The 70624-nt window shown below is 44.6% G+C and overlaps 3 protein-coding genes across 14 annotated transcripts; 2 read left to right on the forward strand and 1 right to left on the reverse strand.

Moving 5' to 3' along the window:
- Nucleotides 1-706: 706 nt before the first annotated feature.
- PFKFB2 (6-phosphofructo-2-kinase/fructose-2,6-biphosphatase 2) lies at nucleotides 707-29326 on the reverse strand. Of its 11 annotated transcripts, none has more exons than XM_044943258.2 (18): nucleotides 29289-29317; nucleotides 28135-28230; nucleotides 27469-27829; nucleotides 26270-26377; nucleotides 20007-20132; nucleotides 19395-19491; nucleotides 18902-18968; nucleotides 18693-18767; nucleotides 18101-18157; nucleotides 17120-17244; nucleotides 14205-14412; nucleotides 13512-13658; nucleotides 12709-12813; nucleotides 11592-11721; nucleotides 10793-10855; nucleotides 10471-10535; nucleotides 9623-9814; nucleotides 707-2616 (listed from the first exon to the last, which is right to left on the reverse strand). In XM_044943258.2, the coding sequence occupies exons 4-18, from the start codon at nucleotides 26355-26357 to the stop codon at nucleotides 2554-2556; spliced, it is 1608 nt and encodes a 535-aa protein (XP_044799193.1). In that variant the 5' UTR covers nucleotides 26358-26377; nucleotides 27469-27829; nucleotides 28135-28230; nucleotides 29289-29317; the 3' UTR covers nucleotides 707-2553. The 11 variants fall into 11 exon arrangements, with proteins under 11 accessions (XP_044799193.1, XP_025133511.1, XP_025133513.1 ...); XM_025277726.3 differs by lacking the exon at nucleotides 29289-29317 and adding an exon at nucleotides 28906-28951; XM_025277728.3 differs by lacking the exon at nucleotides 27469-27829 and adding an exon at nucleotides 26746-26864 and having other exon boundaries at nucleotides 28135-29326.
- YOD1 (YOD1 deubiquitinase) lies at nucleotides 29312-36711 on the forward strand. Its single transcript, XM_006043798.4, has 2 exons — nucleotides 29312-29765; nucleotides 30776-36711. The coding sequence occupies exons 1-2, from the start codon at nucleotides 29423-29425 to the stop codon at nucleotides 31477-31479; spliced, it is 1047 nt and encodes a 348-aa protein (XP_006043860.1). The 5' UTR covers nucleotides 29312-29422; the 3' UTR covers nucleotides 31480-36711.
- Nucleotides 36712-57734: 21023 nt separating this feature from the next.
- C5H1orf116 (chromosome 5 C1orf116 homolog) lies at nucleotides 57735-69994 on the forward strand. Of its 2 annotated transcripts, none has more exons than XM_006043805.4 (4): nucleotides 57735-57792; nucleotides 62925-63110; nucleotides 65467-65644; nucleotides 66845-69994. In XM_006043805.4, the coding sequence occupies exons 1-4, from the start codon at nucleotides 57772-57774 to the stop codon at nucleotides 68353-68355; spliced, it is 1896 nt and encodes a 631-aa protein (XP_006043867.1). In that variant the 5' UTR covers nucleotides 57735-57771; the 3' UTR covers nucleotides 68356-69994. The 2 variants fall into 2 exon arrangements, with proteins under 2 accessions (XP_006043867.1, XP_006043868.1); XM_006043806.4 differs by having other exon boundaries at nucleotides 57787-57922.
- The last annotated feature ends 630 nt before the right edge of the window (nucleotides 69995-70624 follow it).

The following is a 70624-nucleotide window of genomic DNA, read 5'->3' on the forward strand; positions in this document are numbered from 1 at the left end:
TTTCCATTTATATCATTGCTAACGGCCCTAGAGAGTGTTCCAAGTTCCTTTATCATTAATATTTGCTATTATAAATACAACTATTATGTAAAAGTGGCCTTGGTCAAGGTCATTCACAAGGGGGAAGGCATTCCCAGCAAGAAGGTATGGGTTACAGACCTGCTGTTAACTGTTTCCTTTCCAATAATAAACTCTAGAAAGAGAACAGAGACTTTCTTTTAGACATAGCATAGAGACTTTCTTTTAGACATAGCATGGCAATTCAAAGGCGGTCATTAAAAAAGTTAATAAATAAAGCTCTAGAATGTTGATAATGCATGGCAGTAATGATCTATCATTTTGAAATGCTAATTGAACTTGATAAAATGAGTTGCCAGTTAAAACCAATTGGAAATATATACACAGTCTAATAATTTGTGAATAGTTTTAAAGAAGCTAGCTTCGAATACATTTTGCATGATGTTACTATTTTGAGTATGTATTATGTGCCATATATTATCCTGCTTTGTGTGTGATTTTAAAACTTAGCTGTATTTTTTAATAAAAAAAAACTTTTATTGTATTTCTTATTATAAAAGCAATACATATTACTCAAAAATTTTAGCATAATTTTATTTATCCAGGAGATAAACTTTTCTCCAGAGAAATGTATCTCTTGATATACTTATAATAAAAATCAATGAAAAAAAAGTATTCAAAAGAAACCCACTGTGCCTTAACATATTTATTATCCTTTTCCAGAAGACAGATACTACATTCTGAAATTTTAATTAAAGGTAATACTATGGACATTAAACTTAAATACTCAAACTACGTAAATTTCTACCAAAAAAAAAAAAAAAACAACACAAATAACTGTATATACAAGCAGACATTAATATAGGGATTTAAAATACCTTATGTGGATGAATAAATAACTAAACAACATTATCAGATCATCAAAAGACAATATATTTAGATGCAGAAAGAAACCTGCATCATAGAACAAAATCATTACAGTACAACATGCTATGAGCAGACAGATAAAAATTACCTGCTACAGAGCAGAGTCAGGAGACCTTTCTGAAGGCAGCCTTGTGCATTAAAATAAGATCCTAGTTGCTGGTTGCTGAACTGCCAGCAGCCCAGCGCATCACAGCTTAAATAACAGAGCCCTGTATCGTCCACAATATTAAAGAACCATTTGGGAAAAGCTGCATTGCATTACTTTTCTTGCTACTCACCCTCTTGCCCAGCAAGTGGGCCATCTGAATGAAAAGGGGGAATAAGTTTTAAAAGCTAGAAACCTACTATTCTTACCAAAAAAAAAAAAAAAAAAAAATTTTGTTTGTTTGTATAATATAGTATCCTTGGGAGCTTCCATATCCTCTTTCAGGAGCAGTGGCATATTAAAATCTTATCTACAGAGACATATTTGTACATCTGATAATCACTGATCTAGGCAATAATTACTTGGTTTATCTTCAAGGGAAACCACATGATTAATGCACTGAGGTGGGGGAGCAGGCAACCAAGGTTCTACATGAGACCAGTAGACTACAATGGTGACAACTAGCCAAGAGGAAGGGATCAGAAGACCAGGTGCTCTTGAAGTCACAGCCGCAGCTTTCTTAGGTACTGTATCACGGCAGCAGACCTCACAAAAGGGCAGGTCTCCCAGCCCGTCTTGACACCAAAAGAACTCCCTGGGAGAGCTGATTCCCAAGAAACTTCATTTACTTCTTCAGGTGATCCAAACGGCACCCTACTTTTCTCTCCGTCCCTCATTCCCAACCACCAGAGATGACTTCAGCCCTCTTACACTCTGAGAGGCACCCAGAGTCAGTATCTGTGTGAGATATCTCTCAGCAGAGAGCACAGCTGCTCGGAACAGAACTCAGAAGGGCACCCATTTCGGGGAGTCTTGCAGTCAGATCCTGCCCTCAAGGGGCCTGGAACGAGAACAACTTCTCTAAATGAAAAGGTGGCTACTGATGCTGCTCTTCCATCGCAGCAGAAGAGACCTTCCGGGGACTAATCTCAGACACCCTTTATCCACCTGGTGAATTTGCCTCTTGCTTCTGATGTGACGGAATAAGCGACCTATTACACTCTAGCCTGTGCACCTGGAGTGGATGCAGAGCCCAGCGCTTATAGCACAGAAAAGGTTTGCGGGAGAGTTCTGCCCTCTCATGCGGCAACAACTAAATCTGAAGGGCTGCATCTGTGTATTAGGAAAAGAATATCCAGCCCGGAGGACAGTCACTGGTCAGATGTTAAACTGCTGAAACAGAACAGGATTGGCCGATGTGGGCCAAACCCAGCAGAGAGGTGATCAAAACGCATCAGCTCAGGCTGTGAAACGTTTGCAGGCACAGGGAAGCCGAGCTTTCCACGGTTTTCATTAGGCATGAGGGGAAGAAATGGAGGGCAGCTTTTCCAGGCTCACTCGGGTGGCCCCGAATGTCCGAGCCCCACGGGACTTCCTGCTCCAGCCCCAGTGGAGCTGACACGCCCAGGTCTTCAGCAGACCCCAGTCTCCGGGGGAGCGTTCTGGCCTCAGCCTCCACGCCATCAGGAGGGCGACGTGGGGGGCGCCGGAGACGGGAGCCTGTGTGCAGCCCGCGAGGTCTCTGCCTAGGAGCCAGAGAGGAAGAGAGACACCGCTGTTACACCACCGCCCAGGCACTAAGGTAGGAAGTCGAGCAGAACCCCTCCCTTGCCCTGCCAGTGCCTCCCAGCACTCACACACACCCCCACGCCCACATACACGCTGGACACGCTGACGCGCCTGCACACATCTCTCTCCTCTTGGGAATCAGACTCGCAACGGACTCGTCCAGGGCTGCTTTCCCTGAGGAAGCTGACCTTTGGGACCACGTCAGACCAGCACTCCTTCCAGACCCAGGGCAGGAGGTGAAGGCGGTCAGGGCCCCGTGGTTAAAGTACACAGAGCTACATCGGCCAAAAGCCCAGGCCTAAGAAGCGATTCTGCGACCGGAAGCGGCAGCTGGGCTTCTGAGGAGGGTCCCTACTACTGTAGGTCTCCCACTCCATCCTGAAATCGGTCAGCAGAGCAGAAACCAAGTTTCTCCCATAAACTGAGATCCAATATTCGACCTTGTGAGAAACTCCTCCTCCTAGAACAGTGTTTGCCAAGTGTTACACGGTGCATCTGAATTGCCTGGCCATCCAGGAAGATTCTGATTCAACAGGCCTGGGATGGGATCCAAGAGCCTACATGTCTAACGAGCTCTTTCCTTGTTAACATAACAAGGAATAAAGCATGAGAACAGTGGCACACTCCCATCTGTTTTTCCTATCCCAGAAGCGGTTAAATGTCATTTTATTCCACTGGCTGTAATCTCTTTTAAAGAACTTTTAATCTCTTTTAAACAGGAAGCTCGTATTTTAGAAGGAACAGTCCACTAAATTCTAAGTGATCTCCAAAGTTTGTTTGTTTTTCCCCCAACAATGAGTTCCATGTTGCTAGTGTGACTCACAGCACAGAGTCCTTTTATGATTTGAAAAAAATCAAAGGTAATTTTTCCTTAATTCTTGTAGAGGTGCCAAAACACAAAGTTGTGGGGCCTTCTATAACATCCTTCTTATATTCCCCAGAAGGTGGTGCAAGAGAGCCATGCCTCCACCATTCCAGTCCACCACTCCAGTCACTCTGTGGACTGGCTTTTGCTTGGCTGAGGCTCAATCATCAAGCAGTTTGAGGCAGTTTTGGGGGTGGGGGAGTGGGTGGAGAACACAACCCAAACTACAAAACAAAAAACCCAGAAGGCTTCTGAGATATTCAAGTTACTCAACAATTTTATTTACCCATTCTACACACACACACACACAAAAACACATTTCAAATACATTTATACACCTCATAAGGATCTGAGTGCCATATTTTGACATCAATGTCACCAGATTAAATTAGAATGCTGCTAAGGATTTACATTCCTTCTTTCAACAGAGTTGTGCCTGGGAAACCTGGAGGGCAGCTCTACTGGGTGCGGTTCCCAATTCAGTCCCTTCCCGGCCCATAACCCAGTAAGCACCGTAACCCAGGGGTGCTCAGCCCATTCCCAGCCCCTCCAAGGGCGCAGCTGGTGACCTATCCTTTGATTTTGCCACAGGAAAACTACCACCATATCAGAATGAATTGATCTTGTTACTTCTTGTTACACAAGAAAAATATATATATACACAAACAATTCAGGTACAAAGATCAATGAGTCATGGATCCCCAGTGAAAGGCTTACTGAAAAAAATACTTTTGCCAAAACTTCCTTTAAATTGTTATTAATTAGACTATGATTTAGAGCCAAGTGGATAGCAGACTAAAAACAGAAGCATTATCCAATGGAATGCTACAGCCCATGGCAAGGAGGCTGAGGACACAGAAAGTTCAGAAAGTGAGATCCTGCTTAGAAATGGGGGAATGGATAGGATGACTTCAAGCAAAGGCAGTGATATCAGGCTCTGGGCTTGCATCTCCTTAGCTGAGTTTATAAAATACCTTACAAGTGATGTTCAACATTCACTTTCTACAAAATGACTAGAGTTTGGCTGCCACTCTAAAAGAAAATGCCTACTGAAAATCATAGTGTACAGAACTTCCCCCTGAAGAAACTTCCTTTCTTTGTAGGACATGTGCAATAGACAGAGAATTACGGTAACATGCATACAGTGTGAACCTGTACAATTAGAAAATAGTCAGACTCAGTTCACAGATCTTAGCAGAGCCTGTCGGTTAGTCAGCACAGGGACCCGACCACAGTCTGCCAGGCAGTCAGCATATAAATACTTCCAGATACAGTGTTCTGAACATGAGTCTAAATTAAACCCCTGGACATACTTCTGATATTTGTGTCACCTCGATCGCAAGTCAGAGCTCAACCCTGCCAATGCTGTAATCTGATTCAATTGTAAATCAAATTAAAATTAAAATACTTAATTCCAAGAAAATTAAGATATCTAATTCAAATTAAAATATTTTAAAATGCATACTGAAAACCTGTGTAAAGTTATGAAATTACTGGAAAATGAACATGACATGGCCTCTGGGCTTAGCAAAGACAATGGAATGAATGTGCACAAGACTACACAACCCAGACAGAGTTCCCTCAGTTATTAGACACGTGTTCCCCTGTCCCTGGGCTACACCAAGCATCAGTGAGTTTCTCTGCTATGCAGAACTCCTACTCAGAGAGACACCGTAAGGTGGATTTATTTCCAAACAGCTATATCCTGTTTCTTCAAACTGCCAGTGCCTTTGAAGAGCAAATGTGGGTTGTAAAGAGGAACACACAGAACCTCACAGGAAACACTCAACCGTTTAGATAGGATACAAATATCTTGTTCTCCTAACCCTAACTTCTTGAGCGTTGGCGGAAAGTGAAGTCACTCACTCGTGTCCGACTCTTTGCGACCCCATGGACTGACTACAGCCCACCAGGCTCCTCCGTTTTTGGGATTTCCCAGGCAAAAGTGCCGGAGTGGGTTGCCATTGCCTTCTCCGGGGGTGGTGGGGGGGGGGGGGTCTTCCCAACCAGGGAGGGAAGACAAAAAAACACACAATACCAAACACCAGAGACACAGAGCAGACACCTAGCACAGTGCATCTTTTAAAGGGTTTTCTTATTGTACTTTGTGACTGAATGCGAAACAACGTCCTTACTAAAGCAAAGACAATACAAATAATAAATAAGAGCTAAATTCCATTTAAGGATTAAGATACAGGGGAAAAAAGCTAGCTCTCTAATCTGCTTTAGATTCTTCTTCAAATCTGTCACAGAACTCCTCATTCAGTTTTAAAGCAGAAAAAAGATAATTGAATAGACAGTGATTTTTCCTTTCTCCATTTTCTAACAATAGATTGAATGTTAAAGCCTTCACCTATTTCTCCCATAACATAACTGAAGTGAAAGCCACTCAGTCGTGTCCAACTCTTTGCGACCCCATGGACTGACTACACAGTCCACGGAATTCTCCAGGCCAGAATACTGGAATGGGGAGCCTTTCCCTTCTCCAGGGGATCTTCCCAACCCAGGGACTGAACCCAGGTCTCCCACATTGCAGGCGGATTCTTTATCATCTGAGCCACCAGGGAAGCCCAGCATAACTGAAAGCCTCAACAAAAGGTGCTCTGGAGTTTGTCCTTTCTTATTAGGATTTGTGATAGAGACATAATCATAGTAAAGTGTATATATTACCAATACATGGGCACGTGGGCTTCCCTGGTGGCTCAGGTGGTAAAGAATCCACTGGCAATGTGGGCAATCTGGGTTCGATCCCTGGGATGGAACGATCCCCTGGAGGAAGGCATGGCAACCCACTCCAGTATTCTTGCCTGGAGAATCCCCATGGACAGAGGAGCCTGGCGAGCTACAGTCCATGGGGTCGCAAAGAGTTGGACATGACTGAGCGACTAAGCACAGAATAGCACAGCACACACTCAGGTAAGAAGGAGAGGGAAGGACAGGAAAGAAAAGATAGGGAACAGAATTTCCCTTAATATGTGGAGTAAAAGCTCTATTCCATTCTACGCTCTCCTGACTTCTTCCTGCTGAAGCTTCTCTGGAGGGATCTTGCTCTAAAAACCAAAGGATGCTGACATCCTTGCCATTGTCAAGTTCTAATTTCTGGTGTCCATTATGAGATTGAGCCCACCTCTGGCTTCTCTTCTTGGGGAAGCAAACTGACATGGGGGGAGTGGCGAAATATCAGCAGGCCAAGGGCCCCAGTGAACACCCCAGTGCCCTGCGTCCAATGCAGGGGTTTATAACAGGGAAATAATGATGCTGGTTTGTTAGAGAATTCTCTTCTCACTAAGAGTACAAACAGCCCAAAGCCAGCTGGGGATCAAAATGCTCTTTCTCATGCAGTAGCTCTGAATCACTCTCACCTCACAGCATCAGAAAAGACCGAATGCCCATTTGGGCTAAAGATGCCACCAGCCAAGCAAAGCTAGACAAGGCAGCCTTGCAAAAGTGCCACACGCATCTCCCAGACCACATCATCCTGGGGGACAGTCCCACCTCCCGACCCTTTGTCTCATAAGCAGAGGACAAGAGAAAAGGCAGAAGGAACTCTCTACTCCACTACGACACCCACATTCATAGACTCAGTGTGTTGCTCTTCCACAACTGTTCATTTATTATAAGTTACATGCCCGTTCTCTAAAATAACCTTCTTCAGGGCAAGGACTTTTTCTCCTGTTTCTGTGTCTCCTTCCTCTACCACCAGCCACCCAGCCCCCAAACTCCACAAAAATGGACACCAAGTACACATTATATAATGCCTCAACAGGAAGAGCAGGTTACCTTATGTCCGGAAGGCAATTTCAAGCAGAATCTAGGCAAGTGGCCTTTGAAAACTGGCTGTGATGTCCGACCAACTTAGGATGTAGGAATAAAGGACTTGAGGTCACAAGCCAGCTGCCTGTGATGATAACCCTTATCATCCCACAGGTTTCACCTGAGTACTTCTCTCCAGTGTGCTTAAAACTCTCAGCTGCTATCACAGGTCATCTATATGATGTAGGGATCTGTTCCACATTGCCCTGCGATGTAAAGGGTAAAAGCTGAACAGGCTACTGCCTGAAGTAACAGCAAAGGGATGACTTCATTTAATACTGTGGTCAGCTCACATAGCTAACTCCAGGGAACTGTGCTTTCAAAACTATGAGAAATTCAGAATTCCTCGGCTGACGCTTTGTCCAAGGAACCATTGCCCTAGTGTTTCTCCAACCGACATCATAAAATGGAGTGTGATTCAGAATCATCAGAGAAGCTATTTAAGGACCCTAGTCCTTGAGACAGAGTCAGAATTAAGCCTAGAGTGGATCCAGGCATGAGTATGTTTCACAGGTTCTATAGGGGGTTCTCATGAATACTCCTAGATAAGAAGCACAACAAAAGGTCTCCTGCTGGTCAGACACTCAGTCATGTCCGACTACAACCCCAGGGACTGCAGCTCACCAGGCTTCCCTGTCCTCCCGTGTCTTGGAGTTTGCTCAAATTCACGTCCATTGAGTCGGTGATGCTATCAAAGGTCTCCTATTACCAAATAAGAACATCCCTGGAAAATAACTAACTATCTGTCATTGGTCACCTCTAAGAGACAGACTGATAACTTTGAGGTGGGGAGTCTTCTCTCTCTTTTAAAAATCTCATGAGAAACCTAGACTTGCCTTTCAGATAAATACACATACATGTATTCACATATTTTGTATTCAAAATTGGTGGGGGGTATGCCATTGCAGGCCACCAAGGAGCTAAGAATCACTACTCTAAGCATTTCCAGTTTAACCCTGCAGAGAAAATAAAATGATACAGGTCAATAGTAACAGCTAGATCCCACTGGATTCCAAGATTCCTCTGGACATCAAGATGAAATAAAACAGTACCTTTAGTGAAGGAGATTAAATTTAACACTAGGTTTTCCCAACATTTAGGGGAAAATTTGTTCATATAAAAAATTTTTTTAACTTAAAAACCGATATTCAATATTGAATATTCCTTTTTAAGTTAAATAAAGGAATAGTGTTGAATATTACTAAAAAACAGCAAGCAGCTCTAGTGAATCCTTCTCTGCCTTTCCCTTGAGCAATTCAAACCTCAGCAACAACTCCTGAATCTAACTCTGTCCTTCTGAACAGTCCCAGACAGAGGTCACTGGCTTTGGCAGGAAAGTTCCTGTGGTTGGCAAAGAAGCTGGGAGCCACTGGAGAAAAGGGATACCTGCAGTCCAAGGGCCCTACAAGAGCTAGAAACCAGTCTACTCTCCTAAACCTCACCCCGCTGCAGCCTAGAGACCTACGTCTGAAAAGGACAAACCAAGGTATTTCCCACAGACCGAGAGCCAGCTTCCCTCAGGGCACTGGAGTCTTCGGGATTGTTTCTCATGAAAGGGGACAAGAATTCTCATCCTATGACTCCCTTCAGGCTTCAGAGCATCTGTGGATGTTCTGTAGCCTGGGCTGACCCCTGCAGGACCTGACTTCAAAGGAAGGGAGAAGGGAAAGAAAGGCTCCCCCAGGCCAGATCCACCAAGGCCCACTGCAGAGAACAGCAACAGAGGCCAGACTCCCCTCCCACCCACCGCCCCTCCCGTGCTCAACAGACACACAACGAGGCCACGCGTCACACCGGACAACCCAAAGGGGACGTGAGAGGAGGGAAGAGGGCAGGCAGGCATGGACGGTGAGGGGAGCACACCTCGGGGAGACAAAGGTGGAGGGGAAAGGGGCTTCCGGGTCCCCCTCCACTCTGCCCCCACATTACCAACACAAGGACAAGACTGAGTTTATAGACACAGTGGATGGACAGGAACATGGCATGCTCAGCCTCAGCCCCCGCTGCGCCAGTCACCCCAGGAGAGGGGAGCCCTTCTCCTCCTCCTCCAAACTGCCCCAACCTGTCCAGAAACACCCAGCTCGCCAGCTTGCCCCCAGGCAGGGAGACGGCTCACACCGCAGACTAGCTAAGGTTGGTCTGTAAACACGTGACCTCACATTCTTTGCTGAGATTCACGGTGTGGGGCCGGGAGGGGGTGTGGGGGCTGGAGATGACACGACTCCTCGGTGATTAGTGACAAGGGCAGGGGGCCAGGATGGGAGGGAGACACACGGTTACGCCACCGGAATGCTGACTTGGGTCTTCGGCTGGTCGGCCCCTTCTTGCGTGTCCAGGGCACGGAGCGGGCTGAGGGGCTGGAGGGGCCGGCTCCCAACACTGTAATTTCTTGGACGCCTGATTGTATTCGAACTGGACAGAGGCGTAAAGCTGTTCCTTCTCATCCTTACAGGGGTTTGGCTCTTGGGAAAGTTGTTCTGATTGGAAACGAGGGACACCACACAAATGAAAGCCAAGCCAAAAGCTCACTCATCAAGGTTAAACAACGCTTGTAACCACAACAGCCTCCTCCTCTCCTGCTCCTCTGCAGACAGGCTCTCTCGTAAGACCTGGGCCATGGCCTAGTCCCCCAGCCCCGGGTTGTAAACCCCAGCTAAAGGGTTGTAGGGGAGAGAAGTTCCTTGAGCGTCATACTTCAAAGCTAGAGAGAGGCTCAAAGAAAGGAAGGGGCTTACTTAAGATCACTCAGATTACCAGGGCAGACCTAGGAACTAACCTAAACTTCCTGACCCCACCTTCCAGGAACCTACTTTCCAAAAGGAGCGCTTTCGGGGGGAGTGGTGTGTGGGGGGAGGGGGGGCGGATTTGCATTCCACTTCTGCCAAACACTTTCCGTTTTTCATTGGATTTCCAAGAGCCAATTGTCAAGGTTAAGACTCATGAAAGAGATACTGATTTTCAAAAATAGTAATTCCAACATCTCTTCCTCTTGGAAGTAAGCAGACTATGTAGGACATGAGTTCTGGATCTGTTTTTCCTTCTGGACATAAAAGAAACCCCAGTCTCTCGATGTCAAAGGTTCAAGACTCAAGGTGGCGGGGAACCTGCATGTCATCCATGGAAAAATACTTACAGTTGGCTTGTCACGGTGAGTGTTCACAGCCTCCACATTGAGTTTAATTGTTTCCACTTTGCACCCTGAGAAAACAGAGAAGACTTCAGGAAAAAAAAAAAAAAAAGCTTCAAGAAAAAGCCCTTAATTTCAGTTTGGTAATAAAAGAACATAGATATTCCCAAATACATACAGACATCCTTTCAAACATGGGAGGCACTGAGGGAGCCTCCGGCATACAGGAGTGATGACATTGAACTGCTAGGCAAACTTCAGAGAAAATTTAAAAATCCTGACCTTCCCCAATCCCCACCTCCTGCCCAGTTCCCAGGCTCATCGTTACCGTAGGCAACAGGAGTAAGTTTGAAGATGGTATGGAGAGGGCACCTCAGGTATGGTAGCTCATCTGAAAGCAGAAAGTCCAGGTGGAGGAAATCTCAGTATTATGAAACAAGGTCAAGTTAGTGGAAGAGAGCACCCAAGGGGCTCATGAGTTTTCTTTATCCTGATCTGGAGTTAGACAACTCCTCCTCTAAACCCCAGACAATTATCAACACGGCCTCCAAGAAAGCCACCCAGACTACTGAGTGGCTCAGAAAGGAAATAAGCCCACTTCAGATCCTTCCTTGCAGGCAAAACAGGACTTAAGTGCTGTGGCCAGGGGACCCACAAAGGGAAGACTGGGCTTCAGGTGGGGACACCAGAGGTCAGTGTGCAGGCTTCTCAGCAGTGCAGGAAAATAAGGAAGGGAAGGAAGGGACGTATCAAAGATACAGGAGCACTTCCTTACTGCTACCCCAGAAACCTGTCTACCCCGAATCCCAAGGATGAAGATGCTTCCAAGACACCACCCTCCCTGGAGCTCAAGTAACATGCCGGGAATGTTCAACCACTTTTCTACTGCTGCCAGGCATGTGAGCTCAACGCTGCCCCTCCAGCTAAGCAGGACCAAGAGCCCCAGCAGCAGCCGCTCTCCACTGGGGGCTTTTGCACCAGCAGAGGAGTTGGCCCCGAGGCTGCTGGGAGCCCCGCACTGCTGACTGAAGAATGCACTCCAGTCTGAGTGGAAGAAGGGGAGGTCTGGTTGCCAGGCAACTCGGTACCACCCCAAGCCCAGCCCCCTCCCCACCCCCCCATGGCACCTGCACCCTTGTCCAAGAAGTAGGCCAGGAGGCAGCGCATGACAGCCTGGTGGGAGATGACGAGGACATTGCCCTGGCGCTCCAGCTCCATGATGACTGGCTCCAACCGCTGCACCAGGTCCTGGTATGACTGCAGGGAAAATGGGGCGGGCTGGTCGGAGGCCAGGCGAGAGCTGGCAGCCAAGTCAGTGGCCGTGTCCAGAGTTCAGAGGCCATTTCTTTTCCCCAGATGGCTTTCCTCCTGGAGGTTCAGCAGCTTCGTGTCACCCACTAACCACCCCCATCCCCGGTATCTCCTGAGAATCTTCAGACCCTTCAAGAGCTATACGCAGACCAAGAAAACTTCACGTCAAGAAAAGAAAATCTAAACGCAGCCTGTGTTTTGTATTTTTTTTCTCCCTACAGAGTAGGCAGAGTGTAAGGCAACAGAGGCTCCTAGGGATCTCCTAGACCCTGTAGGTTTATTTTGTTTCCCTTTGCCTCACAAATCCCTAGACTATAAAGCCACTTAGACCAGCAAGCCATCGTAAACACTGCAGATGACAGGAAAATCCTCATACCCCATATATTTATTTGGTGCCTATACCTGCTTGGGTGGGGATGGAATTAAAAAAAGAACAAGTTATGGGGATTTCGCTGGTGGTCCAGTGGTTAAGAATTAGCCTTCCAATGTAGGGAATGCAGGTTTGATCGCTGGTCATTGAAATGAAATAAGATCACACATGCCACAGGAAGCTTAAGCTCATGGCCACAATTATAGAGAAGCCTCTGCCGCCAACGCTTGCCGCAATGTGAGATCCCACGTGCTGCAACTGAGACCAAACGCAGTCAAATAAATAATAAAGAAGTATTAAAAAAAAAAGTTAAAAAAGACTCTGCTGATTCTAAAATATACTCAACAACAGAGGCTATCTTGTCATCCCTTACCTGGGGATCTTAACAAATTGACTGCCTGAGCTGAATTAAACACAGCAGAACCCAAAGGTAGGAAGAAAAACCAAGAGATACCTTAAGTACCCCTGGAAGGTCCCCAAACTCACATTCAGTCCTTCCCCCAAATTAAAGCTAAACCCCAAGCAAAGGATGGGACAGTCGCCCCACAGGAAAGGAATCTCACCTCCCCTCCAGGATATCGGTACAGATATTTCTCTTCATCTCGAAGCGCAAACTCGTCCGGGTACTGCTCCTGAATCTCCGCGTAAGTCATCTCCTCGCACACGCCCTGCAGGAACCACACAACTCGGGGAGGCGAACGGACACACACAGCCCCCCACATGAAGAGGTGACCCTGAGGAATATCAGTGCCAGGCACTGGGCCGGCTCCCTTCGCACACTGTAACTGACCAATTCACAGAACGAGGGCTCAAGCTCAAGCTGCCGCTTTCTCCTGTGGCTAGGGAGCTAAGAGGTCAAGAAAAGTCAGCAGGAAAAAGGAGGGGAAACAGGGAAGGAGGCTCTGGGGAATTCTTATGGGAGGCATAAATGTATACAGAGGAAGGAAAGAAAAGGAAGTGTCTACTTCTGACCTCAAGGACAGAGAAACACAAAAACAAATTTAGAAAGGACGTTTCTAGAAGAGCTGACCAAGTGACCTAAGCAGAAATTAGACAAGACGTGAGTTGTCAGGTATTTCCTTTTCCTCAGAGGAAAATATATGAAGGAACCAACTGGAGCTTCACTCTCCCCAGGTGCCAGGGGCCGGGTGTTGGCACAGGCACATCAGGCAGGCAGGAAGCCCCAACTGGGGACACAGCTGTTCTCACTTCCTCCTCGGACCGGCCAAAGATTCAGCTTCCTCAATGTCTCTACTTGGCAATCCTAGTTTTCTAGATAGCACAGCCCACGTGGTGACTTCTGAGCATTCCAGCCTGAACAGGAGACCTTAACTGGCACTTTAGCTATCAGATCCTTCCTACTCACAGCATCAATCTCGTTCAGAATCTTCCATTGCTCGTAGGTCACCCCCAGAGATTCTGCGGTCTGGATAGTCCTTTTCAACTGGCTCGTCCACACTTTGAGGTCTGCTATCTCCTGTTCCTCCAGAAACTTCCTTAGAGCCTGGGCAAACTGGGCCATGAAACAAAACATGTAAGAGAAAACACAAAAGCAGACTTCCCTGGTGGTCAGTGGTAAGGACTGCATGCTTCCACTGCAGGGGACACCGGTTTGATCCCTGGCTGAGGAACTAAGATCCTGCACGCCGCCAGGCATGGTGAAGTCGAAAAGCACACACACACACACACACAGGACTGCCAATTCAGCCTAAAAGGGACAATGTGCGTGACCCCAATCAAACTCTGAAAGGTGCTACCTAGTTATAAAAAACCCAGGAGGAATGAACTTCAACCAGAGCAGCCTGTACTGTGCTGGGCACACAAGTTGAGCCCAATAAATGTCTGACAGCCGAATGATCACAGTAGAAATGGTTCCAAGTTATGCACCGTCCACTGCAGAGCTAGAATCCATGAACAAGAAAATGTCTCTTCACTGAAATCGCAACTTAAGCCTAATAGGATTCAATAAGAAGTTAAGGGGATCGAAGAGATGACCTTCTCCACCACGTCCTTCTCACCCTAAGCCGGGGATAATCCAGCCTGCTGGCTAACTACTCACCTGTTTTCCTCGCACTGAGAGGCCTGAGTCACCCCCAATCTTCCCCAAGAGGTTGAACTCGCTCTCTCCATGCCGGCAAAGGTAGATGGTGCGAGGGTGGACGTGGATATTCATGAGGTAGTAGACGATCTTGCTCTGGATGTAGTCCTGGACTTTGTTCACGAGAAATCGCTGGCCCACGTTTATCACCTTGATGAAAGAAAGATCCCTGGGACAAAGCAGGGAAAAAAAAAATCCCTTGGGTATGAAAATCTGAGCATAAAACAGGAGGGGAAAGGATCTGCAGAGTGACTTGAGGCTCCTAGAGGCTCTTCCGTCTCTCCTGTGATACCCCCACCCACGTGGAAGGAGCCAAGTGGAAAGAGATGGGTCACTCACTCCTCAGAACCAAGGTGCAGCAAAATGCCCTGAACGTCTCGTCAGGCAGCACCACATCCTCAGTGCCCGCCCTGTGCCAGGTACTGTGGCTAAGTGCGGTGAGCAGAACTCAGGCTTCCCCTCAGGGGCTAGACTAGATGACCCGGTGATTTTGGTAACCCTGAAGTTTGCTGAGAAGCACAGCGTCCAACTCAGGTGGTCGAGTCAGAGTATAGAACCCCCTGAGGGGAGGGGCAGGGAGGAGGGAGCAGAACCATAGACAGACGTCTCTGCGCATTCCCTGTCTATGTATCAGTCAAGCTTTTCTCAAAGGCACTCACAAAGCCTGCTCTGGGGCCATCATGGAATTCTTCTCACTATAAAAATAACAAGTGTTGGGCTTCCCTTGTGGCTCAGTGGTAAAGAACCCACCTGCCAGTACAGGAGACATGGGTTTGATCCCTGGTCTGGGAAGATCTCACAAGCTACAGAGCAATGAAACCCATGTGCCACAACCACTGAGCCTATGGTTTAAAGCCCACAACTGCTGAGCCCTCACACCACAACCACTGAAGCCTGCGTACCCCAGAGCCCCTGCTCAGCAACAAGAGAAGCTACCACAGTGAGAAGCCCACACACCGAAACTAGAGAGTAGCTCCCACTTGCCACAACCAGAAAAGAGCCTGCACAGCAACGAAGACCCAGCACAGCAGAAAATAAGTAAAACTACTTAAGAAATAGTAACTGCTTATTCCACAAGAAATTTTTTTAAAGATGCAAATAAAAATCACCCATAACCCTACCACCAGAAGTAACATCTATAAACACACACACACACACACACACATATTCTTCTTGAATATTTTTCAATGTAGGGCTTTGGGCTAACTAAAGAATATAGTATTACGCCATATCTAGAGCAGCAGTTTTCAATTTCTGTATTAAGTAACATCTCCAAACACTAACATTGTGGACAACACACTCGAAGGAACTGAAAGACTAAAAGCATGAAGCAGACCGCTGAAGCAATTTAACAATGGGCTATGCACTCTCACCATTTGCTTGGCTGCAGAGCTGTATTCTTATCTCAACAGAGCTGCTCTGACTACATGCTTTTATGAAGACCACCTTTTCATGGGTCTCCCTGTGCACATATCATTCCTCAACATGGACTTGGCACTTTGCTACAACTCTTGTTGCTCTCACACATCAACTTAACCTGCATTCCAGGCCACGCTGCCGATAGGTACTGCCATACTAAGTAATGTATAAAAGCCATATACATATATATATGTATATACATATGTGTGTGTGTATATGTATATATATGTATGGCCTTCCCTGGTGGCTCAGCTGGTAAAGAATCTACCTATGATGCAGGCGACCCCGGTTTGATTTCTGGGTTGGGAAGATCCCCTGGAGAAGGGATAGGCTACCCACTCCAGTATTCTTGGATTTCCCTGGTGGCTCAGATGGTAAAGTATCTGCCTGCAATGCAGGCATTCATCCCTGTGCTGGGACAATCCCCTGGAGGAGGGCATGGAAACCCACTTCAGTATTCTTGCCTGGAGAATCCCCATGGACAGAGGAGCCTGATGGGCTACAGTCCATGGGGTCACAAAAGGTCGGAAACAACTGAGCAGCTAAACAACAATATGCGTGTGTGTGTGTGTGTGTGTGTGTGTGTGTCGGTGGAGGGGGGGCGGTGCTTAGTTGCTCAGCCGTGTCCGACTCTTTGTGACCTGTGACCCCATGGATTGTAGCCTGCCAGGCTCCTCTGTCCATGGGATTCTCCAGGCAAGAAAATTGAAGTGGGTTGCCATGCCCTCCTCCAGGGGATCTTCCCAACCCAGGGAACGAACCCAGGTCTCCTGCATTGGCAGGAAGCTTCTTTACCACTGAGACACCAGGGAAGCCTCCTACACATGTATAATAGATTATGCTTTATGCAAAATAAATTGACATATTATGTTATTTATATACGTAATATATGTGCACATATACATATATATATATATATATACACACACACATACACAATAAACGTTAAAAACTGATCAAAAACTGATTACACACCTTAAAGGGGTGCCCTACAACACCCCAACTCAAAACTACTGATCTAGAGCAGTGGCTGTCAACCAGGGGTGAGTTAGCTCCCCAGGGGACATTTGGTTAAGTCTGGAAACCTTTTTGATTGCCACAGCTTGGGACAGCTATGGGTATCTAGTGGCAGAGGGCAGGGGTGCTGCGAAAGCTCCTACAGTGCCCGAAACAGCTCCCCACGGTACAGATTATCCAGTTCAAAATGTCCATCATGCTGAGATTGAGAAATCATAGTCTAGAACACATGACTGAAGAACTTATGATAAAAAAAAACACTCCGGTGTTCAAGGGTAAGATTCCATCCATTCAGAGGCCACAGAGCCGTATCTTTTCTCCCTGGAATGATGTAAACACAGGTCTGGATGGTCAGAGGAAGACTACAAACGGGGTGAGAAAGGCTCCTTTCTCACATGCAACCCCTGCCTCGGCCCTGAGACCTCGGCCTCAAACCTTACTTGTCATGGCTGTCTGGGTCAAGGGGTTGATAGGTGACTTTGTAGCACTCAATCCTCTTTAGGAAGTCATCCATCACATTCTCCCTGTTCCTTTCAGGGTAGTCGGGGCTCGACACCTTTACCTCCTGGAATCACAGGGAGAGCAGGGCCCGGTCACAGGTCTGCTCTCAACAGCACTCCCGCAAACAGCCACTGCTGAATAAAGCACAGCAAGGCCAGAGAAGAGGCCTTTCACGGGAACGCTGGCGACCCCATTCACTGAGCAGCACCCGCCCCCCGTCCTGTGACCCTGGCAACCAAGGAGAGACAACTGGGGAGTCACGCGCCTGCCCTTGGCTGCAGGACAGAGGCAGTCACACAGCTGAAGCAGCTCGCAGGCCCCTATCCTTTCATGGACCTTCCTGGGAAAACAGAATGGGATTCAATTTCTCCCCAGGGGCACTTAGAATAAAGTGCACTGACACCTGGCTGACTCGGACCAGACACCTCCACAGCGAGGTCCCACACTGCTGGGAGAATACCACCGTGACACAACGCATGGACGTCCATTAGCACAGCACGGTACAGCCATCAGATGGGCACAGGTATGAGCTGTGACCACACACAGCAAGGTGCCCAGAATGCTGACCCGAACGTTAGACCACTGGTGAGCAGACGGCCTTCCTGAAAGGTGGCCCAGACAGATGATGAAGAGTCTGATCCATTCTAAGAACATACCTAGGTTTCAGCACTTAGCTAATACCCAGAATATAGAACCAGGACTCCTACAGTTTAAGCTGAGCCTCTATATTCAACAGCTAATTCTTACTTTATTCCTCAAAGCCTGCTTCTTCTCCCAAGGTCCTGGCAGATCTAAGAGCTCACCCTGTGCTGCTAAACACGTCTACCTCTCGCTTTCATTACCAAGCTGACTCTCCACCCACCCCCACCAACACACACACACGCAAGGCATAGAGACGTGTGTGCAGGGGGCTCACCTACCAGGATGTTGGCAGCAATGACGTCAGGATCATCGCACACGGACTCCACAAAGAACACCTGCCCAGGGGGAGAAGGCAGCGATCGGTGAGTCAAAAATGGCCAGGCTGCCAATTAAGAGCACACGTTCACACTTGCCCCACCCCAGCCACCACATCCCCCGGAGATTTTCTTTCATGAAAGTGGCCTTCAAGGGCTCTTCATTTAAAAATAGCTCTTACCATATCCCCAGGGCCTCATACATACATGCTAAGGATCTGAGAAAGGACCTGAAAGAAAACACTCAAGTTTTGGGGGTAAGACACCAAGACGAGATAATCGGGCGTCCGGTCCTGTCCTTACCCACCAGAGTCAAGCAGGTCCACACATGCCTCCTAACTCCCCACCTCCACTGACCCTCCTCTTCCTCCAGCTTAGAGGCAGACTCTGCTGCTGCTGCTGCCAAGTCGCTTCAGTCGTGTCCAACTCTGTGCGACCCCACAGACGGCAGCCCACCAGGCTCCCTCTCCCCTGGGAGTCTCCAGACAAGAACACTGGACTGGGTTACCATTTCCTTCTCCAACGCATGAAAGCAAAAAGTGAAAATGAAATCTACCTTGAAGGAATTCTCCTCGGCAAAGTTCAAAATCAAGTCCCTCCTTTCTCGAGTGGTATTGGTAGCATCAAACACCTGGGAAGAGAGCCCACGAGGCAAAGGAATGGGGACCAAGAAACACAATCCCACAGAGGTGGACCCCAGGCGGAGCGGTGCAGCTAGGCTGCTGCAGGGGTGGAGATGGGGAAGAGGCAGTAAGTAAGGCTTACCGCAATCTGCCCGCTCTCCTCTGTGAGATACGCCTTCACGTCTTTCAGCGCCACCAGGGCACACTGTCTGCCAAGAAAGCAGAGGAAATCAGCCAGGGGACCGAGCCAAGGCCAAGCTCAGGCACAGTCAGAGACGCGAACCGCTGGGGTGCCACAGGGGTCAAGTCCCTTCTGTTCAGCTTCCCCACGGATCAAAAAATTTCCCCAACTGGACCTTTCAACTTCCCCGTTATTCTTCTTCCTTCCTGGATCTTTCATGTTCCCCTGCCCCACGTACATATCTCCCCCTCTGGAGACTTAGCCTACAGCAACACTCACAACTTTCTGAGTCCTGTTCTTCTACCCACCCAAGTCCACAGTGATCCGCCCAGTGGGTAACTTACACTTAAAATTCCCACCAAGTGTTTACTAAAAAGGAAACCAAGCCCCGTGACATCCAGTCTCACGATGGCCAAGGAAGGGATGGCCTGGCGGTCAGGCCTAGAAGACTCACTTGCGAATCTTCATGGCCTCCTCGTTGTCATGCCGGAAGAAGTCATAGGACTTATAGGACTTGACTGCTTGCCGCCGATACACCCCAAGATTAAACACTGCAGAAGACACCCACACCCTTTAGCAGCGAAACAATACAATGTCCCAAAGCGGCCTTCTCGGTCTAATGTCAGAGTGGCCAAGGGGATTGAAAAAAGCACCATGGTATGCTGGCAACAATACAAGATTAAGAATCAGGTTAAGTTCAAGCTTTGACTTTACAGACTCTGGACAAGTCTTAAATTATCTGACTTTCAATTTTCTCAGCCACTTTGGGTATTCCACAGGGATACTGCTAAATAACGCAGATGTAAGGGCTCTGGAAATGTAAAGCCCTATACTCATTTAATTCTTAATGCTCCTACAAAGGCATTTCCCCAAAATTAAGCCAATCCAGCCAAGGACAGGAGGAACAAGTGGATAGCCAGAGAATAAAGCCGGTAAACCAGGAAAAACCACAACTGCTGCCAGGAGCAGCCTGTAACCTTGATGCCAGGGACAGAAAGTCTCCCAGAGACCTGGGAGGCCCAGAACTGATCATTTCCTCTTCCAAAGAATGTACAGCTGCACCTACCTTTGGTGGGCACCCCAATCCAGTTGAGGTAGCGTGTAAGTTTCTTGGACACGTAGGTTTTGCCACGGGCTGGCAAGCCAATCATAACGATGAGGGTTGGAGAGTTTGTCATGTAAGATGCCCATGCTAAAGGGAAATGGAATGGAACAGAAATAAATAATGAGAGGCCAAGTAAAGAGTGTGCAGGGGCCTAAGCCTTCATGATCAGAACCTGGTTTGGTTCTCATACACTTCAGTGAGGCCAGGGTCCAAGAGGACTGGAAAGGCAAACCGAGGTAAACCTCCTAAAAGACAAAGTACCCAAACTAAAATGTGTCTTTCCCACTTGCCCAAGGTCTTCACAGAGGTACACAAGGTGAAAGAGAAAAAAAAAAAAAAAAAAATGGCCAGGAATAGAAAGACAGTAGCCACAGCATCTTCCTCGGCGTTGAGAATATTTAGTAACACACAGTGACGGCGCCATGAAGGAAGGCCTTGGGCCTGGAGACTCTACCAGTGCAGCACTGAGCTGGTTCCAGTAACACATCCAACAAACTGTCTCTCCTAAGGATCCCATCCACCCCTTCAGAGCCACGGGCAAGAGTTATCTTGAGGATCAAAAAAAAAATCCTGCCCTCAACCTGTTTGGGCCTTTGTGCTCAGGCCGCACGAGTTTAAGCCAGAACTTCTAAATGATTTAGATGGTGTCAAAGCCTACCTGGGTGGCTCAGATGGTAAAGAACCTGCCTGAGACACAGGAGACCCAGATTCGACCCCTGGGTCAGGAAGATCCTTTGGAGAAGGCAGTGGCAAGCCACTCCAGTATTCTTGCCTGGAGAATCCCATGGACAGAGGATCCTGGCAGGCTATGGTCCACAGGGTCACAAGGAGACATGACTGAAGCAACTCAGCACACACAGCACACAGCCTACATGACATGGGATCTGACTAGACCTCAGGAACATCGTGGTAAAGCTAGCCCACAAGGGCATTACGGCCAGCCTGCCTCAAAGGCCCAGATAGAAGCAAGACAGTTTAGAAGCAGAACAGCCACTGGTCTGCCCTTCCTTAGAAAACAGATTTCAAGAATGCTCACTTACACAGACAGCTCTCCCTGGGCAAGTGGGGGCAAACCAGATGCTCAGAGGCCAGGTGACGCGCCTGAGAACATACACTGAGTCACTGGGATCCGCTTTTCTCCATAAAAAGAGCCTCTAATGAGGATCGACTTACTCACAGCTCCTCCCTACCCACCCTGCCAGGAAGGAGTGGTGGAAGAGGGCCCTGCATGCTGCCAGTCACAGCCCCGGGCCAAGACCCAAACGCAGGTCATCGGGAGGGACTCGGGCTCTGCGTCTCCCACACGGGAGGCCCCGTGCACAGACCGCACGGGATAGAGTCACGTGCACCTTCATCTTCCAGAAGGCGTCCAGCAGGTGGCTACTGCTTCTCTTCCCTGGGACAAGGCGACCCTGGAAGGCTAAGAAACAATTCAGCAAACTGGTGGTACCTGGATGGGAATGTCATCTTTCATTTTTAGAAAAGGGAAGGTAAAAAGGTCTCAGTGGAGAAGTGGGCAGAGGGGCGTGGGTACAGAGCAGACCTTGGAAGGAAGAGAGTTTCCTAGGAGTGTTTGGCAAGAAGTACCCAGTACCCAAACAGGGCCCTGGCAGTGAGCGAGGGTTGGGTGCCCAAACTTGGCATCAGAGGGGTTGGCTTTTAGCCCTTCACCCACTGGGGACATGGAAAACTCCTGTGCCTGAGCAGGAGCCCCTCCAGGGTACGGGATGAGCAACAGAAGTGATTTTCGTCTCTTATCCCAACAGGGAGCACAAGGGCAAGCAAATGCCCTGCTGCAGCCTCACTGATGTTAATCCCTGACCTCTTGACCCCCAACAGGCAGATGGCTGCCTCAGGTTTCAGGAGTGAAATCCTCCCGAGTCTTCACTTTCTCCAGCTCAGCGCCACTCCCTTTCCAATCCCCATGGCTTGGCTCATTACCTGCACCTCCAGTGCTGCTCAGCCCACACCTTCCAGCCCATTACGCACTTCCCCTAAACGTCCTCTTACCCTCCCTGAAGCTGAAAATGAACTGATGATCCCTGGGAGATGCTCTGAAGCCAGCCAGGGAACCAGCTGCTCCATGTTTACCAAACAGGACACAGAGTGCTAAGAACAAAAGGAAGCACGGGGCATTAAGGACTCCGCTTGGTGGTCCCCAGTGCAGCTCCCCCTCTGCCGACGACACACCCACACATACCTGCTGCAACAGGGCTGCTCATTTACCGGAGGACAAAACGAAACCATACTTTCTATCTCAAAGTACTGCATCAGCAATACTAGGACACTCTGTCTTGCCTGTTAAAACACAAAACTATCACCACCTTAATTTGAATAGTAGACACTTCACACTGATTAATTTCAGACACAATATAATTATAACATGTGTTGTGCTGTACTTAGTCACTGAGTCATGTCTGACTCTTTCCGACCCCATGGACTGTAGCTCACCAGGCCCCTCTGTCCATGGGAACTCTCCAGGCAAGAATACTGCAGTCGGTTGCCATACCCTCCCCCAGGGGATCTTCCCAACCCAGGGATCAAACCCAGGTCTCCTGCATTGCAGGCGGATTCCTTACCAACTGAGCCACCAGGAAAGCCCACAAATACTGGAGTGGGTAGCCTATCACTTCTCCAGGGGAACTTCCGACCCAGGAATCAAACTGGGGTCGCCTGCATTACAGGTAGATTCTTTACCAGCTGAGCTACCAGGGAAGCCCATATTATAACATATCCGTTGACAAAGTTTGGAAAGCTGTTTCAAAGCTGAAATTCTCTTCTGCCTTCTTTATGCAAGGTTGAACTCACTTTCTCAATCTTATTTTCCTTCACAAACACACTTAGAGGAAATGAGCATGTGAAAACTTCCCTCCTGTAGACAGAAAACCTGAGGCCCAAAAAAGGGAAGAGCTTGGCCCACAGTCCTGCAATAGAAAGTCAAGGTCAGGGCCCTGACCAGACTCCCAGTTTCATGACTGTCCAATTAGTCCCAGTCACTAGCTCTTGTCAGCACCTGACAAAGGGAACCAAGTGGCCAGCACAACTCTGATCTCTAACCTAAACCTGAAGGGTAGTCTAGAAGGCCCACAGTTCCTGGCTTTCTCATGACCAAGGTCATCTTCCACTTTTTGTTCTCAACAGCCCCAATATTTTGAAATATACTGCCCTATGTGATTCATTAGTAATACCTTCTCTGTATTCATCAGAAGTCATAAACTGCCAATTATGTCCTGCCGTTTTACTGATATAAGCCTAACATATCCAAGTTCTGCAGCCAAACACTAAGAAAGTTAAATTTTTAGTTAACCAGTGTAGCTATAGTTTAATGCCCAATTTCTATCAAGTACCTTGGAATATTAAAAACTGCTAACAAGACAGATCTTTTGAGGAATGCTGATGAGTGTTTCAAAGTGTCTATCTTTCCTCCAAGTATTTCTACAGGAAAGCTGCTGGCACAAACACGGAAAGGTATACATGCAAGGATGCTTATTACGTTGTTGTTGGTGTCGGTGAAAAACTGGAAACAATGTAAATGTCCATCAGGGAAAGGCAATATCCATACAAGGCTGATTGAAGAATGAAGTAAATTTGAACTTATCAACCCACAAAAAATGTCCAGAATATAGTTTTAAAAAGGAGCAGGGGAGAGATGGCAGCAGAACAAAAAATGTACCGTGTGAATCCATTTTCAGTAACAGGATACACCAGAATAAGATTTTAGAAAGGATCAAACTTAACAGGCACAGGCAAAATCATGAGAAATTTCTTGCTTTTCACTTTCTTTCTGTGTTGTAATTAGGGGAAGATTCATATGAATCTGTCTCATGAAGATTCATGAGAACCTGTCTGTTCCAGACCTATTCAAAATATCAAAGAATAAAAGCAACAAAGAAAGAAAACCAAGTGGATCTCCCCGGCTACCCCTAATTCCTGCTTTCACTGAGCCCTGTAACCAGCTGTCTCAGCACCTTAAGGGCACCTCAGCCAGCACCACCCCCTTCTCCCCCATCCCAGGAGCAGCTGAAATTTCAGTAATGCTCTTTTGGAGGCTTTGGCTCTCTAAAGACATTCTACAGTCCTGCATGCAGTTCAGGTACTTCCCAGAGGCAAAGTCAGCCAACAAACAGGTGTAATTAGCAGTAATGGGCGAGCTATTAATAAAGCAGCTGCTGGGTATGAACACTAAGCAGACTGGGAAACCTGTTGCAAGAAACAGGCAAGTAACAGAGAAAAGGGAAATAAACACATACTCTCATAACTGTATTTCTCCTTGGACTGTGGCTTTCAAAATCTCACAGTCCAAATGTGAAAGGAGAACAAAGTGGGGTAAATGAATGACAGAGCTTCAGGAGAACCCAGATGCCTCCAATGGGGAAGACGAGGGTAGAATTTGGAAAGGGGAGATCAAGAATTAGAGTCTAGAGGATGGAAAGAGACCTGGGATTATTGCTTCCTTGACTAATCAAAAGACCTCAAGACAAAAAGGCTGCAAAAAAGTTAGAAAGCAGGTAGGAGAGTCCTTTGGAGAAAAAAGCAGAGCCAGAAGGGCTGACGCTGGGCACTGGGCAGGGTCCAAGACTTCCACAGTTATCAATTCCCCACCCCCAACTACCACCACCTGTTCTCTGCTCTTTTTGGATTCAAGTGTCCTAGTAACATGAAGGCACCTCTCTTTAAGATATGCATTCCATACCCCCAAATCTGGGCTACCATATTGTCAAACAAGAGGAGAAAACACTTTTTACTGAAAATATGATTCTTTAAGACAGGGCTCTTTTAAATAGTAAGATTCCAGCACAGCATTTACCACATAACTCTATATATAATGCTTCAGGAACACACACAACATGCAAATTGTCACAAGTGAAAAATAACACAGTTTAGCCACAGGCCCAACATTCTTCTAAGAGCTCTCCTATATATACGCATTCAATTCTCGTATCATTCAGAGAGATACTATTAGTATCCCCATTATACCAAAAAGTAAACTGAGGCATGGGGCAGACAAGCAACTTGGTTTTTAACCAAGCACCTAGCTAGGAAGTAGTAACAAGAAGATTTGGACCCAGGCAGGCTGACTCCAGAGGCTACACCCAAATATCATTCTATAGTAGCTATCTTCCACAGGGTGCTTGCCCTCGGTACCTGGCTTCCTGCCCTGGCAGAGAAAGAAGACACTGATCACACAGGTGCACCAACCCCAGGATCACACCCAAACAAGCCGCCTCTGCTGCAGCCAAACCCCAACAAGCTTCATCAGTGATAGGTGAAAAAAAGATGATCATCATTAATCATGAGACTGACAAGGGCGTGACATCAAGGTTGAGACTCTGGTGAAAGTTTGGAACATGAGATGATCCCAAGTCTTATGCTGGTCGACTATTTCCACCTGCTGATAAATATAACCACTGAAATGAGAAGGACTGCCTGGTAGGTTTCCAAGGGAACTTGGAAGCAGGGACAGAGTGAGCTTTCCTTGAGTTTCCCCAAAACATCTAGGGACCAAATGCCCAGGACCTTTTGACCTGGGCGATACAGTCTTGCAGTCTTAAGGGTGCTTAGGCACGTAGATCACGGGGACAGGAAATACCACTTCATCTCTCTGCAAACCCATCTGTTGTCTCTGTCTAAAAGATGGGCATGGAAATGCTCCTGTGAAACCCATCCCCAGAGGAAAATAGTTTGCAAAATATAAAGACTAAACTTGTAAGACAGTAAAGTGCCCCAGACATGGCAAGAAGTGAAATGTCATGGTCAATTTCCCTTAGGCCTGTAGAAATGAGCAACTGGTTCCTACCTGCAATTTCTGCTGCGAGCGCACTCTCACAAAACTTAGCCCAAGAGATTAAGAGAAACTCTTAACAGTATCAGCCCCGAGGAATTCCTGCACCCTGCCACTCTGCCTTACTTATTGCGAGTATAATACTTACTCTAACTTTCTGCATCAATTGACTGGGCAAATACTCCCAGGATGGAGAAGATAAAGATTCAGTTAAAGAAAACAGGAAGAAAATGCTGGGCTACACCAGCAGTCTAGCCCCAAGGACAGACATTTCAGAGTCTACTTGTTTCAGAAAGGAAATTCCCCTGGTAGACTTTGTTTTAAATTCCCGTGTCAAAGAATTATTTCTCACTCCCACTCAGCAGCAAAGTCTAGAATTACAACAATATTCCCAAAATAAAATCCTGGAACAGAGCAGCCCCTCCTCTTTCCCAACACTCACAACATTTCTTCTCTGACATTCGGAGACTTGCTTTGGTTTCATAGCTATTGTTGTTCTGTTCTGAGGAAGAGGCAGGATTCCCGGACATGGCAACTCTTCAGGAGATGTCTGGAAGGGACAAAAGGAATGTAAAGAAGGGAAAGAAGGAAAGAACCCTTAGAACACCCAAAAGAGGACCACTGAGGTACAAGTGAAAGAACCCTGGGCCAAGTGTCAAATCCAGCCCTCCTTCTCCCAGTTAATAGTTGCATGCCCTAGGACAAGTCATGAATATCTCCAGCCCTCTGTTTCCTTATCTATGAACAGTTGCATTTATAATGCTGACTTAGCAGTTTACATTCACATAAATTATCTCCTTCAATCCTTCCAATAATCCTGTAATAAAACAGATTTTGCTACCATTGCTGCTTCTCCCCATTTTAGATCGAAAAACTGAGGTTAATAAATTAAATGCTTTATCCAAGTTCCTTCCTAACCTCAGATTCCAGGTTAAGACTCTGAGGAGAGTAGTGGCATCAGGTGGGGATGGGGTGGGTTGTGCCTAGATCAAGTTTATTTTCATAAAGCAACTGCAGTCCAATGGTAGGATTCACTTCTGGGGGGTTAAAAAAAAAAAAAAAAATGAGAAGCGGGAACATCACAAACATGTCCCCTAAAAGAAAAACCACAGCTGGACCCGGGTACAGCCCCCGGACGTCACCACTTTCCCTTGTGGTGTTACCCTCAACCCCTGGTCCGCACTCCCTCCCCATACATCTCCTGGGAAGCAGTCGATGGTGTTATCACCCTGCAACTAGATGCGGTAAATAACTTTCCCAAGGTCACTTGCAGCATAAGGGGTAAGTCCTGAGTCTTAACTGGAGTGGGAGAGCCCCGAGTTCACTCCGCAATCCCAGACAAGGGACTCGTGAGAAAGACCTCCAGAGCTTCAGGGACCCTGCAGTTCTTCCACTGACCACGCACATCCTCTGAACTCACCCATCAGCTGCGGCTCTGGGTCCCTAAACTTACGCACTCCAGGTAATGCCTGGGGTGGGGGCGGGGGGAACCCGGACTTGCCCCGAACAGCGAGGCTTCATCTTCCCTCACCTCATCAAGGTCCAGGCAGCCCCCCTCCTATCGCCTGTCAAACCCCTTCAAGGTGCCGCACAGCCGCCGTCCACCCTAAGACCCCTCCCGCCTGCGGCCCCGGTACTTACCCGTTGAGGCTAACAGGCGGGAGCTGACTCTGGGGCCGGGGTCTGGAGCACCAGCTCCCGGCGGGTCACGTGCCCGCAAGGCCCCGCCCACCCCGGCCTCAGCCCTCACCTGGAGAGGTTCCTCGGCCAATCGAGCGCCCGCGGGCTCCGGGGGGCGGGGCTCGAGGACGCTAGCTCGGGCAGGAGGAGGGACCTGTGAAGGTGAACTAGCGCGAGCTCGCGAGTCTCCCGGCGCCTTGGCGGTTGGCTACACCGTTGCTTGGCAACTAGTACGGCTGGGGGCGGGGTTAATAAAAAGCCGGACTTTTTTATCGCGAGAGTGAACTAGTGGACGTCTTGAGGGGGTGTGGCTTTTTGGTGACTGGAAAAAAAAAAATGTTGTGAAGATTAACGCTCTCCTCCCTGAATCCCGGCGGGATCTCGTTAAATCCAAGCACTGGAGCACACACTTTAGAAGGTACTTTGCTTCAGGTCACAGAGAGTCGGACACAACTGAGTGACTAACACGTGCTAAAGTAAACCACCAAAGGACTTAAGAGGATCCCATCTTAGGATGTTGGCATAGTACTTTCGGTCAAACACTGTAAACTAAGAAAATCAACTACTCTCCTCGCCGAACCAGGGACTTCCCGGAACCCGTGCTCGTACTCCAGCGGACTTACCCACCTTATTTATTCTCTCGTTTACCACCCACGCTGTACCGGTTGTTATGACCATCTTGAAGAACCAAAGAGGAAAACTGCTCCAGGAGAAAATTGGGTCCTGAAAGGTTTGAAAAGATGTGTTGTTTCCATATAACTTAATCAGAGGCAGAAACTTTCACAGTGTTAGTGAGTTTGCACATTTCAAGTGCACAGTTGCCCCCGGGGCCCATTCGATGCTTGACTGTGGTAATAAATCCCCTCTATGCAGTGTAGGCTTTGCTGCTCTGCGTCCAGGATGGACAATGAACAATGCGTACGTATTTCTTGGAAGAGAGGTAAATTCAGAGATGTTTTTTATTCCTCTTTCACCTTGGGGATTAAATTCATCCTTCAAAACAGCTCAAATAGTATCTCCTCTTTGAAACTTTTTACAGCTCCCAGCTGCCCTCTCTGTGCCTATACAGCTCCGTTTTATACATTCAGCAAGTATTTACTGAGCACTTATTTGCGAGGCACCGTGCTTTGTTCTCGGGATATAGGTTTGGAAAAAGTCACATAATCTAGCATTATCACGTTGCTATGAAATTCCGTGGTTATGTGTCCTTTACACCCCACCTTCTCTCCTGATTACGTGAGTACTTTGCTATTTTGAAGGCAGGAATGGAGGCCTTTTGGTATGTGTATGTCTAGGGCCTGAACTGGAATCTGAATGACACACGTTGGTCTTCATTCCTCCTCCTTATACCGCCACCACCTCCTGAAGGTAGCAATTGCCCTCTGCCCAGATGCTGACCTCATACTGCGCTTTCTGATGTGGCCAATGGACTTTTCAAGTTACAGTCTCTTGGAGATGGAAAGGCCAGTCGTTCGGCCCCTTAACCTCAATGAGTCAATGTTTGCAGCAGCCGAGTCTATAGTCACGAGTACTTATTTGTCTTTAACTGGTTATTTGACTCACAGACCATTTTTGGCATTCGTCTGCATTCCGAACTATGATTCTTGTTTCTCCCGGCGTAGTTTGGAAGCCCCAATTTAATAATTTCCGAACTAAGTACAAGGCTACATTCCAATGGCTTTGATTCAGGAACTCCTTCCCCCACCCTCTTCCCTTGAGCATATATGCTTCCGACGCGGAGGGTACCTCACTAGCTCTACAGGTAGCAAGAGCAGTCGTACTTTGGGAATACGGATAAACCTTCATCCTTTGCCTCCTGACGCGGAAGTGGCAGGAGTTAGTTGTCTCTTTAAGAGCGTGCTAGAACAGAAGCCGAAGAGTATCGCGAGAACCGTAAAAGCAGCCACTTCTCGCGATGTTTGGACCGGCAAAGGGTGGCCATTTTGGAGTCCACCCGGCGGCTGGTTGCCCCGGCGGCGTCAGCCAGCCTGCTGCCGGGACCAAAGCTGGCCCCACCGGTGTCTGCCCTGTGGGCGGCCGCACCAACGCTATGTGGCGGCTCCGCTGCAAGGCCAAGGAGGGCACCCATGTTTTGCAGGGGTTGTCCAGCCGGACCCGGGTGCGGGAACTCCAGGGCCAGATTGCCGCCATCACTGGGATCTCCCCCGGCTGTCAGCGAATCCTCGTCGGATACCCGCCCGAGTGCCTGGATCTCAGCAACGGGGATACCATTCTGGAGGATTTGCCCATCCAGTCAGGTACGGGAATCGAGGCTGGGCCAGGCAAGGTCTTGGGAGGACGTAGAGGGGCAGAAAAGAGAACAGACGGTGTCAGGGCCAGGTCTATGTGTCGGTTTGGAGGACGAGAATAGGAGAAATTAAAGAACAGAGAATTCTGACGGAGGCCAGGGCGAGTGTCCAACAACTCCTTGACTTCACATGTAGTTTGAAAGAGACAGGGAGGGCCTGATCTCTGTGAGAAGCTCAAAAGCCGTGGAGTCCTCTTTCCTGGCTGCTTTCTGGTTTGTCTGGAAAACATCTCATTCATTTTGTTTCCCTCTGTGTCCACAGAAGTATTTTTAAAATGCGATGTTTTCTCTGTCCTGATTGCTCTTTTTCCCTGTATCACTGAAAGAAGACAGTATGTCTGAAGGATGTAGGATACTTTTTTTTGCTGTCCTGGTTCATTTTTACAATCGCCTTCATTTATACTTTCTCTGACAGTTGTATTCATTTTAGAGTTTGCTTTGACACATCCACTGAAGGCGCTTTCAAGTTCTAGACAAAAGCAGTTATTTCTGTCCAGTATTAAAACTTGAACAGCAATATTGGTATTTAAAAGCTTTCCTCTGTAGTCTCTAGGATCCTGTAAACACTTGAACAGGGTAGATATGGTATTTCAGATCGAGAGCACCCCCTAGTGGCCGAGTCCTTCGTAAACACCTTTTGGAAGTGCTTTTAAACTGCAGAGAGCAAGGATAAGAAAATTTTGTTCTTGAAATGTATCTTTTTAGGTAGGTATAAAAGTGTGTAACTCGGGTCCTTTACTAAATGAAATACAATGCCTTTCTCTTTGTTCCGTTTTCATCTCTATGAAGATTCAGGGAGCAAGAATTCTTACTAGTCACATGTTTGCAAAGCTGTATTCTCCCTAGTAACCCCAGTTTATACTTTAACTCCTCCTGTTTGTAATTTACAGACTTGCTTAGTGAACACCCAATTTCATCTATACTTTCTCTGCAGTTCTGAATTTGTTTTGTTTTTGACAGGTGACATGCTGATCGTTGAAGAAGACCAAAATAGGCCCAAAACGTCACCTGCATTTACAAAGTATGGTGCTCCTAGTTACGTCAGGGAAACTTTGCCTGTGCTTACCAGGATGGCAGTCCCAGCAGACAACTCCTGTCTCTTTACCAGTGTGTACTATGTTGTTGAAGGAGGAGTCTTGAATCCAGCTTGTGCCCCTGAGATGAGACGCTTCATAGCACAAATTGTAGCAAGTGATCCAGACTTCTATAGTGAGGCAATACTGGGAAAAACAAATGAAGAGTACTGTGACTGGATCAAAAGGGATGATACTTGGGGCGGAGCTATTGAGATATCCATTTTGTCTAAATTTTACCAATGTGAAATATGTGTAGTGGATACACAGACCGTACGAATTGATCGTTTTGGGGAAGATGCAGGATATACCAAAAGGGTCCTTCTCATTTATGATGGCATCCACTATGATCCACTTCAGCTTGTCTTCCCTGACCCAGACACCCCTCCTCTGACTATTTTCTCCTCTTATGATGATATTATTCTTGTGCAAGCACTGGAATTAGCAGATGAAGCTAGAAAGAAGAGACAGTTTACAGATGTAAACCGCTTCACCCTGAGATGCATGGTATGTCAGAAGGGATTAACTGGACAAGCAGAAGCAAGGGACCATGCCAAGGAGACAGGCCATACCAACTTTGGAGAAGTGTGATCCATGCATGATGAGGATTGAAGCCTACTACCTCACAGATCCAGAAGGCTCTGGGTTTTCCAATAAGCTATTTGTTACCCTTAACAACAAAAGAACACAATGCTTGAACCATCCTTTTAACCTTAAACCACTAAGACACTGAATTCCTTGTTAAGATTAAAATTAGTGTGCAAGTTTACAGATGTGTGTCTACAGCGGTGATACAGCCCTCTTTCTGCTTGGGTGACAGAATAGGTGGTCCTTGCCACCTACTGACACTGACCTGAAGATATAGTGTTAGTATTATAAACTAGCACCCAGCAGCATTAACTTGTAGAAGAAAACAACTTCCTATTTGGGGTAATGCGAAAGGCTTCAGCTGAGGCCACTGGACGTAATCCACAGTGTCTCCAGTAATTGGGTCTTTTTAAAAACTCTGAGTGGGTTAATAGTTTCTATGTTATGAATTGATTCCTCAAATGAAGATACTCAGAATTGTCGAAACTGATTTCATATTGCAATTTGGTAGACTTTATAAATGTGTACTTCACCAGTTGTTATAAGTAGATAACATGCAATTTTTACAGAGATGAGTCTACTCCTTGAGAATATTACCTAAAAACAAGAACTTATAGTGCCCAGTGAAGAATTTCTAGTCTATAAAAGAGAATGTACGAGGGAAAAGGTGCCTGAGCAGCTTACTGAAGCTTTAAAAGACCATGGGCCTCATGTTTTAATGCAACTCATTTATTCATCTGTCACGTTGGATATTGTTTGGAGGGATTTGATTTCCTCAGCTTTTTGTTAAGAGCATTTCCTCCAACTCCTAAAATAACTTTTCATCTAAAATTATAACACCATGCTTTCATTTGGTTTTGAGAGATCTTTTGCTTACCTAAACAGTATTTGTTTTCATGCTAGCCTTGTCAAACCACTCTTAAATGATTTCATGTTTCTGAAAATTAATACTTTGTTTATCCACCATCTATTACCTTGACTTTTGAAGAGTTTTAAAGTAATTGGGATAATAACATTGAATGAATTTGTTTGACTTACAAAATATGATAGTTTTTAAATCTTTGCCTTATTCAACCTTCTCAGAATTCTGCTTCTTACTAGAATTAGATGTGTAGCCATTTGCTTGGTGGGCTAATCCACGAGGCATACCCTCTAAAACTTAGCTTCACTATGAGATCTTCCAGATAAAAGTGTTCTACCTCTTAATTCTTCTGAAGATCAGGGATGCTAAATTTTAATTTGTTATGCATTATTTTACGTAATGTAAAGAGGCTTAATGCTGTGAAGTTTTGTTATCTTGGTCTTGTTTTTTATTATCTTACTTAGAAAACCAATGGTATGGGAATTCCCTGGCAGTCCAGTGGTTAGAACTCTACCCTTTCATTGCCAAGGGTGCAGGTTCAATCCCTTGTTGGGGAACTAAGTCCCACAAGCGTCATGGAGTGACCAAAAAAAAAAAAAAAAAAACCAATGGTATACCTTAAAGCACTTATATTTCTTTTAGCATGTCTTCTTGGCAAATGTTTCAGAATTGAGATTTACTCAGCACTTTCACTTGGTAGAAGTGATCGTATAAAATTAAGGAGTATGTAAACAATTTAGGAGAAAAGTATCTTTAAGGAGCAATTCAAAAAATATGCTTTAAATCGTTAGATGACTTTTCTTGAGTACCTTTTGTGTGAATAGGACTTTTAGGCGTTATAAGTTATTATCGTCAGTTTAACTGAAAAGTGTTTCATTTTCTATTTTACCGAGCCTTAAAATAGCACTTGGAGCTTGTGAAATTCGATGTTTGGCAGTCATGTGTACAAATGAATATGACTGAAAATCTCTTTGTACCTGTATGTCATCTGGTCTAAAAGGATTTTGTATCTCTTCATTCCCCCAGAAAAATTTAAAGCTGTGAATTAAGAGTATACCACTGGGTAACACCAATCCAGTTGAGCTTTATGCATTATTATTCATAAACCTTGTCTTCCTTTCCTAAGTATTTTAAGGGCCAAACTTGATACTTGCTTACTGGAATTTTAGAGAAGTTTATTCATCCAACAAATATTTATTGAGTAATTTATTATATACCAGGCATATATTGATGTTTCTGAACATAAATTTTGTTGTTTTAAAATTAAGTATACTTTATCTACATTTGATTTTAGTTTTAACAAGTGGAGGGATATAGAACTGGATATTTTATAAAATTAAGTTTATTTTAAGTGTTTTTGTTTGCATATTTAAGCTTTTATAACAAGTGTCAACTATTTATTTAGGGGATCTTATTCTGTTATACCTGTTAACTAGGTTGTGCATTCCTCAGTTGGACACTGATAGGTCACTCTCAGTAACGACTTTTTAAAATTAATCAGCTGCTGAAATTCAGCATTAGGACTTTTTTAAGTAATGTTCTGATCATGGGATATTCAAGATGAAGCACTGTTTGCAGACCATTTTAATTGTGGAGGATTAAAAACTAAAACTTGTGCTTACTCAGAACTCAAGCTTGTAAGCCTCACAGAAGTTAAAAGATTTTTTTAAATTGCACTTATACTCTTGAATGGAGAAGGGAATGGCAACCCATTTCAGTATTCTTGCCTGAAGAATCCCATGGACAGAGGAGCCTGGCAGGCTCCCATGGGGTCACAGTCAGACACGACTGAGCGCCTAACACTATATACTTGAAGTTAGTTAACATAAGTAAATTCTTATGTTACGCAGAAATTTAAAACATTGCACCAAGATGAAAAGAAACTTTTTCTTACATTTGCACTTGAGCAGAGCGAAACCTTTCTTCCTATTCATTCAGGTTTTGACTGCCTTGCAAGAATTTTTTTTTTTTGTTAAAATGAGGTTAATTTATATTAGTAGCAAAATGAATCAAGATTGTACTTTCCTATCCCCTACTCCTCCTTTCCTTAACTCTTCTTTCCCTTACTCTTCTTTGGATTTAAAGATTAGATGTAGGGCTATGAATGCACCTCTGGATAGATTGATTTCAGAAATTAAAATTAATGTCTTGGGAATTTTGTGATGTGGTAGCCATATGAAGATATCAGTGTGGTACAACTACTGTTAGTAGTTCGTGGTTGATTTCTTGTTTCTCATGAATGGATCATGGACACAGTCAAGTGAGACCCTTGCAAGTTTGGGGGCTGGTCATCTTGACCCTGTTGGCAAAAACTAATAGTGACATACTACTTGATTATTCCATGAAGTTCAAGTCCCAGTGAAATCTTTATCAGGAATGAATGAACATATTTATACATTCCTGTAAATGCCCATGCCTAATTTGCATGTTCAGCTTACTCTTTCTATCTTGTATAGGCATTAAAACAGGAATGTTGTAAGTTCCCCTCTAGCTGAACATAGTTTTCTACGTCTTTTGTGAAAAAAATTGAATGGGGAATATATAAGATTAGCAGCAGAGTGATTTTTTTTTTGCTCTTTATGTGTCAGGCGGCCTTCCTAAACTTTCAAATATTAGGATTTTCATGTTTTTTCATGTATTGAGAACACAAATCTATTATTTGCAGCACTTTAAAAATATGAAATAAAAGTTTACATGTTAGCCCTCTCTGGCGATCTTGTCAGACATTAAAATATAGCTCTTGAGCTGCCAACAATCAGCTCTTCTTAATTAAAAGTTACCATCAGTGAATAGTGTATCCAGTGGTACAACATTCTGGTAATTCTCTAACAGTAAAACTCCATTTCAGTAACTATTAGGAGCATGCTGTGTGCCCTAGCATTCAAAATGTTACTTATTTCTATAATGTGATTGTTCTTTATTCATTGTACAATGCAGTATTCAAATTTGTCCTTGTAGCTCAAAGATGACTACTGCAACTTTGAAAATGTTAGATTCTTAAAACCTTTCATTTGTTTCTAAGCAGGCTTATGATTTTGAGCTGATTTTTGAGTCAGAGGCCTTAAAAGTCATACATAAGCAAAATCACTAAGTCTAAAGTGAAACACTTGATTTGAATAAGCTAGTTTATTAACTAAGGATGTTTTCTTACTAGGAGTTATGATATTTAGCATTTAGCACATTTCATCCAACTTAAAAAGATTATAAAACTTCGCTGATTGTGGAAAAAAGTTTCTTTAATTTTCCATCTCCAAAACTTAGCTTGCGTTTTGTTTACAGTGGTTTGAATATTTGACTTTGAAAAAATCACATTGATACTGAATTGTGGAGTGATGATTTAAGTCTTGGTTGGTAGAATTTAGAGGAGATTAATAACCCTCACATGCTGCTTTAGAATAAAGGAAGAAAGGGGCAGGAAGATAAAGTGCCACATAAACAGAAGAGCTCAAATGAATGCATTCCTATTCTTGAATTATGCTTTTCAGAAAATGTTTCAGGCAATGCCTTTGTGTCATCTTAACCCGTTCACATTTCTTGGCATTGACTCTAGCAAGGCCATAACAGAAAGGCTTGTCAGTAAAGTATTAAACCATGACTATAAACATTTTGCTATGATGCCTTTTTATACTTGTTTTTTTTAAATGCATACCTACATCTAAAGAGTTTGGGGATAGTGAAAATATGATTTAGTTACACTGTAGGCAAACAGGTTAACCTAGGAAAGGTTTACAATTTCCTCTCAGATTACATGAGCCTGACTGGTATAGGATATGTAGTTAGTTGTCTCCCATAAGTTACTTAAAGGACCAGGGCACCTGACTCTTGTTTGTTTTCCAGTTCACATTGGTGCCATTTATCACATAAACTGTTTACAGGAAATAGAATTTCCTTAGCAAAATGTAATGTTTTTCCTTTAAAAGTATTAAGTTTAAAGAATAAATATAATTTGTCAAAAGGAATAGAGAATAGCAGTAGTCCTATATTTCCTGTATTAATGCAATAGAGGTTGAAATTCCTGAAGCAATGAGAAACCTACAAAACTCAAATTTAGACCTTTAAAATATGACTTGAAAAGTAATAGAGAAGGACAAATAGAACAAAGTTCTGTTTCTCTTGACATAAAATATTTTTTGTTAATAAAGATGGACAGTGCTTCCTTGGTTTAAAAACATTTTGTTGATTTGCCAGCATTTTTTCAAGTTAATGCACTAGTGCTACTACCTGAAAGATGCCTAATTTTGTTTTATATAACTTATGTGATTTTACCATTGTCATTAAGATGCATTAATTTTATTTGTGAGGTGTATGATTTTAAATACCTAAATGCTGTATGAAATGACTTATTTTGAAGAAATAAATGAAGTGAAAATATTGTTGTCTGAGCATGTTTTGGGAGGAAAGAGGGCTAGTGAACAGCTGCTGCACTCAAGTTACATATTTATCATCACTGCTTTGACTTCTGTACCAATATCTGCCAAATCTCAGTCTGTAGGTGGAGTCTTAATAAATCAGCTCCAACTTTAATATCTGGGAAAAGGCTGAATGATCCTTTTCATTTATAACAGACTGAGCTCTATGTGAACTTAGATCCATGTGGAAACTGCAGCATCTCTTGGGGAGAACTTATTTAATCTTTGATAATGTCAGCATTCAGTTCAGTCACTCAGTCGTGTCCGACTCTGCAACCCCATGAATCGCAGCATGCCACACCTCCCTGTCCATCACAAACTCCGGAGTTCACTCAAACTCATGTCCATCGAGTTGGTGATGCCATCCAGCCATCTCATCCTCTGTCGTCCCCTTCTCCTGCCCCCAATCCCTCCCAGCATCAGAGTCTTCCAATGAGTCAACTCTTCACATGACGTGGCCAAGTACTGGAGTTTCAGCTTTAGCATCAGTCCTTCCAATGAACACCCAGGACTGATCTTTAGAATGGACCAGTTGGATCTCCTTGCAGTCCAAGGGACTCTCTCAAGAGTCTTCTCCAACACCACAGTTCAAAAGCATCAATTCTTCTGTGCTCAGCTTTCTTCACAGTCCAACTCTCACATCCATACATGACCACTGGAAAAACCATAGCCTTAACTAGACGGACCTTTGTTGGCAAAGTAATGTCTCTGCTTTTGAATATGCTATCTAGGTTGGTCATAACTTTACTTCCAAGGAGTAAGCGTCTTTTAATTTCATGGCTGCAGTCACCATCTGAAGTGATTTTGGAGCCCCCCAAAAAATGACACTGTTTCCACTGTTTCCCCATCTATTTCCCATGAATGATGGGACCGGACGCCATGATCTTAGTTTCCTGAATGTTGAGCCTTAAGCCAACTTTTTCATTCTCTTTCACTCTCATCAAGAGGCTTTTGAGTTCCTCTTCACTTTCTGCCATAAGGGTGTCATATGCATATCTGAGGTTATTGATATTTCTCCCGGCAATATTGATTCCAACTTGTGCTTCTTCCAGCCCAGCATTTCTCAACAACACAAGAGAAGACTCTACACATGGACATCACCAGATGGTCAACACCAAATCAGATTGATTAAATTCGTTGCAGAAAAAGATGGAGAAGCTCTATACAGTGAGCAAAAACAAGACCGGGAGCTGACTGTGGCTCAGATCAAGAGCACCTTATTGCCAAATTCAGACTTAAATTGAAGAAAGTAGGGAAACCACTGGACCATTCAGGTATGACCTAAATTAAATCCCTTATGATTATACAGTGGAAGTGAGAAATAGATTTAAGGGACTAGATCTGATAGATAGAGTGCCTGATGAACTATGGACGGAGATTCGTGACATTGTGTACAGGAGACAGGGATCAAGACCATCGCCATGGAAAAGAAATGCAAAAAAGCAAAATGGCTGTCTGGGGAGGCCTTACAAATAGCTGTGAAAAGAAGAGAAGCAAAAAGCAAAGGAGAAGAGGAAAGATATAAGCATCTGAATGCAGAGTTCCAAAGAATAGCAAGGAGAGATAAGAAAGCCTTCCTCAGCGATCAATGTCAGCATTCTGAAAAGGCAAAATGATAGGATACTTAAAGAGGAACTCCCCATGTTGGTAGGTGCCCAATATGCTACTGGAGATCAGTAGAGAAATAACTCCAGAAAGAATGAAGGGATGGAGCCAAAGCAAAATTAATACCCAGTTGTGGACGTGACTGGTGATAGAAGCAAGGTCCGATACTGTAAAGAGCAATATTGCATAGGAACCTGGAATGTTAAGTCCATGAATCGGCAATTTGGAAGTGGTCAAACACGGAGATGGCAAGAGTGAACGTTGACATTCTAGGAATCAGCAAACTAAAATGGACTGGAATGGGTGAATTTAACTCAGATGACCATTATATCTACTACTGCGGGCAGGAATCACGTAGAAGAAATGGAGTAGCCATCATGGTCAACAAAAGAGTCCAAAATGCAGTACTTGGATGCAATCAAAAACGACAGAATGATCTCTGTTCATTTCCAAGGCAAACCATTCAATATCACAGTAATCCAAGCCTATGCCCCAACCAGTAATGCTGAAGAAGCTGAAGTTGAACGGTTCTAAGAAGACCTACAACACCTTATAGAACTAACACCCAAAAAAGATGTCCTTTTCATTATAGGGGACTGGAATGCAAAAGTAGGAAGTCAAGAAACACCTGGGGTAACAGGCAAATTTGGCCTTGGAATATGGAATGAACCAGGGCAAAGGCTAATAGAGTTTAGCCAAGAGAATGCACTGGTCATAGCAAACACCGTCTTCCAACAACACAAGAGAAGACTCTACACATGGACATGAAGAGATGGTCAACACTGAAATCAGATTGATTAAGTTCTTTGCAGCCAAAGATAGAGAAGCTCTATACAGTCAGCAAAAACAAGACTGGGAGCTGACTGTGGCTGAGATCACGAACACCTTATTGCCAAATTCAGACTTAAATTGAAGAAAGCAGGGGAAACCACTAGAGCATTCAGATATGACCTACATCAAATCCCTTATGATTATACAGTGGAAGTGAGAAATAGATTTAAGGGACTAGATTTGATAGATAGAGTACCTGATGAACTATGGATGGAGGTTCATGACATTGTACAGGAGACAGGGATCAAGACCATCCCCATGGAAAAGAAATGCAAAAAAGCAAAATGGCTGCCTGGGGAGGCCTTAAAAATAGCTGTGAAAAGAAGAGAAGTGAAAAGCAAAGGGGAAAGGAAAGATATAAGCATCTGAATGCAGAGTTCCAAAGAATAGCAAGGAGAGATAAGAAAGCCTTCCTCAGCGAGCAATGCAAAGAAATAGAGGAAAACAACAGAATGGGAAAGACTAGAGATCTCTTCAAGAAAATTAGAGATACCAAGGGAACAGTTCATGCAAAGATTGGCTCAATAAAGGACAGAAATGGTATGGACCTAACAGAAGCAGAAGATATTAAGAAGAGATGGCAAGAATACACAGAAGAACTGTACAAAAAAAGATCTTCATGACCAAGATAATCACGATGGTGTGATCACTCACCTAGAGCCAGACATCCTAGAATGTGAAGTCAAGTGGGCCTTAGAAAGCATCACTACGAACAAAGCTAGTGGAGGTGATGGAATTCCAGTTGAACGATTTCAAATTCTGAAAGATGATGCTGTGAAAGTGCTGCACTCAATATGCCAGCAAATTTGGAAAACTCAGCAGTGGCCACAGGACTGGAAAAGGTCAGTTTTCATTCCAATCCCAAAGAAAGGCAATGCCAAAGAATGCTCAAACTACCACACAGTTGCACTCATCTCATATGCTAGTAAAGTAATGCTCAAAATTCTCCAAGCCAGGCTTCAGCAATACATGAATCATGAACTTGCAGATGTTCAAGCTGGTTTTAGAAAAGGCAGAGGAACCAGAGATCAAATTGCCAACATCCGCTGGATAATGGAAAAAGCAGGAGAGTTCCAGAAAAACATCTATTTCTGCTTTATTGACTATGCCAAAGCCTTTGACTGTGTGGATCACAATAAACTGTGGAAAATTCTGAAAGAGATGGGAATACCAGACCACCTGACCAGCCTCTTGAGAAATCTGTATGCAGGTCAGGAAGCAACAGTTAGAACTGGACATGAAACAATAGACTGGTTCCAAATAGGAAAAGGAGTACGTCAAGGCTGTATATTGTCACCCTGCTTATTTAACTTATATGCAGAGTACATCATGGGAAACGCTGGGCTGGAGGAAGCACAAGCTGAAATCAAGATTGCCAGGAGAAATATCAATAACCTCAGATATGCAGATGACACCACCCTTATGGCAGAAAGTGAAGAGGAACTAAAGAGCCTCTTGATGAAAGTGAAAGAGGAGAGTGAAAAAGTTGGCTTAAAGCTCAACATTCAGGAAACTAAGATCATGGCATCCAGTCCCATCACTTCATGGGAAATAGGTGGGAAAACAGTGGAAACAGTGTCAGACTTTATTTTTGGGGCTCCAAAATCACTTCAGATGGTGACTGCAGCCATGAAATTAAAAAGCGCTTACTCCTTGGAAGCAAAGTTATGACCAACCTAGATAGCATATTGAAAAGCAGAGATTACTTTACCAACAAAGGTCTGCTAGTTAAGGCTATGGTTTTTCCAGTGGTCATGTATGGATGTGAGACTTGAACTGTGAAGAAAGCTGAGCACAGAAGAATTGATGCTTTTGAACTGTGGTGTTGGAGAAGACTCTTGAGAGTCCCTTGGACTGCAAAGAGATCCAACCAGTCCATTCTAAAGGAGATCAGTCCTGGGTGTTCTTTGGAAGGACTGATGCTAAAGCTGAAATTCCAATACTTTGGCCACCTCATGCAACGAGTCAACTCATTGGAAAAGACCCTGATGCTGGGAGGGATTGGGGGCAGGAGGAGAAGAGGACGACAGAGGATGAGATGGCGGATGCCATCACTGACTTGATGGACGTGAGTGAACTCTGGAAGTTGGTGATGGACAGGGAGGCCTGGCGTGCTGCGGTTCATGGGGTCGCAAAGAGTCGGAAATGACTGAGTGACTGGACTGAAGGAGACAATAGACCTGTACTCTGAAAACTATAAGATGCTTTTGAAAGAAATCAAACAAGACATAAACAGATGGAAAGATATACCATGTTCATGGATTGGAAGAATCAATATTGTCAAAATGACTATAGTACCCAAGGCAACCTACATATTTAACACAATCCCTGTCAAATTACCAATGGCATTTTTCATAGAACCAGAACAAAAAAATCTCAAAATTTGTATGGAAACACAAAAGACCCTGAATATCCAAAGCAATCTTGGGAAAGAAAACCGATAGTGGAGAAATCAGGCACCCTGTCTTCAGACTATACTACAAAGCTACAATCATCAAAACAGTATGGTACTGGCACAAAAATAGAAATATAGATCAACGGAACAGGATAGAAAACCCAGAAATAAGTCCATGCACCTTTAGTCACTTAATCTATGACAAGGGAGGCAAGACTACACCTTGTTGGAAAGGCAGTCTCTTCAAAAAATTGTGCTGGGAAAACTGGACAGCCACATGTAAAAGAATGAAATTAGATCATTCCTTAACTCCATACACAAAATAAGCTCAAAATGGTTTAAAGACCTAAATATTAGACCAGACATTATAAAATTTTCTCTGAGAGGAAAATAGGCAGAACAATCTCTAACATAAATCACAGCAAAATCTTTTTAATCCATCTGCCAGAATAATGAAAATAAAAGCAAAAATAAACAAATGGGACCTACTTAAACCCAAAAGTTTTTGCACAGCAAAGGAAACAGTAAACAAAACAACAACAACAAAAACTCCACAGAATGGGAGAAAATGTTTGCAAATGATGTGACTGATAACGGATTACTCTCCAAAATTTACATTTTATGACACTTAATAGCAATGGCACCCCACTCCATTACTCTTGCCTGGAAAATTCCACAGACGGAAGAGCCTGGTAGGCTGCAGTCCATGAGGTCGTGAAGAGTCGAACACAACTGAGCGACTTGACTTTCACTTTTCACTTTCATGCATTGAAGAAGGAAATGGCAACCCACTCCAGTGTTCTTGCCTGGAGAATCCCAGGGACGGGGGAGCCTGGTGGGCTGCCGTCTCTGGGGTCACACAGAGTCGACACGACTGAAGCGACTTAGCAGCAGCAGCAGCAGCATCAAAACAAACAATCTACTCAAGAAATGGGCAGAAGACCAGAAAAGACATTTCATCAAAAGGACATACAGATGGCCAATAGGCACGTGGAAAGATGTTCAAAATCACTAGTTATTAGAGAAACGCAAATCAAAACCATAATGAGATATCACCTCACACCAATCAGAATGGCTATCAAAAAATCCACTAACAACAAATGCTCAAGAGGGTGTGGAGAAACGGGAACCTTTCTGCACTGTTGGTGTGAATGTAAATTGGTACAGCCACTATGGAGAACAGTATGGATGTTCCCTAAAAAACTAAAAATAGAGCTACCACATGACCCTGCAATCCCACTGCTGAGTGTATATTCAGAGAAAAATATGGCCCCAAAAGATACATGCTTCCCAATGTTCATTGCAGCACTGTTTACAATGGCCAAGACATGGAAACAACCTAAATCTCCATTGACAGAGGAATGAATAGAGAAGATGTAGTATATATATTTACACACACACACACACACACACACACACACACTGGAACATTACTCAGCCATTAAAAAGAATGAAATGAGGCCATTTTCCAACAACATGAATGGACCTCAGTTCAGTTCAGTCACTCAGTGGTGTCCGACTCTTTGTGACCCCATGAATCGCAGCACGCCAGGCCTCCCTGTCCATCACCAACTCCCAGAGTTCACTCAGACTCACGTCCATCGAGTCAGTGATGCCGTCCAGACATCTCATTCTCTGTCGTCCCCTTCTCCTCCTGCCCCCAATCCCTCCCAACATCAGAGTCTTTTCCAATGAGTCAACTCTTCGCATGAGGTGGCCAAAGTACTGGAGTTTCAGCTTTAGCATCATTCCTTCCAAAGAAATCCCAGGGCTGATCTCCTTCAGAATGGACTGGTTGGATCTCCTTGCAGTCTTAGAGAGCATCATACTGAGTGAAGTAAGCCAGACAGAGAAAGAGAAATATCATATGACATTCCTTATATGTTGAATCTAAAAAGAAATTATACAAATGAACTTACTTACAAAACAGAAGGAGACTCACAGACTTAGAAAACAAACTCATGGTTGCCAGGGGGAAGGGATAGTTGAAGACTTTGGGAAGGTCATGTACACACTGCTATATTTAAAATGGATAACCAACAAAAACCTATTGTATAGCACATGGAACTCTGCTCAGTGTTATGTGCCATCCTGGACGGCGGTGGGGTTTGGGGGAGAATGTAAACATGTATATGTATGGCTATGTCCCTTCACTGTTCACTGAAACTATCACAACATTGTTAATTGGCTATACTCCAACACAAAGTGTTTTTGCTGTTAAAAAAAAATGAAATAAGAGTAATGAAGTAGGAGAATCTAATTCAGAAGTGATTAATCTGGGAAAGTCTTTCTGAGGAAGTGACATTTAAGCTAAAACCAAAAGCATGAACAGGAGCTTAAGACAGTTGATGGGTAAGAACATTGTTCCAAGTAGGGGTTATAACATTTGCAAACACTGGAGAAAATGAAAAATTTTCCAGACCAGTCTGGCCATAGTGTTGTAAACAGGGAAAGAGGAACATGAAATCAAGTTTTAGAAGCAAGCATTGTGATTTGCAGTATCTATAAGCTACATTAAGCATTACTCTAATTCATATTTACATTTTATTTGCTTATTTTATATTTGTGTCCCCAAATAGCTTGTCCACGAGGGCAGAGATCAGTTCTTTCATATTACCATTGTATTCTCACCACCTAATAAGGTTCTGGATTTATATTAGACATTCAATATTTATTTGAATGAATGAACATATCAATGAATTATGTTAATGTGTTATTTAGGAATATGCTAAGAGCATTGGGAGCACATTATAGCACTTTAGGAAAGGGATCAGATTTATGTTTATCCAAGTTATTTTAATTGTTCTGTAGGGAATGGATTAAGGGGGCAAGATTGGAAGTGGAAGACCAGTTAGGAGGAAGCTACTGCCATAACCTATATAAGTGATGATGATAGTGGTAATAATTATAATAGCATATGTTGAGTGCTTACAATGTACAGAGCATTTTCATGTATTATCTCATGTACAATAACTCTATGAGATAGATATTATTATTCTGTGTTTTGTAGGTATGATTCCTGAGGATCAGAGAGGCTTGAAAACTTCTTCAAGAATCAAAAGCTAATAAATGGATGATAGCTTGGATCAGGTAAATGTCAATAGAAGAGGATTGTTTTAAGATTTATTTTAGAGATAGGATCTCTACAGGACTTGGCGACATGTGGAATGGTAGGGAAGCATCTAGAATGTTTCTCAAGGCTTTACTCAAGCATCTGGTAGATGAAAGTGACATTTATTGACCCATGGAAGATGGAAGGGAAGAATATTTGGAGGAATAGAAAAAATAAGACTTTGGACATGTTAGGTTTAAGATGTTTGTGCATCCCCTGAAAGGAGATGTCATATAGGCAACTATAGGACTGAAGTTCAAAAAATTTGTCCAAAAATCAAAATATAAATTTTGGATTTCTTGACCTATAGTTAGAAGATATAAGAATGGAAGAGATCAAATAAAGCGTCTGTAAAATTTGGCAATCTATGACTCATTGATGAACTTCACAAGAGCTATTTCAGAGAAATAGAGAAAGAAGGCAGATGGATGTGGCTTAGAGTAAACAGGATGTCTGCTTAAAGAGAGCAGGTTGAACGTATTTATTGATTGTCTATTCTCTCAAAACAGCATTAAATGATAATTATGGGGTTTCAAAAGACATAAACTCTCAAGGACAAAGAGATGGTAAATATATAGCAACAAAATTATGGAAGCTAGCCAGGGGTTGGATAAGTGATAACTGACCTGTTGCTGTTCAGTCATGAAGTTGTGTCCAAATGTCCATGACCCCATGGACTGCAGCACACCAGGCCTCCCTGTCCCTCACTCTCCCGAAGTTTGCCCAAGTTCACATCCATTGAGTCAGTGATGCTATCTAACCATCTCATCCGCTGCTGCCCCCTTCTCCTTTTGCCTTCAGTCTTTCCCAGCATCTGGGTCTTACCCAGTGAGTCAGCTGTTTGCATCAAGTGGCCAAAGTATTGGAGCTTCAGCTTCATCATCAGTCCTTCCAATGAGTGTTCAGGGTTGATTTCCTTTAGGATGAACTGGCTTGATCTCCTTGCTCACCAAGGGACTCTCAAGAATCTTCTCCAGCACCACAGTTCAAAAGCATCAATTTCTTCAGCACTCAGCCTTCTTTATGGTCCAACTTTACCTCTGTATCTGACTACTGGAAAGACCATAGCTTTGGCTAGATGGACCTTTGTCAGCAAGGTGATGTCCTTGCTTTTTCATATGCTGTCAAGGTTTGTCATAGCTTTCCATCCAAGAAGCAAATGTCTTCTAATTTCAGTGCTGCAATCACCGTCTGCAGTGATTTTGGTGCCTAAAAAGAGAAAAACCTGTCACTGCTTCTACTTTTTACCCTTCTATTTGTCATAAAGTGATAGGACCAGATGCCATGATCTTAGCTTTTGAATGTTGAGTTTTAAACCAGCTTTTACACTCTCCTCTTTCACTGTCATCAAGAGGCTCTTTAGTTCCTCTTTGCTGTCTGCCATTAGAGTGGTATCATCTGCACACCTGAGGTTGTTGATGTTTCTCCCAGAAATCTTGATTCCAGTATGTGACTGATACAGCCTGGTGTTTCTCATGATGTACTTTGCACATAAGTTAAATAAACAGGGTGACAATATACAGCCTTGTTGTACTCTTTTCCCAACTTTGAACTAGTCAGTTGTTCCATGTCTGGTTCTAACTGTAGCTTCTTGACCCGTCCATGTACAGGTTTCTCGGGAGACAGGTAAGATGGTCTGGCATTCCCATCTCTTTAAGAATTTTTCACAGTTTATTGTGATCCACATAGTCAAAGGCTTTTGCATAGTCAATGAAGCAGATGTTTTTCTGGAATTCCTTTGCTTTCTCTATGATCCAACTAATGTTGGCAATTTGATCTCTGGTTCCTCTGCCTTTCCTAAACTCAGCTTGTACATGTGGAAGTTCTCTGCTCAAGTACTGCTGAAGCCTAGCTTGAAGGATTTTGACATACCCTTGCTAGCATGGGAAATGAGTGCAAATTGTCCAATAGTTTGAACATTCTTTGAACAAAACTGACATAGCAGATTTGAAAAAACTTGCATGTTAAGCCAGCAATTCTATTTTTCCCATACAGCCCCACCACCACCACCACCAGTTCAAGAACTGGTGGTACTAATACTGCTAGACATAGGAGTGAGGGGGAAAATCGTGAAAATGGAGAATCTGGTTTAAAAATAGACCTTACAGGTCTCCTGCACTCTGAGCAACTAAGAGCTTGCTATATCCCCTCCGATGCTGGGGTGATGTGAAGTTGCTCAGTCGTGTCTGACTCCTTGCAACCCCATGGACTGTAGCCTGCCAGGCTCCTCTTTCCATGGGATTCTCCAGGCAAGAATACTGGAGTGGGTTGCCATGCCCTCCTCCAGGGGATCTTCCCAACCTAGGGATGGAAGCTGGGTCTCCTGCACTGCAGGCAGACTCTTTACAGTCTGAGCCACCAGGGAAGCCCTCAGGGTCTCTGTACTAAAATGAAGAAGATGATGCAGTGTTATTATATCTAAATGTTGAGACCAACAAACTTCTTCTGTCACTAGGCTCTAAGAATGCTAGCTGCTAGAATTATGCCCTTTAGGCATGATTTTGGAAAAGTCTTCTCTGAGGAGCCACACTAACAAAAAAGACTAGTGATATTGACATCAAAGATTTTCCAATTGCCCTACATGGTCAGTCTATAGTAACCTTCACAGTACACCAGCCCCATCTGCACCATAAAATTTAGTCAGTTTTTGCCAGATTCTTAAATTTGATAAGAATCTATTTCTTGGATAGTCAAGAATCATCAGACATCTGAAGATATTCTTTAAAAAGAAACACAAAAGTGAAAACAAGTGAGAAAAAAAGTACCTTGGAGAAAGCAGACTCTGTGGAGACAGAAAAATACTAGCATTATATTTACATATCAATTATTAAAGTAGTAAGAGAAGATTTTGCATCAATGAAAATACAGAAAAATACGACCCAAAAAAAAAAAAAAAACAGTAGTTCTTAGAAAATACAATAGTGGAAAGAAAATGCAACAGAAAGCCATAGGTAAATTTTAAGAAAGCTCACAGTAGCAAAGAGAAACATAGAAGTCTAGGAGATTCGACATCCAAACAGTAAAAGTTCATAAAAGAAAGAACAGAGAAAATGGATGGAAGGAATTCATCAGAAAAATAATTCAACAAAATATCCCAGGACTACAGGTCAAGAGATTTGAGATTGGAAGGATTGACTGAGTACCCAACATACAATGTAGATCCATTCCAAACCACATCATCATAAAAACTTGAGAATTCTGGAAACAAAGAGAAAGCCCTAAATTTAGAAACATAAATCCTTCAGGCTTTTCAACAGCAACACTGAAAGCTGGCAGACATTAACCTAAAATTTATACCCAGCCAAATTAGCAACCAAATGTGTAGATAGAACAGAGATTTTTTTCAGACATAAAAGAGCCAATGCACTCTTTCTCAGGAAGCTACTGGAGAATGTATTTTGCCAAAAGTAGAGAGTTAACTCAAAAAAGAGGAATATGTGAGATCTAGGTAATATAACAAAAGAAAGAAGTAAACAGATTTTTCCCAGCAGGATGATAAAGGCAGATATTAAAGTGACAGGTATGCAACAGGCTATCCAAATGCAAGTAGATCAGAATGCCCTGGGAAACATTTCTTAAAGATGAAATGCATAGAATACTACTATATCTGAATGTTTTGAGAGGAGATTTACATAATGGGTGGGGTGGACAGACAAAAAAGATGTATAGAAAAGGAAGAGTAAACATAGTATATTTCAAGGCATTAACTCTCCATGGCATTTATTTAATGCAAAAGAAGGGAAGAAAATTAGGCAGTTGAGCTTCAGAGATACTATACTACAGTATTGTATACTTGAATGCTCACAGGAATTATATTAGTAGGAAGGTCAAAATGATGATGTATAAGATAGAATCATAGGGAGGGAGTTTATAAGATGAGATCCAGACTACATGATGGGATGCTATAGGAATAATACTTCTTTGGTTGTAACAAAAAAGAAGAAAACAGTTGCAAAGGAAGGTAAGTTCACAAATTTGGTGATAAAAATATGGAGTTCCTGCCCATTGGCTGCTGTTTTCTTACCAAATTTTTCTAATTTTCTGGCAAAGTTATCTGAAAATAAAAGAAACAAAGAATAGAAAGTGTGAGGAAAGAAGAAAGAGTGGCCTTGGAAAAATGGGAAATCAAGCTTCCTAGATAGCTTCCTATCTCTTTCTGATAGTCCGCTGTTAGGGTATAGAAGTGCAACAGATTTCTGTATATTAATTTTGTATCCTGAAACAAATTATCCTGAATTCATTTGTTAATTCTAATAGTTTGTGTGTGTGTGTGAATTCTTTAAAGTTTTCTACGTATAGTATCAGTTCAGTTCAATCATTCAGTCATGTCCAACTCTTTGTGACCCCATAGACTGCAGCACACTAGACATCCCGATTGTCCATCACCAACTCCTGGAGATTGCTCAAACTCATGTTTACTGACTCAGTGAGGCCATCCAACCATTTTATCCTCTGCCATCCCCTTCTCCTTCCACTTTCAATCTTTGCCAGCAGCAGGGTCTTTTCCAAGGAGTCACTTCTTCGTATCAGATGGCCAAAGTATTGGAGCTTCAACTCCAGCATCACTCCTTCCAATGAATTTCCAGGACTGATTTCCTTTAGGATGGACTGATTTGATCTTCTTGCTGTCCAAGGGACTCTCAAGAGTCTTCTCCAACACCACAGTTCAAAAGCATCAGTTCTTCAGCTCTCAGTCATTATGGTCCAACTCTCACATCCATACATGACTATTGGAAAAACCATAGCTTTAACTAGATGGAATTTTGTTGGCTAAGTAATGTCTCTGCTTTTTAATATGCTGTCTAGGTTTGTCATAGCTTTTCTTCCAAGGAACAAGCGTCTTTTAATTTCATGGCTGCAGTCACCATCTGCAGTGATTTTGGAGTCCAAGAAAATAAAGTCTGTCACTGTTTCTATTGTTGCCCCATCTATTTGCCATGAAGTGATGGGACCAGATGCCATGATCTTAGTTTTCTGAATGTTGAGTTTTAAGCCAGCTTTTTCACTCTCCTCTTTCACTTTCATCAAGAGGCTCTTTAGTTCCTTTTTGCTTTCTGCTGTAGGGTGGCATCATCTACAGATCTGAGGTTATTGATATTTCTCCCTGCAATCTTGATTCCAGCTTGTGCTTCATCCAGTTCAGCATTTTGCATGATGTACTGTGCACATAAGTTAAACAAGCAAGGTGGCAATATACAGCCTTTACATACTCCTTTCCCAATTTGGAACCAGTCTGTTGTTCCACGTCTGGTTCTAACTGTTGCTTCTTAACCTGCCTACAGATTTCTCAGGAGGCAGGTAAGGTGGTCTGGTATTTCCATCTGTTTAAGAATTTTCCACTGTATGTTGTGATCCACACATTCAAAGGCTTTAGCATAATCAATGAAGCAAAAGTCTGTGGTCTTTTGGAATTCTCTTTCTTCTTCTATGATCCAATGGATGTTGGCAATTTGATCTCTGGTCCCTCTGCCTTTTCTAAATCCAGTTTGAATATCTGGAAGTTCTTGGTTCACATACTGTTGAAGCCTCACTGGGAGAATTTTGAGCATTACTTTGCTAGTGTGTGAGATGAGTACAATTGCGCAGTAGTTTGAGCATTCTTTGGCATTGCTTTTCTCTGGAATTTGAATGAAAGCTGACCTTTTCCATACCTGTGGCCACTGCTGAGTTTTCCAAATTTGCTGGCGTAATGAGTGCAGCACTTTCACAGCATCATCTTCTAGGATTTGAAATAGCTCAACTGGAATTCCATCACCTCCACTAGCTTTGTTCATTGTGATTCTTTCTAAGGCCCACTTGACTTTGCACTCCAGAATGTCTGGTTCTAGGTGAGTGATCACACCATCATGGTTATCTGGGTCATGAAGATCTTTTTTGTACAGTTCTGCTGTGTATTCTTGCCACCTCTTCTTAGTATCTTCTGCCTCTGTTAGGTCCATACCATTTCTGTCCTTTATTGTGCCCATCTTTGCATGAAATTGTTCCCTTGGTATCTCGAATTTTCTTGAAGAGAGCTCCAGTCTTTCCCATTCTATTGTTTTCCTCTATTTCTTTGCACTAACCACTGAGAAAGGCTTTCTTATCTCTCCTTGCTATTCTTTGGAACTCTGCATTCAGATGGGCATATCTTTCCTTTTCTCCTTTGCCTTTTGCTTCTCTTCTTTTCTCAGCTATTTGTAAGACCTCCTCAGACAGCCATTTTGCCTTTTTGCATTTCTTCTTCTTGGGGATGGTTTTGATCACTATGACCTGTACAATGTTATGAACCTCCATCCATAGTTCTTCAGGCATTCTGTCTGTCAGATCTAATTTCTTGAATCTATTTCTCACTTCCACTGTATAATCATAAGGGATTTGATTTAGGTCATACCTGTGATCTAGTGATTTTCCCTGCTTTCTTCAACTTAAGTCTGAATTTGGCAGTAAGGAGTTCATGATCTGAGCCACAGTCAGCTCCCAGTCTTGTTTTCATTGACTGTATAGTGCTTCTCAATCTTTGGCTGCAAAGAATACATTCAATCTGATTTCGGTATTGATCATCTGGTGATGTCCATGTGTAGAGTCATCTCTTGTGTCGTTGAACAAGGATGTTTGCTGTGACCAGTGCATTCTCTTGGCAAAACTCTGTTAGCCTTTGCCCTGCTTCATTTTGTATTCCAAGGCCAAACTTGCCTGTTACTCCGGGTATCTCTCGACATCCTACTTTTGCATTCCAATCCCCTATGATGAAAAGACATCTTTTTGGGGTGTTAGTTCTAGGAGGTCTTGTAGGTCTTCACAGAACTGTTCAAACATATAGTATCATGCCACCAGCAAATAGTGACAGTGTTGTTTCTTCCCTCCCAGTTTGGATTCCTTTTATTTCTTTTTCTTATCTAATTTCTGTGGCTAGGACTTCTAATAAAAGTGGTGAGAATGGGGATCTTTTTTTCGTTCCTGAATGTAGAAGAAAATCTATCAAATTTTCACCATTGAATATGGTGTTAAATGTTGAGCTATATTCCCTCTATACCAACTTTGATAAGCATTTTTATCATGAATGGGTGTTGACTTTTGTCAAATGCTTTATCTGCATTTATTGAGATGATCATGTGATTTTTATTCTTCCTTTTGTTAGTAGCATGAATTACATTCATTGATTTGTGAATATTGTCCATTCTTGTGACCCTGGAATAAATCCCAGTTGATCAGGATGTATGACCCTTTCATATATCATTGGATTTGGTTTTCTAATATTTTGATGATGATTTCAGCATCTATATTCATCAGACATATTGGCCTGTAATTTTCTTTTTTGTACTGTCTTTGCCTGGTTTTGGTATCAGAAACCAGATTCTGGTGGTCTCATGGAATGAATTTGGGAGTGATCCATTCTCCTCAATTTTTTTTGGAATAGTTTGAGAAGGATAGGTATTAACTCTTCTTTATATGTTTGGTAGAATTCCCCCTGTGAAGCCATTCAGTCCTGGACTTTTGTTTGCTGGTAGTTTTTTGGTTACAAATTCAATTTTACTACTAGTAATCGGTCTGTTCAAGTTGTCTTTCTTCTTGACTCAGTCTTGGTAGGTTATATGTTTCTAAACATTTGTCCATTTCTTCTAGGTTGTCCAGTTCATTGGTATATAACAATTCATATCATTCTCTTCCAACATTTCTGATTTTGAGTCTTCTCTCTTTTTTCTTGATGAGTCTGGCTAGAGGTTTATCAATTGTATCTTTAAAAAAAATATAGCTCAATTTCACTGATCTTTTCTATTGTTTGGGGATGTCTATTTTATTTCTTCTCTAATCTGTATTATTTCTTTTCTTCTGTTGACTCTGGGCTTTTTCTTCTTTCTCTAATTCCTTTAGATGGTAGGTTTCTTTGAGATTTTCTCTTGTTTCTTGAGAAAGTCCTGTATCACCATAAACCTCCCTTTTAGAATGCTTTTGCTGCATTTCATGGATTTTGGAAAGCTTTGCTTCCATTTTCATTTATCTTAAATGATTCTGATTCCTCTTTGATATATTCATTGATCCACTAGTTTTTAAGTAGCAAGTTATTTAGTATCCATGTGTTTGTGCTTTCTTACTTTCTTTCTGTGATTGTGCCAAGCTGCAACTTGGAGTAAACAGGACTGAACCATTCACTTGGCGCAAGCTGGGGTACATGCTAAAGTGGTCAGGGGAAACCCAGCAGTCACTAGGGCAGTCTTCATTCCATCCTATTAACTCTGCCTTGAGGACAAGCCAGCATGCATGCGCTCCTCAAGAGCAGAGTTCAGGCTTTCCTCAGCCCTCCTGTTAGTCCCATTATTCCTATGACCAGCTAAGGGGTCTCATCTCCCCTGGGTAGGACCCCAGGACTGGGGTGCCCAATCTGTGGCCCAAACTGCTTACTCCCCAGGGTGGGTCTCTGCCTGCATAATCTCCCTTTCCCCCTGAGTCCCCTTCCAGGGGCACGGGTTCCGACATGATCACTTTTCTTTCCTTCCTATCTGATTATGTGTGTGTCTTTCTTACAGCGTTGGTTTACAGAAATCTTTCTGCCAGCTTCCAGTTAGTTTTCAGAAAGAAGTGCTCCACGTGTACATTTATTTTTGATGTGTTCACAAGGGGTGGGGAGTTCCCCGTCCTCCTACTCTGCCATGTTGATTGATCCGTGATGCCAATCTTCTTATGAAGAGATATTAGTGACTTGAAAGAATCCAATGATTTAAAAAAAAAAAAAAAAGCAAGAGCAGAAAATTCTAACACGTGGAGTAGAAAGTTAAAGTTTACGTTTCTGAGTACCTAGACACTAGCACATCAGAGGGAAATGGTTACAGTCTAATCCATATGTCTGGCTTATAACTGTCACCATAATATAAGTATGTATTCCATGGCCCTGTGTACTGCTAACACTGAAAAAAAAATCACTATTTTATAGTTATAATATACTTAATGCAAATTCTGTGAAAAGTATTCCAAGAAATAATAAGTTTGAGAAAGAAAATAAATTCTGAAATTGACAGTTTCAACAAATGATTTTGTGTAGAGCTATTAAGAGCTTGCTGGGAGATCCAAATATTATCCATTTATGCTCCCCAGCATTTTCTGGGGTTAAATATGGCTATAACCACAGTTCTTTGTAAATACTGCTAAACCTGATATTTCTTATTTATTAAACAATTTTTAAGTATAGATATCTATAATAATAAATAAAGAACATAAAGAATATAGAAGCATTTTAAGAAAGATAATGGAAATCAATCAGCCCATTGCCAGATGTTTTAAATTACTGCAGTGTAAAATATCATCAATTCAAATTTTTCATGGAGAGAAAGAGGACAATTACATGCTAGTGGGTTAAATCAAGAGATAATGTTCATTTTGCTAACAGATTACAATGAAGCAGCACCCAACATTCCAACATTCTATTCCAAAAGGTGGTGCTTGGGCTGAACCTTGAAGGAAGGCTGAGAGTAAACCAGGAGAACAGGGTGGGAATGGGTCCAAGCAAAGGGTGCAGGCCAGTAGCATGAAAAGATGACAGTTTCAGAAAAATTAGATGTGACTGTAATGAAGAAAATGGACGAATATGTGTTGGGAAAAGCATGTAGGCCCAGCTTATGAAGGTCTTTTTATGCCACACAGGGACCTTGAATTTCATTCTGAACCCTATGAAAATAGCCCCAAAGTATTTTAATCAGAGGAATGACAATTCAAATGTGGCTTTATAAAATGAGAGACAGGAAACAAGGAACTTCTGTAGTTACTTCCATCTTTAGTGGTCTGTGATCCTACAAATAGCGAAGTCCTGATCAGAGTGGAGAACAGTTATGAGAGTGATCTCACAGGAGATAGCGGGGGGGATGGTTTGAAGTACTGAGTCCGGGTGAGGTAATTAGCTGGCGTGGGGATAGAGCAGAGAGGCCAGGGCTAAGACAGGTTCCATTTCAAACATGTTAAGATTTGGCATTCCTTACAAAACTCACTGATGCTACTAGATGATCTCAGCCCCCAAACTTTTATTAATCCTGGGAAGAAAAGGACTACTGAATCCTCTAAGTTCTCATGGTAGGTGGGCCAAGCGGGGAAAAAGTTACTATGAGCAATTACTTAACAACAAAGTCATTTCAAAACTTCATCCAAATCCACTTAATTATGCCTTTTAGCTCCTATCTAATTATTTCAGGCTTAACACTAATATCAGTTTGGTGAGAACTTGGTGATCTACTTGATCCCTGAATTCCACATGGAATTCCCTATCAATTCCTTGGCTTATAGCCAAATTATAATCATCCTCATCTGAATCCTTTCCCAACTATTTTCTCTTGAAAGCAAGTTCTAGCTACTACTTCAGGAATAAAACCTTCCCTCTCCCTGATAGAAGTACTTTCAGAGACCTAACATGGAGTACCCTGCCCTATACTATGAACATAGTGGGCACCCAGTGTTCCCTAGGGCTGATGATAATACATGTTCAGAGTGACTTCATTTTTTTTTTCCCCCTTTGGAGAGGAAAAGGAGAAAAAAGGCACTGCTAGGATGTGACTGTAATGTGAATGAGTAAGTATCATGAATGGTTAGATGGAGGTCCACTGTGTTTTACAGAGTCCAACTTTATAATGAGCCCAAAGAGGAAAGAGTGAGTTTCCTCAATGAGAAGGCTGTACTGAAAAAGGAAATAAACTAGTTTCTGACAGTGGAGAAGATGACTGTACCGCAGCAGCACGCAAGGACGGAGAAGTGAGGAGACGGATGAGTCAGGGGAGCTGGACTGTAATTAGACTCCACAGTCAGGTCATCAAATAGGAATTCACATACAAAGAAACAACATACACTCCTATCAAGTGATGACATACATCAACCACGGAGCTTTAGTCTCTCAGGTGCTTCTAACTTTGGAAATCCTCTTTCCCATAGTCCAGGCCTCCTTCCCAATTCTCTTGGAAACTCAGAGACCTGATATTTCTCCTGCACCAAAGTAAAGAAAGCAAAGAAAAACCAAGCAAGATCCCAAGGAAAATATTTAAAGATATGGAGAGTGAAAAACACCACATTCAGAATAGCGATTTGTTTCAGCTGGACTGTATGTCTGTTTTGAGGACGCAGGAAGGAATGGAGGTGCAAAGTTTGTAAACAACTTCTACTGTAATGTTAATGTTCTATTAGGTATAGTGCTGTTTGCTATGCCAAAGTATCTGAAATATATCATCATTTTCAAAAAAAGAATTTTTTTGAAAAAAGGAAAGAGAGCAATAGTAAGATCATTTTGTCTATGTCCCTACTTCTACCTGGGAAAAGATAGGGGCCCTTCCTAATTATTGTAATTTTACTATAAACTGAAAAACTGTTCACAAACAAGACTATGCCTCCTCTCATCTTTGAGGTTAATGCTCATAGGTCAATTCATTTTTTTTAAGCAAATATTCAAATTGCACACCTATGAAGCTGGATCAGCTTCAGTGACTGAATCCTTGGGTGTAATTCTAGTTGCATTGAACTGATTTGGAGATGCCCTTCCTGTTTTGTTAGTATCATGACATCATACATATTTGAATGAAACATCAGGAAGAGAGATCACCAGTCAGCTGACTAAATGCTCAGGCAGCTCTGTTATCCACATGCACTGATAGGTGCTGAGTTATTCCAGGCTTCCTCAAACCTCCTTTCTCCTCACTAGTCCTGCCCTGCCTTTTCTGTACTTTAGCCCCATGATCAGTGCCCTTCTGCAATGATCACAACTGCAGAGATTACACAGGGAAAAGATGAAAGTTGTGTGTCATTCTTGTTCTAAAGGACAGAAACAGCTACAAGACAGAAATGAGGCAAGAAGGGTGAGTCTAGTTATTAGAATTAGACCTGTACATTATCTGTGTACTTCACGTTTCCTACTTAGGATTTTTCTCCAAAATAGAGAATGATTGGCATCATATTAATACAAGGCAAACTTGGCATCATACTGCCTGAGTTGAAATCCGTGCTCTGACACATCCTAGCTACATGATCTTGAGCAAGTCATTTCTCCTCTTTGTAAAAATTTGTATAATTATAGTGCCTACTTTTCAAATAAAGAATAAATGAAATGATGTATGAAAATGCTTAGCACAGCACAATTCCCAGGGCATAGCAAGAGCTTTAACAAAATGTTGGCAATTACTATGTGCATTGATTTTAATTTTTCTTCCTGCCCTTTGGTATCGAGGATACCATATATCCAGGAAAATCCAGTTTCCAAGCAAAAGGTATATCTGGTGAAAGTGATTGCCATTCCTAGAGGAAGACTCCTTCCTGAAAGCTTTGGATTCTCTCACCTACTATCTTCGCCCTACTTTCTTCCAGCTCTTTTAACTACAGGTACCAGAAATCTGCCATTGGAAGGAGATAAGAGTTGCAGAACTGATTGGTAGCTTCTTTCGTTTTTATTTCTTCATATTCATTGCTACCTTCCACACACAGCTAAAAGACCAGAGACCCAAACGACGGCGTACATGTTCTCTCCTTCAAGGCTGTCCGGTCCGTTTTTTTCATCAGAATAGGGATCTCTTGAGAGAGAAAACAGTTTTATTTCCCCCCCGAAGAGCTTTGTCACGGTGTCTCAGGGCCAGCGTCCCTGTCCTTAGACGCCTTCATCCGTGGTCCTGAGTGGAGCTGCTAGGATTATGAGCTGCTGGGAAAACACTTAAGGACGACAGTGTCTCTGAAAGACTGGAAAAGCGACTAGCAAAACTGGTCACAAAGGATTTTGACCTTGAATAATTCAGGGGGATACTTCGAGAGGAAGAAGGTAGTTACAGATAGAAACTCAAGCTTCATACAGGCGCACGGAAAAGCACACTGCCCAGTGGACTGCGTGTCTCTGTATCAAAAATTTTTAAAGGGATAACAGGCCAACTCTTGTCCAAGCCTCAGCCCAAACCAGCGGCTCCTCCTCCCGGCCCTTGGCTGTGGTTAAAGGCTCTCTATTGGCTCTCAGCGAGGGAAGGAGGGCCAGAGGCGATTGGCCAAGTGCGCCGACCCCGCCCGCGCCCTCCCCGGGGAAACAGCTGGAAGCAGACGAGGGGAGGGAGGCCTGGGATTGGCTGGGAGTCGGGCTGGGTGGGGTGAGGCCGCGCGGATGAAGCCCTTACCTGTCCAGGTGAGTCAGGAAGAGGTCAAAAGAAGAAAGCAGTAGGAGACTGGGCACGCTGTCTCTGTCTCCGTCTCCGCCCTTTGTAATACGAGGGTATTCTCTTCTTTTCCCCTCTTCAGTCACCCGCCCATTGAAGGTGAGTTAATTACTAACCAAATATTGCTTACTCTGCAGCAAGAGTCGGGGTCTTCGTGGGAAGTCAGAACTACAGAGTTGAGCCCTTTATAACGCAGCTCGGGGACTTTCCTCTCTCTTCCTCAACTCTCTGAGTCCAGTAGTGCACCAGAGTAGGTTGATAGCTGGAGACAGGAGTGCTTTTCTGGAGACCAGGGCTGAGACGCATTTGTTTATTTTTTTTTATTTCTTTTTTTCATTTGCCTGTTTAGGTTGGATAAAGCATATTGTGCAGGCAACAAGAAAAGAATACAGGTTTGCTTTAGAAATTTCCATCTCTGCGCAATTGAAATTGAGTTGTGATTTTGGAAGAGAATATTTGGAGTAGACGGAGTAGAAATGGAAAATCGCCCAGGGGAGGAAAAGTGCTTTGTTTTTCCATTGCATTTCTAACAGGAAATCTTCCCATAGCTTTATCAACTCAATGTCTATCTTTATTTAAATAAAAGGTGCAGTGTGTGTGTGTTCAGTGTGTGTGTGTGTGTGTGTGTGTGTGTGTGTGTGCGCGCGCGCGCGCGTGCGATAATGGAGCTCCTTGTGGAAGGGTGTGGAAGGTGTGAGCCATGCTAGGTTGTTTGTAAGGCGATGTGAGGTTTGGTTACACTGGAAAAACTCCAAGTCAGGTTACCAGCTCATCTTTGGAAACCCGCGGATAATCTGGTTGCAAAGTCAAGCCTATTTGAGTTCAACCTCATTAAATTTCTTACTTTGCCTGTTAATAGACACAAGGACTGGCAAACTGGAAGCTACTCAACTGTGCCAGGGCCCCACCCACATTAATATTTCACCAGAGCATGTCAAATCTAGTAGGAATTCCTATTAGAATGTACTGTGGCAAGGTCCAGAGAGGAGAACCAGACCAGTGCTGTGGTTTGCTTTTCGTTCCTTCAGGTGTCCCAATTGGCAGTATGTGTGGCAGGTCTCCCTGCACATGGACACTGGGTGTAGAAGTCAAGTCAGAGTAATAAGTCAGCTCTCCGTCATCTAGCTTGTGGGGGTTAACACTCTCTTCCTTAACTTCACGCCTTTTCCTCCTGCTTCCAGAAAAAAGGAAGTGGGAAGATCTAGTGTCAGGATCCCAGAGCGTGGCACGCAAGCCCTGAATGAATATATTGGGTTTCTTCCTGGCACCTGAACCTTTAGGCTCTAGTTCAGCCCACACCCCAGAACCAGCCCGCCAAGCTCACTGACTGAAGGCTGCCACAGATGGTGACCTTGTCAACAGTAAAGATGAGCTGCGATATCAAGCAAAGCTCTTCTGCACAGGGGATATTTCCACCCCACTCTCTCTCAACTCCACTGGTGAAAGAGGCAACTATATAATTGCCTAAACTTACATGGAAACCTGCCCATGTGCTTGTGGAGAGGGATACACATACAGCGCAACTTTTAGTCTTCTTGGCTTTTTAGGATGTTCTCCAGCCCAAGGCACATTTGACTGGTCAGCAGGAGAACTGGAGACCTGGAGATAGGAAATCTCTTTGACCACTGGGGAGAGAGATGAGTTCTTAGAGGATTTTGGGTGGTTTCATGGGAGGAGAGTGGCAAGAGGGCCTTCAGATTATTCAGGAGGTACAGAGAAGCCAAATAGGAGTGAGGCTGAAGCCCTCTTCCCACCCCACCCTGTCCAGACGCCAGAATGCCACATGCCATTTTTTTACTCTCCTCCAAAGCTTGGCTGGCTTCAGGGAGTAGTTAATATTTAATATGCCTTTGCACGGGTGACCCTGATACAGGCTGTGCACATGTCTTAATTCATTCCTTTCTCCCCTCAAGCTGCCCAAAGAGGTCAAGTATTCAAAGATACCAAACTCTCACCTTGAGTGTTTTGCCTGTTGCTCCGCTTATCAAGTAGAAATACCACAGATTTCAATGGCCGCCCTGAAACAGCCCCCAAGTTTCAAGGCTGTAAAGTTGGTGGAAGGAAATGCAGCATCCAGGTCAGGTCAGCCTGGTGAAGGAAGGAGAGGGAGTAGGAAGAAGAGAAGGCGTCTTCACAGTTCAGACTTTAGGGATCAGAACACTGGGTGTGGAGAGGAGGTGGAAGCACATTGAGGCTCATTCGGCTTTGGTTTCAGCTTCAGGTTAATCTCTGTGGTGATTCTGTTGTGCTTAGTTGAGCATCAGTGGCATTTAATGTCATTTCTTTACTCTGGAAATATCTGTTGTTGGGACAAAAAGCTGAATTTTCAAAAGAGGATGTTCCTGGGGTTTTCAGTGTTTAATCAAGGGTGGCCAATGGTCCTTCTTTAGGTACATGGCCCTCTTGCATGTGGAAAGCCTTTGTGATACCCTCTAGAAGGGCTGGGAGCCACAGGCTGTCCCATACATGCAGTTACATAGATTGTTTCATACTTCCCATAGGAAGGGGTTAGAAAGAACCCCAGATTTCTTAGCTGTCAAATGGAGAAAATGTCACATCCTGCCTAAGCTAGCAGTTTAAAAAAAAAAAAAAAAAAACTCAATTAGCATATCTGAACGCACTTTATAGACTATACCCTGCTGTGTTTTTTGAAGCAGTGCTGTTCATATTGTTTCTATCTCTTCCAGCTGCTTCAAGCCATCCCTGGTTCCAAAGTGAGAGTGTAATAGGCTGCCCTGGGAGGAAGGAGAGGCTAGCAAACCCCTGTAAAGTCCGATGCATGCTTAGAAGAACAAGGCAGTCATTTTTCTCTGAAAGGAAAAGGCAGCATCTGCTCATCTGTTCACAGAGAACATTCCATTAATTACAGTGAGTCACTTTTAACAGTTACTGCCCCCATGTTACAGATAGGAAAGCTAGAGCCAATAAAACAGACCCTTGGATCTACACTGACTTCTTGGAAACAATACCTTTGTCTTAATAAAGTTTTGCATGCCCTGGGCCTACTGGGGCTAATAAATGTTACTGTAACTGAAGGTGTTTCCCAAAACTCCATTAAGGCACATATTTTCTGGGAAATAAAATATTTGAAAAAGAGCTTGCAGTAATACTGTATAAGCCAAAAGAGAGACCTTCTAACAGTGCAACTCAGTAGACTCTAGAATGAACGACAAGTGTCTTCATCTAGCATTTTTTGAGTGCCTTCTGTGTGCCTAGGCTAATGGATGAGAGATGAGGGATGGATCCTCTTTGTTGGTCTCAACCCTACAGAATGTTAGAAATGAGTTAGTACCTTTGGAAGTCAGTGACCTAGTCAGTCATTAATGGAGAGGCTAGCTGAGGTGACTGAACTTCACCTCGCATGACTTCTCACGTTTCATTTGTTTCATTGGGGTTTTGGATAATGGGGAACTAGTGAAGGAACTCGTGAAGGAAACCCAGGAGTTATCTTCACCCATGTTGATTCATCACTGCACTTCATCTCTGTCCCCTCTGGTCCCCTCTCTCTCTCCTAAGAGGCTCTGGGCCCTCGTGAACTACACATATCTTGCTCACAAGGGATTGACCCTCTTCCTTCTCCATTGTTCTGCCCCTCCCTGCCTGTGGCACTTGAGGGCCTCCACCCCAGCAGGAGAGGAGCTCTGGGAGGCCTTGTGCTTGTCAGCTTGAGTGGTTGGCAGGCTGACTCCCCCAGCACAGCCCAAACCTGACTTTGGCATTGGAAGCAACTGTTGGTACAGGCTGAAAAGACAACCTGCCCTAGAATCTGAACCCCAAATCTCAAGATGTCAAATCAAATTCAGTTTTCCAGGACATTTTTCCTCATACTGGGAGCATAGGAAAAGATGGTAGAAAATAAGACATGGCATTGTGAGGAAAACATGGATTCAGAATCCAACAAACTATATTCTAATTCTAAACTCTTCCCCCATGTCCTTTCTTAATCTTGGAACTGTCTTTTAATCTTACTTCTTCTAGAATTTCATTTTAACATGGGAGAGTCACCTTTGGCCTTTCCAACTGTGGTGGAGTTTTCCCCACGAACAGGCATATGAAAACCCCCAGGACTTCCTGAAGACAGATGGCACTAACCTTCCTTTGCTATTTCTGTTGGCACAATGAAATTGAAGCCGTTCTTTCCCTGTGAGTTGGAGTTGGAAGGAAGCTACCTAGGACTTTGCTCTTGTTCATTCAAGACAGGCTAGGGAACCTCATTGGGAATAAGTACAGCCTCAGAGGGGGTGATACATGAGAGAGGAACTAGGTCTGTGTCACCCACTGGGGTGCCGTGCACACACCTCCCAGACTTGGGTGAGGATGGTGGCTGTGGTGGGACCCATCGCGATGATGTTGATGATGTGGCTATGGTAGCAGCTGACAATTACAGGGCTGCACACTGCACAGAGTGTTTTAAAAGGAGTATCTCATTATAAATTCATGACAACCCTTTGAGGTAGGTACTATTTTGCCCCTGTTCCTTTAAAAACAACAACAACAACAACAACAATTTTGTTTCCCTTGCTTCAGTCTACTTTGATCCAAGTTGGATCTTGTCTTTTTCTTATTATAAAAACAGTGGTAGTGACTCATTTATTCCTAAGCATTTGCTAATTTACTACCAACTACACTGTGCTAACTGTTCTCATTTAATCTAATTATTATTAACCCTATTTAATGAGGAAAAACAGACTCAGAGTAATTTGCCTCAAATCACATCACTGTAAATGTTGGAACTGGAACTGGAACCCAGATCCAGCTACTCTCCAGAACCGAAGGTTTAACCCCTGTAATACCAATGCTAGTAATGAAAATCTAGGTTAAGTTCCCTGGTTCAGAGGAAAAAAGTGACTGAGAGAAATGATGGAGTCTCCCTTCTGCTGAACTGCTTCTCCACCACCTGAGTCCGTCCTCCTGCATGTGTGTGTCCAGCTTGTGTGTCCCTGGTGCAGGCTGGGGGTCAGGGTCTGGGCATGGCTGAGCATGGCCCCTTCCAGCTCTCTGCTTGCTTGGTGTCCCGGGCAACATGCTGCTCCAGGGCCTGGGCAGAGCCTCGCTGGAGCCTGGCTCAGCTCACACATGGCTTTGATTCTTCTCTTTTCAGGCCCAGCCTGGGACATTCTTCACTTCCCTTCACTTCCCCTCTGGGAGCCCCTTTCACCACCCCTGCACCTTGCTTCAGGCGATGCCCGAGAGAGAGCTGTGGCCAGCAGGGCCTGGCTTGGAACCCGCAACCCGCGTCGGCAGCTGCGACAGTATGATGAGCACCACCTCCACCCGCTCTGGATCTGTACGTACTCTCTCTGTCTGCAGCCTGGCCCGCTCTCTGCACCCTGCCCTGCCCTGTCCTGCCCTGCCCACCACCGTCCTTGCTCACTGCTCCTTGTCTTTCATCTTCCTCGTTAGGGAGTGAAGCACGCCAGGCAGTATTTTGCCTCTGAGTCACCCCTGCTTCTATAGAGAATAGGGTGGATCAACCCCAGACAGTATTAAGACAAATGAGACTTTTTCCCAGTTCTTATTAGGTTGGGAGGTTTAATTCAGATGAGAGAATGGGTCAGTGATCTCAGGCCACAGTGAAAACAGAGTGTAGATCCCTGTGGATTCCTCAAGTCCTCTGCAATGAGCAGCCTCACTTCAGTCTTTCACAAAGATCAAAGAGCACAGAGCAGTTAAGAGCCTGGGTTCTGGAGCCAAGCAGATCTGGGTTCTCTACGTAGAAGCTCCATGATCTTGGGCAAATTACTTTATTTCTCCAAGTTTCAGTTTTAAGATGAGGATAATGTTAATCCTGAATTCATAGGGTTCTTGAGAGGAATAAATGAAACACATGTAAAGCATTTAGTACCTGCCTCTATCTAGAAAAGAAATAGCCTATCTGTAAGTACAGATTGAGAATCTTCCAAAATCATTGTGTTTATTTGTGACATGTAATAAGTTGTAGTTTTTCTAGGCATGGATTTAAATCTCAATTACTATAAGATTGGTGTCAAAAAATAAGTCTGCCCTATGTCCAAATATAAGCATTCTTTTGTTATGGGTGCTTATCATATACATGATAACCCTTGATAATGTATACTTTATTGCTCTATATCCTATATGTAGAGATATTTCAAAGTTTAAAGATCATAATGATCTCTACTGAATGTTGAATATGTTTAGTTGGTGAGTTTTGATATGTAAAAATGGAGTAGAAAAAGCAGCACATAATGCACAAAAGCTGAAAGTGCAGACAATCTGTATATAATTTCTTTTTGACCCTAGATGATGGGGCGACAGAGATAGCTTCCTGTCTGTTAGGCAGAGACCAACATGAATAGTTACATAGCACTGGACACAGAATGTGGCAGGAGTTAAAGGTTGTCAAAATGAATCACCCACAAAGGAGAAATTCAGAGCTGGAGTCTCGGCAAGACTATTTTAGGAAGAAGAGGGCAATAAAGAAGATTTTGTTCACAGAACCTCTGGAGCCAGCATCAAGGCTTCTAAGGACTATATTTGGGACTTCCCTTGACATGTAGGTCTCCCTCAATCAACTGACAGATGACTCCTTATGGAGCCTGAGGGACTGGAAAAGTCATTCCAACAACCATTTCCCCTCTGCCTGAGATACTTTCAGGGTTTTCTCAAAATCTTTCCTGGCCATCTGAATGAGTCTGAAGAATATATAACTCTGCAGTGACTCAAACATTAGGAAGAGGGGTAGAGACGCTAGGAAGGGACTCAGGCCAAATCTCCTGTATTCCCATCTGCCCTTTTTGTCCTCCCTTCAACCTTCAACTTTGGAGAACAACTATTCAATGGATCTTCCTGGCCTTGCAGAACACGGCAGTAAGAATCTGAAATGGCCATAACCTGTTCTTCCAAACATGCCTGTGTGCTTTTTCATTATAAAAACATGTATCTCAATTTCTGCATAATAGTTAACACTAAGTTGCTCTCCCCTCTCCCCATACCAGTCTGTCCACCTTCCTGCCTTAAGTTAATTATTTGCTTAAGAAATGCACACTTTTTTTAACATTAGCCAGAGCCAAATGCCATCAGGAAAGTAAATACACAAGGGGAAGAAAAATTCTGCATGGAATGCATTTCAAAGTCAAGTATAAATTATTTAGTGAATTTATCTGTGACCAGTCATGCCACTGTTCCTATTGGCCTGGCAGCGAGTAGTTGACTCTCTTTCCTGTTTGTTCTCATACTGTCCTTGACATGCCAGATCAAGGATGCAGAAGTACTTTGAAAAGTTCAAAGCAATACCATTTTAGGTATTGCTTCAGGTTTAAGATCAAATCATTAAGTTATACACAAAGTTGAAGTACTTGACATAGGTCACACAGAGGAAGTAGAACCCAGGACCTTCTAATCTGTGCCCGTAAGCGTTCCACCCAGGACTTAGCAAATGAAAAGCCCTTTGCAGTCTGCCTGCCCAGCTGTCAGAGCTGGGTGCCAGGGGGACCGCAGCCCGACAGGCTCTGCCCTCCCGGTGCTTGCGGCTTCAGGAAGCAGCTCCAGCAGGTCTGCAGAGTGGCATGGTGGGCAGGTGTCTGGTTCTTCGGCATTCCTTCCCCAAGGCAGGGTGGCTCTTGGGCCCCACCAGTTTCTGGAGAGCTGCCTGTCACAGCTCCCCCGCCCTCTCCTCACTCCAGAGTGACAGCAGCTATGACTTCCTGTCCGCTGAAGAGAAGGAGTGTCTGCTCTTCCTGGAGGAAACCATTGGCTCCCTGGACACCGAGGCTGACAGCGGGCTGTCCACCGAAAAGTCTGAGCAAGCCACAACTCCCCGGGGTCCCCGAGCACTGCCCACGACCCAGCCTGCCCCCCAGGGTAAGACAGACTGTCTAAAAAAAAACAAAAAAAGACTACATCCTCCTGGCCACTTTCCCTCTTGTCTGCCCTTTGCTCTAAGAGTCATGGGCAGAAGAAGGAACAAGCACTCTCCTCTCTACTTGTGGCTAGAATAAAGCCTTGTCCCTGGAGGGAAGGCGGGATTGTCCAAGATAGCTTCTTGTGCCTTTGTATGAAGTATCAAAAGTCTGGGAGGGAAGGGGATTTGACCACCTCCCACGCTCTTATGGAGACATTCTAAAGCCATATGACCACCAAGGTAGGGGAGAGAAGCAGCGAGGGGTGGGTGGTTGGCCCTGGAAAACCTGAGTCAGTCTGGGGAGCTAATCTGGGTGACCCAGAGGATGAGGCTGCAGGAGATAAGAAAAGGGAGGGGCTCCCTTAATTTCAGTGGGTGGCACCTTGAGGGCCTTGTGAGAGAGTGTGGAATGATGTTGCGGCTCAGTAGATGGAGACAAAGATGGCATGTAAGTGTGGCCATACATCCCAGGAAGACAGTCCCATTGGTATTAGGACTGCAATCACTTCTTCATACACTTGGCAAGTATTTATTGACAATATGTTAGACCCTCTGTCTGTGGTGATACAGCAGGAAGTGGGGACGTGGGCCTGCCCCTGCTGCCTGGTGCTGATTTCCTGGCCCAGTGGGCCTGATGCTTATGCTTACTCACTGGAAAGGAAGAGCCCATATCACCCTGTGGCACAGACACAGCTGTGGCCATTACAGAGTCATCCAGGTGTTTACAGGAAGTGGAGGTGGAAGAAGGCAGATGCCTGGTGAGGCAAGAGCAAATCACCTGTTGATGCTGTTCAAGCTCAGTGCTTTCCACTGGACTCAGTTACCTGGGAGCCCCAGGACAGCAAGAAATGGACTGTCCTGAATCCCAACCATCCTGTATCTGTAGAGATTAGGAAGAGCCTGAGTCAGGGACACAGAGCTGTCTGGGCTGCCCTTTGCCCAGCCACCAGGAAATCCTAACCCTTGGTTGAAATAAATCTGCTAAGATTGATCTGTTGTCTAAGAAAGCGTCCTTCAAGAACAAAGAGACAACAACAACAAGCAGACAAAAACCCATCCATTGCGACTTGGAGATCAGAGTGTGGGAAGTGTTTTCTTTCCCCTTGACACCAGGGTTCTCACTGCCTACTCTTCTTCACCTGTTCCCCTGACTCTTACAGGACATCCAGAGGAAATAACTGGCCGAAGACCAGAGCCAAAAAGAGTGACTCCATTCAGCTCAGCTCATCCACCTGGGCCCCAAAGCCTGAGCCTCAGGTCTGGCTCCTACAGCCTCCCCAGAAATATCCACATCGGCAGAAACCAGAACCTCAGAAAAAGCACCACCCTGACTAACAGCCATAATCCAGGGGGATCCGAGGGACTTGTCTCGGGACCTGAGACAGAGCAGGTCAGCCAGAGCCGTGAGCCCAGGCAGACACTGGCCGCACCCCCAGACACTGCCCTTGAGCTGGACGGGGCACTCATCCCTCAACCGGAGGCTTTCCAAGACACTCAGCCCCAGCAGCGTGGGCAAGGCAGCCTGCCCAGAGGACCAGGGGAGCTGAGCCCCAGGCCCCAGGTCCACCCATCACTTAGCTCCCAGAGAAACAGGGAGCCTGCTCCAGAGGCCATGTCCCAAAAAGCCAGTGAGAAAGGCTCAACCGGGGAACCTGCGCCACCTCGGCCTCCTCCCCTGGTGTCCTCTCGGGATGCAGGCTCTGGAGATGCGGCCGTCCTGTCAGGGGGCCATCCAAGTGCCCGACCGGCCCCCCTCACGGCCCCTAAGCCCCGGAAACTGCCGCCAAACATTGTCCTGAAGAGCAGCCGCAGCAGTTTCCACAGCGACCCCCAGAACCGGCTGTCCCGCCACTCGGAGGCTGCGCCCGGGGACCCCAGCCCCGCCTCGTCCTCGCTGCAGGAGCAGAGGAAAGCACGCAGGGAAGCACTGGAGAAGCTGGGGCTGCCGCAGGACCAGGAGGAGCCCAGCCCCCGCTTAAGTAGGCCCTCCGTCAGGCTCAAGGAGACTGGCGCTCAGGCCGTGTCCCCGACCCCAGCTCAGGTCCCCGGAAGGGCCCCGGCCGTTGCACCTACGCAGGGCCCTTCTCCAGGGAAAGCACCAGCTCTGGCCCGGCCGCCTTCTCCAAGCAAGGTTCTGGTTCCCGCCCAGGAACCCACTCCGGGGACAGCTCCAGCTGCCAAATCCACGCCAATTCCTATCCCGAAGGGCCCGCGGGCACACAGTCCCCTGACTCAGCGGAAGCCAGACTCCGGGCTAACCCTCCAGGAGAGCGGTGTCCCTGGCCTCAGACAGATGAGCTTCAAGTCCAACACCCTGGAGCGGTCAGGCATCGGGCTGAGCAGCTACCTCTCAGCCGAGAAGGCTCCCAGCCCCCAAACCAGCACCTCTCTGGAAAAAGGCTCCTTCCTGGACAGGATCTCGCCCAGCGTTTTGCGTAATTCCCGGCCGCGCCCGGCCTCCTTGGGCACCGGGAAGGACTTCGAGGGTATCCAGGTGGGCAAGCTGGCTGACCTGGAGCAGGAGGGGGGCCCCAAGCGCCTGTCTTTCCAGGGGCAGAGCCGAGACAAGCTGCCCCGGCCCCCCTGTGTCAGTGTCAGGATCTCCCCCAAGGGGGTGTCAGATGAACACAGAAGGGAGGCGCTGAAGAAGCTGGGCCTGCTGAAGGAGTAGGCCGCTGGCCACCAGCCCCAGCCACACAGCCCCGCCCCGCACCCCACTGCCCGGGCTGGGGCCCAGAGCTCGACTCAGGAGCTGTACGGGGTCAGCTCCTCTCCAGTGGTCTCCTGTCTCTGGGGAAGAGACTGGAGCACACATTTATATTCAGAGAAGCTGTGCCAATGAAAGTGAAGTCGCTCAGTTGTGCCCGACTCTTTGCAACCCCATGGACTGCAGCCCACCAGGCTCCTCTGTCCATGGGATTCTCCAGGCAAGAGTACTGGAGTGGGTTGCCATTCCCTTCTCCAGGGGATCTTCCTGACCCAGGGATTGAACCCGGGACTCCTGCATTGCAGAAGACGCTTTACCGTCTGAGCCACATGGGAAGCCCTCAGTGCCTGCGCAAATGATCCTGAAGAGGATTTCCACAGGAGGCTCTGTGTGTGTGTGTGTGTGTGTGTGTGTGTGTGTATTATAGGCTGTATATATCACTGATGCTATTTATATGACACAAGGAGTCATTGCTCAGAATTCTGCTCTGGTTGAAAATTTTCTTATGTCGGGTAGAGTTCAGCCTAGAACTGAGTGGAGAGGCATGGCTGAGCCTGAGAAAAATAGTCAAATGAGACAATAGATGTACCCGTGACATTAGGCAAATGCAGGGTCATGTGAAACGTGGCTCCCTCAGAATCCCGGCAGTGGATGGAGACTGGCTCAGCCCTTGCTGGAGTCCCCTCTCACTTCTGGCCTTCTGGACAGGGGCCCACAGCCAAGGAGTCTGTCTGCGGCCCTCTCTCACTGTCCTTAGTCCTGAGGATCAGACACATCCTGACACTTGTTGGTCTGTGGAGGCGGGATGAATGTCTACACATCACACTTCCCCTGGGGAAGGTCTTGTCCTTGGGCTTGTTAAATTCAGTAATAAACTATGACGGGCCCTGACTCCGAGATCCCTGTTTTTCCTGCTCTGGATCTCCCATCTGCACAGGACTGAAGCCAGGGCTGGGTCAACAGTGAGTTAGGAACTCAAGCCTAGAGACATTGTAAATACCAAGAAACTCTTGAAAGCCTTTGTCTATGTGATTGCAAGTTATTTTTTGATTTCCTCAATTCCTATGGAAAATCAGCACATTACATTCTCTGCTAATTATTTATTTATAGACTGTCAGAGCTGGGAGGGACTGTAGAGACACTCTAATCCAATCCTGTTAGGGAAGGGAAGTGACTCATCATGGTCACTGTGCCATTAGTGACAGAGCTGACATCAGAGCTGGGGCTCCCATTCCTGCCCACACTGCAGGCCCCTCCCCTCCAGCAGGGCCCTTGTCTATCCACACAGCACCCTCAGGACTGGCAGTCACCAACAGAAGTCTAACCTGAAAGCTCTTCAAGCTCTAAAGTGTCTTCTGAAACAGCAGAGATTAAATGTTCAGGATCATATTTAGTGTTGTGGCTTCTTGTTTAATTTGGGGAAGTAGCCATCTAATGACTCATATTAATCCCAAATTCCCTGACCAAGTCATGCAACTTGCAAACACACCAGAGGGTACTGTGGGGAGGTGGTATGGGCTTACGAATACAAGCCTGGAGATTGGACATAGCTGGACATAGCCCCTGCTTCCCCTTAGGAAATAAATACTGTTCAGAGACGTGACCTGGTTGGAGTCCACGATGCCCAAATATGGGGGGCGGATAAAGGGAAGCAGGTTGAAAGTGTGCCCTGTAGGTCTGCTGAGCATTTCTGGACAATGTCCTTAGGACCAGCACATCAAGGCTCAGTGTTTCTGAAAATGATGAGAGGGTTAAGGTAAGGACAACAAATGACTACACCCTGCTCTGGCATGTGGGGTGTGGGTGCATGTGAGGTGTGGGTGTGACAGTTTCTGTATACACTCCACACACACACACCCAAAAGCCTACCACCTTGCTCCTGGCCCTGGGTGAGAACCAGGCCTGTCACAGCCAACAGGGTCTCCCATGATGGGCTGAGTCACGTATTATCTCAGAACCCCCCCACCCCAGCCTCCAAGAGACAAGGCCTTTCCTGCATGGTCCACCACAATGCATTGGGTTGAACTGCTTCTTAAGATGCAACTTGATGAAAGCTCACTTTATTTTTTATTAATTTCCGTGATAAACAGGGAAGCTTGGGGCTAGCTCTAAAGTATGACTTGGTAGGAACCTGGGGCCCTGGCACCAACACAAGGCTGACTAATATGGGTTGGTCAGGGGCTGCTGCTGCTAAGTCACTTCAGTCGTGTCCAACTCTGTGCGACCCCATAGA

The sequence above is a fragment of the Bubalus bubalis genome, chromosome 5 (genome assembly GCF_019923935.1).
Source record: "Bubalus bubalis isolate 160015118507 breed Murrah chromosome 5, NDDB_SH_1, whole genome shotgun sequence".
NCBI classification, from domain to species: domain Eukaryota; kingdom Metazoa; phylum Chordata; class Mammalia; order Artiodactyla; family Bovidae; genus Bubalus; species Bubalus bubalis.

What these genes read in the sequence shown, in the direction of transcription:
- PFKFB2 (XM_025277728.3), bottom strand. Translation starts at nt 26,357, where the DNA reads ATGTCCGGGAATCCTGCCTCTTCCTCAGAACAGAACAACAATAGCTAT. An exon ending in GAGGCCATGAAGATTCGCAA is followed by an intron (nt 18,969 to 19,394) that starts GTGAGTCTTCTA and finishes CTTTCTTGGCAG; the next exon opens with ACAGTGTGCCCTGGTGGCGC. An exon ending in ACTTACTCCTGTTGCCTACG is followed by an intron (nt 10,536 to 10,792) that starts GTAACGATGAGC and finishes CTGTTTTCTCAG; the next exon opens with GGTGCAAAGTGGAAACAATT.
- C5H1orf116 (XM_006043805.4), top strand. Translation starts at nt 57,772, where the DNA reads ATGAAGCCCTTACCTGTCCAG. An exon ending in TGAAGCCCTTACCTGTCCAG is followed by an intron (nt 57,793 to 62,924) that starts GTGAGTCAGGAA and finishes TTCTCTTTTCAG; the next exon opens with GCCCAGCCTGGGACATTCTT. An exon ending in GACCCAGCCTGCCCCCCAGG is followed by an intron (nt 65,645 to 66,844) that starts GTAAGACAGACT and finishes TGACTCTTACAG; the next exon opens with GACATCCAGAGGAAATAACT.
- YOD1 (XM_006043798.4), top strand. Translation starts at nt 29,423, where the DNA reads ATGTTTGGACCGGCAAAGGGTGGCCATTTTGGAGTCCACCCGGCGGCT. An exon ending in GGATTTGCCCATCCAGTCAG is followed by an intron (nt 29,766 to 30,775) that starts GTACGGGAATCG and finishes TGTTTTTGACAG; the next exon opens with GTGACATGCTGATCGTTGAA.